Source organism: Salmo salar, chromosome 02 (assembly GCF_965601325.2).
Source record: "Salmo salar chromosome 02, fSalSal1, whole genome shotgun sequence".
Lineage (NCBI taxonomy): Eukaryota > Metazoa > Chordata > Actinopteri > Salmoniformes > Salmonidae > Salmo > Salmo salar.
The window spans coordinates 10790138-10851044 of NC_138292.1; the positions used below are offsets into that span (position 1 = coordinate 10790138).

General features: G+C 43.4%; 1 protein-coding gene across 4 annotated transcripts; it reads right to left on the bottom strand.

The window, feature by feature from the left end:
• Nucleotides 1-3066: 3066 nt before the first annotated feature.
• LOC145859980 (serine/threonine-protein phosphatase 6 regulatory ankyrin repeat subunit A) lies at nucleotides 3067-47440 on the bottom strand. Of its 4 annotated transcripts, none has more exons than XM_082959646.1 (26): nucleotides 47293-47440; nucleotides 33208-33291; nucleotides 20714-20792; nucleotides 19997-20067; nucleotides 19678-19878; nucleotides 18131-18218; nucleotides 14128-14270; nucleotides 13596-13808; nucleotides 13123-13201; nucleotides 12815-12929; nucleotides 12407-12553; nucleotides 12007-12075; nucleotides 11732-11872; nucleotides 11242-11353; nucleotides 10995-11021; nucleotides 10750-10824; nucleotides 10111-10312; nucleotides 9427-9514; nucleotides 9093-9210; nucleotides 8655-8874; nucleotides 8027-8198; nucleotides 7737-7882; nucleotides 7544-7626; nucleotides 7386-7468; nucleotides 7161-7252; nucleotides 3067-4918 (listed from the first exon to the last, which is right to left on the bottom strand). In XM_082959646.1, the coding sequence occupies exons 1-26, from the start codon at nucleotides 47341-47343 to the stop codon at nucleotides 4626-4628; spliced, it is 3192 nt and encodes a 1063-aa protein (XP_082815772.1). In that variant the 5' UTR covers nucleotides 47344-47440; the 3' UTR covers nucleotides 3067-4625. The 4 variants fall into 4 exon arrangements, with proteins under 4 accessions (XP_082815772.1, XP_082815773.1, XP_082815770.1 ...); XM_082959647.1 differs by lacking the exon at nucleotides 47293-47440 and adding an exon at nucleotides 46520-46763; XM_082959644.1 differs by lacking the exon at nucleotides 47293-47440 and adding an exon at nucleotides 33686-33804.
• Between the last annotated feature and the right edge of the window lie 13467 nt (nucleotides 47441-60907).

Consider the following 60907-nt stretch of genomic DNA (forward strand, 5'->3'; position numbering starts at 1 on the left):
ACTGAGATGGGATGACAACGGCCTCGTCCAACTCAATCTCTCCTTCAACCTTCTGTGACTGAGATGGGATGGCAACAGCCTCGTCCAACTCAATCTCTCCTTCAACCTTCTGTGACTGAGATGGGATGGCAACAGCCTCGTCCAACTCAATCTCTCCTTCAACCTTCTGTGACTGAGATGGGATGGCAACAGCCTCGTCCAACTCAATCTCTCCTTCAACCTTCTGTGACTGAGATGGGATGGCAACAGCCTCGTCCAACTCAATCTCTCCTTCAACCTTCTGTGACTGAGACGTGCCATCTGTCTTCAGATCAGCCTCCTGCATCTCAATCTCTCCTCAATCTCTCCTTCAGCCAGTTGGGATATCTGTCTCTAGAACAGCCTCTTCCAACTTGGTCTGTCTTTCAACCTCTCTGTGATCTTTATCAGATCTAGATACAGAAAAAGGAATCTCTCTAAGGTCACTATAATGTGCTATAGTGTGAGGATGTGTTCCAATTATAGAATTAGAATAATAGAAGTAGAATTAATCATTCTAGAGTTAGAATAGAATCACTGGAATTCTATGGTTCCAATACTCTGAGATGACTCTGCCTATCCAGAGTTTTATATATTTAGAGAATTTGGCAAACTTTTAGAAAGTACTCCATGTTAACACCTTTGAGCCTTTCATTACAAGTCAATTATAAAATAGATTTTCTGTTACGTAGCATTGTTTAAAATGTCAATATTGCCCATGGGGAGCCAGCTCTCATATGGATATCTTTGATTATACTGTGTCATGTAATGTATACATATTGATGTAAATGCAACAATGCAGATATTTGAATGTCCCAACTTTCTAAATACATGGCTCTGGGCCTACCTCTCCATAGGCGGTGACCTTTGACCTACTACAGAATCTGAATTTGTAGGAATATGTGATCCTGCAACCAGTCACAAATATGTCATTAGTGTAAATCACATACCTGACTTCCTTCATAACATCAGTGTCATTGATGGGGTCATCCAGGTCTATGAGGGCGAGGTCCCCCCCGCCTTGAAAACACCATTAACCCAACTCCCATTGTCAGATCATAAGCATAGAAATTGAATCACCACAGCATATCAGGTATACAGTTCACTTGTCAAACTGCCATGGTCAGAGGCTCTATATTTCTAGTGACTCTATTTCTATGGTCACATCATAATGCATCCTATTTCCAATATAATGCACTTCTTTTGGCCGGAGCCCTATAGAGTGCGACAGTATGAGTCATAATACCCATTAAACCTACCGGTCAAACAGGGAAATGGTTCCAATTGTTTTTCCACCGTTCATTTTTCCCATAGGGGATTTTAGAAACACTTCAAATAAAGGCTGTTTCGTGTAGGTTTACCCTGGTGTGACAGTTTGATATCTGTGTAAATCTCTAGGTCAAGGTGACTTATCAATATATTCGCCTTTATTTACCCCCCAAACATGAAATGCTAATTAGCTGCTAATGTGGCTATCATAAAGAACTACAAATGTCATGACAATCATGCTGATGGGGGCAAATGTAAGAATCAATTGATTAACTATCTAATGTTAGCTAAATGTAACAGAAATTGGCTGCATTTCTTTAAATGGACAATTCTGTGGACTGTTAAGTTTCAAATAGATACAAAACCTGTTAGCAAAGGTGTCAGCTAGAGATAAAGTGTAGGAGCTTGCAGGGATTTGTAGCTTTGCATGATGTCTACTTTGATGCAAATTAGCATTTTCTAATCTGAGAGTAAATAGAGCCGAATATATTAATAAAAGTCACCTTGTCCGTGAGATTTACATGGTTATAAAAACGTCACACCAGGGTAAGTCTACATGAAACACAACCCTAATGTTATGTTTCTAAAATCGCCTATAGGAAAAATGGTGGAAAAACGATTGGAACCATTTCCCTGTTTGACCGCTAGGTTTTACAGGTATTATGACAACTCTACTGTGGGGCTCTTTTTTTCACTGGTTGGTTGTTTAGCAACAAAACTAGAATGCAACTATGTGGCAAAATAAGACAGTGCTGGCTTAAACTATTTTTAGTCTCAATGTTTATTGCAAACATAAATACATTTGCACAATGAGCCCTTGTCTGAAATACATTGTTACAGATGTTGTTGGTTAGCTAGGTAGTGAATTTTAACAATTGCATAGACATGATATCAGTCAAAATACCTCCAAACAAGACGACATGGTGTCAATAACAAGATACAACGAGCTGAAACATGCCGAAGATCTACTATTCCCCACACGGCAGCTTATGAGGTTTAGAGTCATAACAAGATAGACGCATTCCGGCCATTGTTTTTCGTGACGTCAGCCAACCTGTGTATGGCTCTTGGTCATAAGTAGTGCACTAGCCTACATGGGTGCAATTTACGACGTAAATAAGAAGGTGGTGTTATAAACTTTGACCCTTGACCCCCATTTGACCCACAGCAGATTCTAACGTACCTTTAGCCAACTGTCATGACTCCCCGGCCATAGACTTTGTAGTTTGATATAACAGCAATGATAGCACATTATTTCATTTGTTAAACAATATTTAATCCACAGTAATGTAATTGAGAATAAAAAAATAAATAACATGCCTACGTTGAACTCAACTACGTTGAGCGACACCTGTTTCTTCTCCATGTCCTTGCAAAATCAGCACATTTCCTTGCCAAAATGAACGCTCCTCCAGCACTAGCGAGAATCAAACTGAAATGCTCCCGCGGTTTCTGATCACTTTCAACGTTATCAGTGATGACGTAACAATGCTGTGCAGATTTGACGCACTTCCAATCTCGTGCGGTTGAAAGCTCACGCATGGAAATCCTGCGAGTTGTAAACAAATGTAGGCTATAATTGCCCTTAAAATTGCTACGTTAAGGACGCAATGCAAAATAAAATACATAACCCACACCGTTAGGCCAAGGTATCACTTTGGCAATAAGAGACTATTCTTGTTCCTTGTAGCCTTTCTTTTAGGATATTGGCACCACTGTCATTGCCTGACACCTAGAAATTGACGTATACTGCGGTTGTCACATAAACAGAACCCATAGTTCATTATTAAATAACTCATTTCTTTATTTTATTACTCATAAAATATACAGCAATCTTCAGATAGTGAAATAATTAATGGAAGTTTCAAATTCAGTCACTATTTCATATGTACATGCTAGTTTCATCCTTTTAAAAGAAAGATAAGGACACAACCTGTGAACCTCCTGTTCCTGATTTGATGAACATAGCAAATGTATTGTACATATTTCCAGTTAAAATGATCTTCAAAAAGAGACAAATGGGGATTTGAACAAGCAATCACATAAAAGGATTGAGTGGTTTCATTTTTTGAAGTTAAAGCAAGCAAAACCTGTCAATACATTGATTATAAGACCAAAGACAAATAATATATATTTATTTTCCAACAGAAGAAAATCTAAATGCTGCTGTCCTACCATTGGTTTACAGTGTTTCTCCTCTCCAATGGAGGCATGTTTTCCACCTCACATGCCTCGGAATAGTATCAGTGCTTTTCAAACATTGTAGTACTTAGTGTGCATCATTGTTTTCACTCATACAGCTGCCCTTACTCTCCTAACCTCCCCTCAGTAACTAACGAAGGCACAAAATGACAAATATCACAAGAAAGAATACATGAATGAATAATTTACTTTCTAGAGAGCAAAGGACAGGTAGGTTTAATAACACAAATGTAATATTTCCCATCAATTTAAAAAGTCCTGTTTCTCACATACAGGTATGCAAGACTACATCCCAAATGGCACCCTATTTCCTTTTCCTTGCTTTTGACCAGAACCCTATGGGCCCTGTTCAACAGTAGTGTACTATATATAATAGGGTTCCATTTGGGATGCATTAAATCTTAAAAATTACTCATGAGCAAATACTAACATTTTTTGATTCCCACAGAGCTTAAGACATGAATGACTTTATTAAAATGTTCTCATAAAAAAAAATGTATAATTTCCCCTCCTCCCACATGGATTACAGACAAGAGGCTAGGTGCGTTCTGACTGTCTTAGTGTGCGGATAAACATGACAATCGCTCTCATAAAACTTAAATGAAACATCACTCCTTATGTCTTTTCTCAGCCCAAAACACTCAATCCCATTTCTACAGTCAAAACAGGTTTTGAAAATGCTTCTTCCACATATTTTGGTCCCTGTCTGTTTTGCTCTCAGTGAAGTGCTACTATCCCCTTGGACTACAGGTTATTGCCATCATAAGGTGTGCGTCTGTCTGTTGGCCGGACACTTTCTACCGTTTAGGACCTTTGTGGGTAAAGGTAAAGATGGGGTATAGCAGCATCAGTTCCTCTGAAGTCCAGTATCTGCTGGAAGGACTCCTGGTGGTACGAGAGGATGAGTGTGGGCCAGCCAGCCTGTTGTGCCTCCCCCTCTCCCTCCTTTTCTCTCTCTGTCTGCGGGACTCTTAAGGCTCCTGTGCGGACTGTCTTGGCTCGTGCCCTCCCAAAGCTGGCTATGGTGATTTAAGACACGGTGTGTGTATTTGTTTTTGGCCTCTGCCCCACTTCGCTGTCCATCCGCTTGCACTTTCCTCCCTGGCTCCTCTCCTGGGCAGCGACCACCACCACTCTCAGTACGTCTCTGAGTCTGAGTCATTGAGTTCCTCATCCTTGTAGAAGCCTTCGTCGTGGCCGCGGTGGCCGATGTTGTTGAAGCTGCAGTAGGAGCTGTGCTCACTGCGCAGCACGGGCAGGCTGTCGAAGGTAACACTCTTGGAGGGGCTGGTGGTGTAGTGGTTAATGGCACTGAAGGACAGGCTGGGTGCCGGGGTGCAAGGGGACACAGGCATCATGGTGGCCAGGATCAGCGCCAGGCAGTCCGCCACGTCTTTGTTGGGGGCACAGGCCAAGGCAGGCGTGTAACCTGACGGGTACAAACAGAACAGCAGAGGATAACTTAAGGAGCATCACCGTTTACTACAACGCTTTTGGTGAAAAACGTGAAATAACTTGGTATCTCCTAGCCTGGTGTTAAGACAATGTTTTATTTAGCCAGGTAGGCCAGTTGAGAGCAAGTTCTCATTTACAACTGCGACCTGGCCAAGATAAAGCAAAGCAGTGCGACAAAAAACAGAGATACACATGGGATAAACAAAAGTACAGTCAATAACAATAGACAAATATATATATACAGAGTGTGAAGGTAAGGCAATAAATAGGTCATAGTAGCGAAGTAATTACAATTCAGCAAATTAACCCTGGAGTGATAGATGTCCAGTTGATGTGCAAGTAGAAATACTGGTGTGTAGAAAAGTAAATAAAAACAATATGGGGATGGTAGTTGGATGGGCTGTGTACAGCTGCAGCGATCGGTGGAGCTGCTCAGATAGCTGATGCTTAAAGTTTGTGAGGGAGATATGTCTCCAATTTAGCGATTATTATTATTATTATTTTTTTTGCAATTCGCTCCAGTCATCGGCAGCAGAGAACTGGAAGGAAAGGCGGCCAAAGAGGTGTTGGCTTTGGGGATGACCGGTGAGATGCGCGTGCTACGGGTGGGTGTTGTTATGGTGACCAGTGAGCTGAGATAAGGCGGAGCTTTACCTAGCAAAGACTTCTAGATGACCTGGAGCCAGTGGGTCTGGCGGCGAATATGTAGCGAGGGCCAGCTGACGAAAGCATACAGGTCGCAGTGGTGGGTGGTATATGGGGCTTTGGTGACAAAACGGATGGCACTGTGATAGCCTCCAGCAAATTGGATGCAGTCTATTTTGTAAATGACATCGAAGTCGAAGATCGGTAGGATAGTCAGTTTTACGAGGGTATGTTTGGCAGCGTGAGTGAAAGAGGCTTTGTTGCGAAATAGGAAGCCGATTCTAGATTTAATTTTGGATTGGAGATGCTTAATATGAGTCTGGAAGAGTCTAGAAGGAGAGTTTACAGTCTAGCCAGACACCTAGGTTGTTGTCCACATATTCTAAGTCAGAACCATCCAGAGTAGTGATGGGCGGGTGGGTGCGGGCAGCGATCGGTTGAAGAGCATGCATTTAGTTTTACTAGCATGGAAAAGCAGTTGGAGGCCACGGAGGGAGTGTTGTATTGCATTGAAACTCATTCGGAGGTTTGTTAACAGTGTCCAAAGAAAGGCCAGACGTATACAGAATGGTGTCGTCTGCGTAGAGGTGGATCAAGGAATCACCCGCAGCAAGAGCAACATCATTGATGTATACAGAGAAAAGAGTCGGCCCGAGAATTGAACACTGTGGTACCCCCATAGACTGCCAGAGGTCCGGACAACAGGCCCTCCGATTTGACACACTGAACTCTGTCTGAAAAGTAGTTGGTGAACCAGGCGAGGCAGTCATTTGATAAACCAAGGCTGTTGAGTCTGCTGATAAGAATGCGGTGATTGACAGAGTCAAAAGCCTTGGCCAGGTCGATGAAGACCGCTGCACAGTACTGTCTTATCGATGGCGGTTATGATATCGTTTAGCACCTTGAGAGTGGCTGAGGTGCACCCGTGGTCCACTCGGAAACCGGATTGCACAGCGGAGAAGGTACAGTGGGATTCGAAATGGTCAGTGATCTGTTAACTTCGCTTTCGAAGATTTTGTAAAGGCAGGGCAGGATGGATATAGGTCTATAACAATTTGGGTCTAGAGTGTCACCTCCTTTGAAGAGGGGGATGACCGCGGCAGCTTTCCAATCTTTAGGAATCTCAGACTATACGAGAGGTTGAACAGACTAGTAATAGGGGTTGCAACAAGGGCGGCGGATAATTTTAGCAAGAGAGGGCCCAGCTGATTTGTACGGGTCCAGGTTTTGCAGCTCTTTCAGAACATCAGCTATCTGGATTTGGGTGAAGGAGAAGCTGGTAGGCTTGGGCAAGTAGCTGCAGGGGGTGCGGAGCTGTTGGCCAGGGTAGCCAAGAGAAAAGCATGGCCAGCCGTAGAAAAATGCTTATTGAAATTCTCTATCGTGGATTTATCGGTGATGACAGTGTATCCTAGCCTCAGTGCAGTGGGAAGCTGGGAGGAGGTGCTCTTATTCTCCATGGACTTTACAGTGTCCCAGAACTTTCCAAGCAGTGGATTAGAGAGAAACATTTGTGGACACATTGAGAAGAAAAGTACCAAAGAAAATTGTGTTAGCCTTACGGATCTTACCATTCTCATCGACTGCGAGCACGCTAGCACCCTTCGCTAGCAGCTCTTGCACCACCACGGTCAGACCATTTCTGGCTGCAACGTGTAACGGCCTGAGGGGAAAGTACCGTCAGATTAGCCAGCAGCAAATGAGGATACCTCCCAACTGCCAGACTATTCCCTATATAGTGCACTTCTTCTGACCAGGGCCCTATGGCCCAATTAATGCAGCTGAACCATACGTACGTCTGTAAGGCTGCGTTAGTCGAGTTGATGAGGTTCCTGTCTGTAATCTTCTCCAATATCAACAAGGCACTGGTTTCATGCCCCTTTAAAAACAGAGTCAAACATGTCAGACAAAATTCAAACCAGAGAGAACATCATCTTCATGTGGGGTTGCTCACCTTACTGCATGCCAGATGAAGAGCAGTGTTCTTGACTGCATCCTGCAGGGTGAGCTCTGCTTTGGCACTGCTCACCAACAGCTCTGAGACAGAGAAACATAAAAGGAACTACATTAGGAAATGAAGCTACTTATTCAAATTGTTGAACTTAAGCCGGCTTGTGAGGCAAAGCGGAGGGGAGGGGACTGCATACCGACAGCGTTGGTTTGTCCGTTCTCAGCAGCCATCATGAGGGAGGTCTTCCCGGAGGCGTCGGGGGAGTTGACCTGGGCGTTGTGACCTAGCAGCAGCTGAAGACACTCCACGTGGTCCGTGAAGGCCGCCGCATGCAAGGGGGTCCTGGAGAGAGGAAAGTGTTTTCATTGATATCGAGTAGGAGTGTTATTATCAAGTACAGTTTGACAATCCCTCCTCCAACCCCAGAGGTAATTTTCACAACATTATTCTCCAGAACAAAAGGACTTTCTCGTGTGCTGTAGTTACCGGTTCTTGGTGTCAGTGGCGTTGACAATGGCCGGCCCCAGAGTGTCAATCAACATCTCTGCAGCCCCCTCGTTGTCATTGATCACAGCACAGTGGAGGGGGCTGAAGGAGTTGCCCTCGGTCTTGTGGAAAACCTCCTGTTCCAGCAGCACCTCTACACACGTGTCATGGCCTAGTGGAAGATTGATTCATTTCATTTAGAATTAAAAGTAATACGTTGCTCCAGCGGGAAACATTACATACAGGAAAAAGATGACGTCACTGCAGAACAGAACAATACCCTCAGAGAAAGCCAAGGATCTGACAATGGTGAAGTAAAAAAAAAAAACGTTTTAGCCACATTTGCTATGTCAATCCCTGACAAAGTCCTGTTTCAGTGTAAGCTCCTCCACTGAGTCATAACCCTACTTCTCCCACAGTGTTGTAGTCTTGTTCATTCCCCCACATTGCTCCATCCAGACCCATCTAATGCTTTTCAATCCACAAGAGGGAGTGAATGAGTGCACACTTCATGGAGGAGAGAATAGAGCTCCAGTCCAGTTAGTACCGTTGTAAGGCCTGCCTAATTCAGGGACATGTTTACAGTGTTGAAGAGTGAATCAGAAAAGAGCTTCAGTCCAGTACGTACCGTTGTAGCAGGCCCAGTGTAGTGGCGTGTAGCCCTGGTTGTCTGTGATGACGGGGAGGGTCTCCACTGACTGAGCGGCATGTAGGAGCCCCCCCAGCACCCCGATATGTCCAGACGCCGCCGCCAGGTGAACAGGGGTCCGCCCCTTACAGTCCCGAACCAGGAAGCTGGCGCTGTGCTGCAGCAGGGCCTCCACACACTCCTCGTGACCCGTCACCGCCTGGGAGGGAGGGAGGGGAGACAAGAATGGAATTGATTAAGTCATAATCAATTAAATAATAAAGAATCATAATAGGTATATTTGGCCATAATTTATATTCCATGCTAGATCCCACACCAAAGCCATCCCTAGTAGTTCAATGGCCCCATCCCTAGATCAGAACAAGCCTCTCCCCCTCTTTCTGTGTGTGAGCGCGTACAGCCAGCTCTCCTCCTCACCCCTCTGTGTAGAGCTGTTCTGCCCCACTTGTCTTTGGCTTCTACGCTGGCTCCCTTGTTGAGCAGTGAGTACACACAGTCTGTGTGTCCGCTCAGCACCGACAGCATCAGAGGGGTTCTGATACACAAGACAACAGGTCATATTACAAACTGGTAATAACCAGGCTGAATCCCAAATGGCAACCCTATATCGTACACTACTTTTGACCTGAGCACATAGGGCTTTGGTTTAAAGTAGTGCACCAAGTAGGGTATAGGTTGCCATTTGGGATGCAGGCCTAGTGTCAAAATCTATTTTATTTCAGGAATTGTATCCAAAACCAAAGTGACTTACTGTCCATTCCCGTCTTGAACGTCCACTGCACTCTGGAGGTCAGCATTTCCAATCAGCAAACGCAAACACTCCGAATGACCGTTGGTAGCTAGAGGAGGATAAACAGAGAGGATATAAGAATGTCAGATGATTGACCGTTGGTAGCTAGAGGAGGATAAACAGAGAGGATATAAGAATGTCAGATGATTGACCGTTGGTAGCTAGAGGAGGATAAACAGAGAGGATATAAGAATGTCAGATGATTGACCGTTGGTAGCTAGAGGAGGATAAACAGAGAGGATATGAGCAGATTGCTGGACGACTATAACCTTCACATGAACAGACAGATTTCTAGAACAGTGGTGTTGCTAGATGACATCCTCATGATGTTAACACAGCAGATAATAAAGAATTTTGGGGCTGAGGCCATCGAAGCCTGTCACCTGCTAGCTGTGTACCTGGCTCTGGATAGAAGTCTCCCCTGTGCACTGATGTAGGATCAGCTTACCCTCCCTAGATCCTCAATCATTAGTGGAGAACATGACAAAAAATGACCTTAGATCAGTGTCTAGTAGGCATTTTCAAACTATTCTATATAAAATCCATAGTGGACATTGTTGTCCTAGCAACATGACCAAACAAATGGCCATCTTGGTCAGGAAAACTTTTTAATTACAGAAGCTCTATGTGATATTCTATGTGTACCTGCAGCGTGGATGGGGGTCCTCTTCAGGGTGAAGTCCTTAACCAGGATGGAGGCTCCCTGGTTGATGAGGACGTCAACACACTCCACATGGCCTTTAAAGGCAGCCAGGTCCAGAGGGGTGCGCCCCTGGCTGTTCCTCACGTCTAGATCCAGTAGAGACTGAACCAGGACCTCCATAGCATGGTGGTGGCCGTGGTACGCCTGAATAGAAACACAAACACAGTCTCAAGCAAAGTCCAGTGGTACGCCTGAATAGATATATAATCAATGTCCTATAGTAGACCAGTGGTACGCCTGAACAGAAATACAGTGCTAGACCTCTAAAGTAGACCAGAGTCTTTCAATCGGGAGCCCATTTTTGCTCCCGCCCAGCATCAACATCGGAGGTCCCTGCCAAGCGTGGGATTGAGAAACAAACACTACTTCTCCTCTGAGGTTGATTAACTCTGCCCCGACAGTCAACTTCCTGTGGAAAATCAACACCATGCCTGCTTCCCAGATAGCACCCTATTCCCTATGTAGTGAACTACTTTTGATCAGGGCCTATAAGGATCTGGTCAAAAGTAGTGTACTAAATAGGGAATAGGGTGCCATTTGTCATATGAAGACCACTACAGGAGCAGGTAGGCTTTACTCACAGCGAGGTGTAGAGGGCTGATGGGAGCTCTGACATCAGAGTCGTTCAGGATGTCTGTCCCTGAGGTTTCCATTAGCTGAGGAAAGACAAGGACGTTCAGACTTGTAACATATTTACTTGGAAGGTTAGTCTAGTAGCATGTGTAACATGGTAAATCTCAGTGACCAGCCCCTGCAGACATACTGGGGTGTTGCATCCATACCTTAAACAAGCAAGTGTGAGGAAAAGTTACCAACTGGCACTTACCACATCTAAAGGTGTTTCACTTGCAATCTGGAAAAAGAACATCAAGAGTGACGATGCGTCCACGACAAACATGCAGCCACACCTTAAAACCTACTGAATATCAATGACTGTGTCCCAAATGGCAGCCTATTCCCTATAAAGTGCATTACTTTTGACCAGAGCCCTATGGGCCCCCCACAGCCATTTGGGACGCAGGGAAAATGGTCTGTGGATGCAGGGCATCTAGTATCCTGTGGTTTGGACTCACCAGCTCCAGACAGAGGCGGTGTCCGTATGCAGACGCGTAATGCACTGCGTTGTAGCCCTGATTGTCCCTGATCCCTGGGTTAGCGTCGTTTCGTAGCAAATATTCCAGACACCTAGAGGTCAAGAGTTCACTAATCATTACACCAACATCAAGACAGACAGATAATCAAGCAGAGACACTTTCCCAAAGGAGACGTGGCCAAGCTTTCACACTGCAGACTGAACACGAGCGTGCATTCAAACACTCAACATACTCTCCAGACTACAGTGAAATGTGAAAGGTCACGGCCCCACAACACAACGGCAGGGTAGCCTAGTGGTTAGAGCGTTGGACTAGTAACCGAAAGGTTGCAAGTTCGAATCCCTGAGCTGACAAGGTAAAAATCTGTCGTTCTGCCCCTGAAAAAGGCAGTTAACCAGGCAGGTCAGTGGGAACACTGGGTTAAATGAAGGTAATAAAAACAACAGTAAGAGAGGAGTGTGAGACGTACTTCCCGTCTGTATCGGAGGCAGCAGCGTAGTGGAGCGGGGTGCAGCCCCTCTTATCCAGGTCATTCACACTGGCCCCAGACCCCACCAAGGCAAACAGACACTGGTAGTTACAGTTGGCTGCTGCATAATGCAGAGGACTCCTAGAAGAACACACAAACATTCAACAGAAACAGCTGATTGGAGATGTAAAACAATACATCCTATATGCCTCTATACTATATTTCCCATTATCAGAAAGATCAAATATTAAAGTTATTTGATGCCACAGACAGACCTTCCGAAGCTGTCCTTTCTGTTGAAGTCTGCCCCTGTGTTGAGCAGCAGATTCAGACAGTCCAGGTTCCTGGTAACAAGATATCAAGTTTAGGCCCTCGCACATCTGAGCTATCAGCTGCACGTTAACAATGAGAGAACCTGAAAGAAAAGAGAAACCTGTACACTGCTCTTGCTAGCATCACTGTTTTTATTAAGGCTAATAAAAGCTAGAATAAAAACAGTGACACTAGCAAGAGCAGTGTGCAGGTTTCTCTTTCAGGAAGATATCAAGACAATTTAGTCAATACCACCATAACATGGAGCCACATTATACAGAAATGATACTGCAGGAGGAGAGTGGGTTTTCCAGGTCATGAACTACATATTCCTTGGTGTAAAGCCTGGACCAGTCCACTCACCCTCCAGCTGCTGCAGCATGTAAACAGGTCCTTCCAAAGTCGTCAGGGGTGTCTATATCAAAGCCTGATGAGAGGAGCTTTCGACAGCAGTCAGAGAAACCACTGAGAGCAGCCAGGTGGAGGGGGAACATCCCATGGACGCCTCGTCTGCAACAACATTTTATACTTTAAGCAGACACTCTTATTCAGAGCGACTTCCAGTTCATTCAGCTGAGTTTAGAAACAGCACCTCATCACAGTCCTCATTAAACCCTACAGCACACTGCAATGCTCAGTCTATCAACCACCCACACACCACAATGGAGGCCATTTCATGTGTTGAGCAGAGAGTCTCCAAGCAGGAATTCGGTCAATGACAGAATTGCAGATGCATGTTGCAGTATTGCTGGAAGCTGTGTGTTCTCTTACTTGGCTGTGTCAGCGCCGTTCGTGATGAGTGTATTGATGAGTAACTCGTGGCCGTAGCGAGCAGAGATGTGCAGGGGTGTGTTTCCATTCTTATCTTCACAGTCAATCTCAGCACCTAACACACACACACACACACACACACACACACAAAACCACTTGACCCTAGAGGCATCATGAAGCTAAATGTTCAACCACGTTGCAGTAACATTGCTCTGTGCCAGTGTATCATGGTTTTAAGAGAAAAGACAAGATGCTGAAGAGCCTACTGGTTCATATATATTCTGTTGAGAGCATTCACAGAGACTCACCATTCTGGATGATGGCTTGAGATCTGGAGAAGCGTCCGTGGATGGCCGTCATGTGGAGGGGGGTCTTTCCATCTTTACTCTGCAGAGAGAGACAGAAGGTTCACACTGCAGTCTGTGCTGCTGACCACAGGTGGAAGTACGCTTTATTGCATTTAGTTTGTATTGTTAGGATTAATTCATTGGTATCTGAATGTATTTGGTCCAGGCATACTAAGCCGTGTGCTGCATCAGTGACCCAAAGTAGTGCACTATAAAAGGAATAGGGAGCCATTTGGGATGCACAGTGTCATCACGGCTTCTTACTCTGTGGGCCCTGGTCAAAAGTAGTGCACTATAAAGGGAATAGGGTGCCATTTGGGATGCACAATGTCATCACGGCTTCTTACTCTGTGGGCTCTGGTCAAAAGTAGTGCACTACATAGGGCACAGGGTGTCATTTAGTACAGACACTGTTGGTCATCCTGTCTCCTCACCTTGATGTTGACGTGGGCCCCGTTGCCAACCAGCAGCTCCAGGCAGAGCGCCCCGTGGCGCGAGGCGGCCGTGAAGTGGAGCGGGGCGAAACCCTTCTCGTTCACCTGGTTCACGTTGGCGCCGCACTCGATCAGCTCATTTACCACCACGTCCTGGCCGTTGTAGCACGCCACATGGAGGGGGGTGTTACCGTACCCATTGGGCTCATTTATCTGGCGGGAGGAGAGTGGGTAGAGAGAGGGGGGGGGGGGGGAATAGAACAAAACAATACATTCCTGATCAGGTCACTTGGTTAGGAAAAACCCCTGACCCGACCCACTGGGTCCAACCTCCATCTCTTCATTACTTTGTTATGAAAACCCCCTGGCCCCGACACACTGGGTCCCAACCCTCTGGATCCAACCTCCATATCTTCATTACTTGAAAGGAAATCATTCTCCAACACACTAGAGCTCTGTCTTTTCGTGGCGTTGTAATTGAACAGGGACTACACAGTTGAATGCGGGGAGGTGTATGTATGTGTTGACTCACATCCACCCCAAGGTCCAGGAGGTACTTGACCACGCTGATCATGCCGCTGGAGGCTGCAGAGTGGAGAGGGGTGTAGGCCTTCTTGTCTTTACAGGACACCTCTGATCCATGAGAGGCCAGCAGTTTCACCACCTCAATGTGTCCTATGGGGGGGAAAAGAGAGAGAAAGAGAAACAGAGATGGAGAGAGAGACAGACAGATGGAGAGAGGTTCGTTTACAGTGGTACACAGCACCATTAGCAATACCTACATCGTGTTAGTACAATTGAAAACCTACATCTTATCAACATACTTAGTCCATCATTCTGACATAACACACTAGAGGTAGACCATACAGCTGAGCTGTGAGGGTAACACACAGCCCATTCATTCACTCACTGGGATAAGAACATTTGTATTTATTATGGATCCCCATTAGCTGCTGCCAAAGTTTATACAATTTTAAAACATTACATTCCCAGATTTCACAACACATTGTGTGCCCTCAGGCCCCTACTCCACATCTACAGTACTAAATCCATGTGTATGTATAGTGCATATGTTATCGTATGTGTGTGTGTATGCATGCGTCTGTGCCAATGTTTGTGTTGCTTCACAGTCCCCGCTGTTCCATAAAGTGTTTTTTAAATCTAATTTTACTGCTTGTGTCAGTTACTTCATGTGGAATAGAGTTCCATGTAGTCATGGCTCTATGTAGTACTGTGTGCCTCCCATAGTCTGTTCTGGACTTGGGGACTGTGAAGAGACCTCTTGTGGCATGTCTTGTGGGGTATGCATGGGTGTCCGAGCTGTGTGCCAGTAGTTTAGACAGACAGCTCGGTGCATTCAACATGTCAATACCTCTCATAAATAAAAGTAGTGATGAAGTCAATCTCTCCTCCACTTTCAGCCAAGAGAGCTTGACATGCATATTATTCATATTAGCTCTCTGTGTACATCCAAGGGCCAGCTGTGCTGCCCTGTTCTGAGCCAATTGCAATTTTCCTAAGTCCTTCTTTGTGGCACCTGACCACACGACTGAACAGTAGTCAAGGTGCGACAAAACTAGGGCCTGTAGGACCTGTCTTGTTGATAGTGTTGCTAAGAAGGCAGAGCATTGCCTTATTATAGACTTCTCCCATCTTAACTACTACTGCATCAATATGTTTTGACCATGACAGTTTACAATCTAGTGTTACTGCAAGCAGTTTAGTCATCTCAACTTGCTCAATTTCCACATTATTTATTACAAGATTTAGTTTAGGGTTTAGTGAGTGTTTTGTTCCAAATACAATGCTTTTAGTTAGAAATATTTAGGGCTAACTTATTCCTTGCCACCCACTCTGAAACTAACTGAGCTCTTTGTTGCGTGTTGCAGTCATTTCATCGCTGTAGTAGCTGACGTGTAGTGTTGAGTCATCCGCATACATAGAAACTCTGGCTTTACTCAAAGTCAGTGGCATGTCATTAGTAAAAAAAAAAAGCAAGGGGCCTAAACAGCTACCCTGGGGAATTCCTGATTCTAACTGGATTATATTGGATAGGCTTCCATTAAAGAACACCCTCTGTGTTCTGTTATACAAGTAACTCCTTATCCACATTAAAGCATGGGGTATAAAGCCATAACACAAGTTTTTCCAGCAGCAGACTGTGATCAATAATGTCAAAAGCTGCACTGAAGTTTAACAAGAAAGCCCCCACAATCATTTTATCATAAATTTCTCTCAGCCATTTGTGTAAGTGCTGTGCTTGTTGAGTGTCCTTCCCTATAAGCATGCTGAAATTCTGTTGTCAATTTGTTTACTGTAAAATGGCATTGTATCTGGTCAAACAATTTTTTCCAAAAGTTCACTAAGGGTTGGTAACAGGGTGATTGGTCGGCTATTTGAGCCAGTAAATGGGGCTTTACTATTCTTGGGTAGCGGAATGACTTTAGCTTCCCTCCAGGCTTGAAGGCACACGCTCCCGAGTAGGCTTAACTTGAAGATGTGGCAAATAGGAGTGGCAATATCGTCTGCTATTATTCTCAGTCATTTTCCATCTAGATTGTCAGACTCTGGTGGCTTGTCATTGTTGATAGTCAACCATTTTTTCACCTCTTCCACACGGACTTTACGGAATTCAAAAGTACAATTCTTGTCTTTCATAATGTTGTCCGATATACTTGGATGTGTAGTGTCAGCGTTTGTTGCTAGCATGTCATCCCTAAGTTTGCTTACTTGCCAATGAAAAAGTAATTAAAGTAGTTTGCAATATCAGTGGGCTTTGTGATGAATGAGCCATCTGATTCAATGAATGAAGGAGCGGAGTTGGCTTTTTTCACCAAAATTCCATATAAGGTGCCAAAGCTTTTTTACTATCATTCTTTATATAATTTCTGTTTCATAGTGTAGTTTATTTTTCTTTAGTCACATGATTTCTTAATTTGCAGTACATTTGCCAATCAGTTTGGCTGCCAGACTTAATTGCCATACATTTTTCCTCAACCATACAATTTTTCAATTCCTCATCAATCCAAGGGGATTTAACAGTTTCTACAGTCATTTTCTTAATGGGTGCGTGCTTATTAGTTACTGGAATAAGGAGTTTCATGAAGTGCAGCGTCTGGTTGCTCCTCATTACACACCACAGACCAGCAAATATTCTTTACATCATCAACATATGAATCACTACAAAACTTCTTGTATGACCTCATATACACTATATTAGGCCCAGCCTTTGTGACTTTAATTTTCCTAGATATGGCTATTATATTGTGATCACTACATCCTATGGATTTGGATACCGCTTTAAAGCAAATATCTGCAGCATTAGTAAAGATGTGATCAATACATGTTGATGATTGAATTCCAGTGCTGTTTAACTACCCTGGTAGGTTGACTGACAACCTGATCCAGGTTGCAGGCACTGGCTACAGCTTGAAGTTTTTCCCTGAGTGAGCAGCTTTTTTTTATTTAACCTTTATATAACTAGGCAAGTCCGTTAAGAACAAATTCTTATTTAAAATGACGGCCTAGGAACAGTGGGTTAACTGCCTTGTTCAGGGGCAGAACAGATTTTTACCTTGTCAGCTCGGGGATTCGATCTTGAAACCTTTCGGTTACTAGTCCAATGCTCTAGGCTACCTGCCGCCCCAAGCTTGATGATAGCCAGTCAATATTTAAAATCACCCAGAAAATATACTTCTCTGTTGATATCACATGCATTTCACACATATTATCCAGATACTGACTGTTAACACTTGGTGGTCTATAGCAGCTTCCCACAAGAATGGGCTTTAGGTGAGGCAGATGAACCTGTAACCATATTACTTCAACAGTATTTAACATTAGATCGTCTCTAAGATTTACAGGAATGTGGTTCTGAAAATAGACTGCAACACCACCACTGTTGGCATTTCTGTCTTTTTGGTAGATGTTATAACCATGTATTGCTACCACTGTATCAAAGGTATTATCTAAGTGAGTTTCAGAGATAGTCAGAACATGAATGTCATCTGTTACAAGCAAGTTATTGACTTCATGGACCTCGTTTCTTAGGCTGCATATGTTAATATGGGCTATTTTTATTTTTTGCTTGATTGATAAGCTTCCCAGTAAAGCATTAAAAACAGAGGTAGACTTAGTCATGTTATTTACATTGGAGCTGATAGTACAGGGTGAGCTGCATAAAGTGGTCTTCCTACTATTGCACACCGCCTCAGTGCTAACAGTGTAACTCTGGTTTATAGGGGCTTGTATGATTACTGCATACAATCGCTGTAGGATAAACAGATATAATCGGGTGTATCAATTAAATTACTTACATTGAGTTGACCAATGCCCCTAAGATCATGTACATTCGATGCAGCATTATGATGACTCATTGTCACAACGGTAAGGATTAACTGAGCTGGTCTTGGATCATTTACCAGTCATTGTTTCAACGCAGCCTTGAAATGTGTGGACAGAGTCCAGGAACCAAGATGATTTGGATGGACTCAGTCACATTAGTCAGAATGTAAATGATGTGGTCAACTCATTACCCATGTAAGCAGCCCAGTGGATTGCTCGGCGGTCCTTCTTGTCAAAAGCATTAATGTTGGCTCCTCTGGAGAGAAGCAGCCTCACCATCTAACAGGAAAAGGAGAGAGAAACAAAACACAGGCTGAGGAAAACTAAAGCAAAATCTGCAAAAATCTGGCATCAAAGCCTCTCTTGAACAAATTCAAGCATACAACTAGGGCTGTGACGGTCATGGGACTTCCGGTGTTGATGATTGGCGTGCCGTATGTACACAGTCATCGACATAACTGACAGCCGACGGACGGACGGACGGGGGAAACATTAGCAAAGGAAAACAGAGTGTTTAGGCCTAACTGTCTTGCTCATAGGCATGCGAGTCTCAAGTTAAGGGGAAGCTAATTTTCACCATAAAAAATATATAAAGCATTCTATGCATCATCACATTTACAGACTTATGTAAGATAGCTAACTATTGCTAATGTGATTAGTAAATTGGATCGTCATTTAGGCTAATAATATAACTCAATCACTGTTCGCAAATAACGTCTGTTCAATGCAGCGCGTGATGGAGTAAGGCTAGGCTAGGCTATATCAGATATGTTTCTCTTTACAGGAAAAAAAATTGGCCTTTTTAAAATATGTTTTATCGTGCAATTCTACTACACTTTATATGACTATAGAGATTAGCAGAATCTTTTTCAATATGACTTTCAAGTGGCACTGACCCAGGGATAAAGAAAGTGAATATGCACACTCACCGGGGATATAGCCAATGCCAAAAATACTGTTCGCTCAATTAAGTTGAGAATTTTGATAACTAAAAGACAGATTAGTCTTTTCATTGTCTTCTCTTTGAAGCAATAGCCAATTGCTTTCCAAACTATGTTAGCCTACGGGTTTTGCGCATATTCTGCAAACAGGCTGGTCCAAATCATCTGGGTCTCCATCGTCGTTAGGTTTGAAACTGAAATGTGCCCAAATAGGTGATGCTATGCTTTTTTGTTGTTGCAATGAGAGCCATCTTTTTCACCTCACTCCTCCAACCTACTGTAACAATGAAAAAGGTCAGAGGTGAAGGGCAGAGGCTACCCACCCAACCCCAGCCTGTAGGTCATATATCTATAGATATAGTTATCCACGGCCCCCAAGTTTCACCTCACCCCCTCCCCAATGAACTGAATTGACCTTCAAAAGATTCTCTCCTATCAGCACATACAGCAGATGTGCTGATTGTGGCACATCGAAAGATAGTTGGAGAGAGGAGGAGATGTATACAGTTTAATAGATGGACTAAGTCAGCAAAACAATATAATCAAGAGTTAACACTCCCGCTATGGGTATATAGCGTATATGTACATTAAAATAAAGTTGATAAAAACATGTTGGCATTTTTGACGGTAATTTGATTTTCATGGCGGTCTTCATCCAAAACTGTCAAGGTTATCCAATTACCATCACAGCCCTACATACAACCATTGTAGCTAATCGGATGCACAGTAAACCTGGGGATAGGACAGGTATAAAGTGTCGACTACAGTGTGTAATCATGTCCATGCTAATTGCTAACCTCCAGGTGTCCGCTGAAGGCTGCATGGTGCAGCGCCGTGCGCCCGGCCCGGTCCGACACGTTCACATTGCTGAGGAGAGGGACCAGGGCCTCGGCACAGCGGACCGCCTTATTGGCCGCAGCGATGTGTAACGGCGTTTGCCAGTTCTTGTCCCTGGCGTTCACATCAGCAGAGTGTTTCAATAGCACCTGGACTGCCTCCTACAGGAGCACAGTTCAAATCATGTTCAACTTTGTTTAAAGTGCATTTAAAAATCACAACATATTTAACAGTAAAACACATATGCACAGGTGTGTGTGTCAGTATCAGTACACGTACCTCACTGCAGGAAGCCACGGCCCGGTGCAGAGGAGTGAGCCACTTGTTGTCTTTGGCATTTACTCTGGCTCCTGGGACACAGACAGACAGAAAGACAGGTGACAGACCGTTAATTAGGCCACTGGGGTTGATAAGGCAACATCTTAAATAGCTGGAGCACATAAAGGATGTGTCCAAAACATCACCCTAATACCTTCATAGTGCACTACTTCTGACCAGGGCCCATAGGCCTACCCATAGGGCTCAGGTCAAAAGTAGTGCACAATATAGGGAATAGGGTGCCATTTAGAACGCACAGAAAGCCTCTTGTAGAGAGCCATTCTGGAAATTGGACTTCCATTACACAGCAACACTCTGAAGAAAATGTCATGTCACTGAGTGGAGAGGAGTAGAAGGAGCTCAGCCAACGTGAGACGAGGTGCAACCCAAAATCATGAGGATATTGGAGTAACAGGTGCGACTCTCGCTCACAATTAAAATCTTGATGCTTCACTAATCAAGTAAAAAAAAAAAATCGGGACGTTTCAGCTGTCAATGGCCCTCATTAGAATTATTTTATTTATTATTTTTTTTAAATACATCGGCTGCACATTAGATCTTAATGGTGGTAAGTATGAGGGAAACGGTCACATGCAAACACAACAAGCATCAAAACAGAAGTCAAAGTCCGATGGACATGAGTCATTGCGTAATCCTTCTCTTCAATGATAACCTTACCTGATAGTATGAGTAGCTCTAGAATTTCTGTATCCCCTAGATAGGCAGCGGCATGCAACGGTGTCCGCTTCTCATTGTCCTGTAGGGAAGAGCCAAGAAGCGTTATAGCTGTTTCAAATTCAGCCATTATGGATACATTTGATTTTAATCGTACTTGTTTATACATTGTCATGGCTTGGATATTTCAGATGACAGCTGGATATTTATGGCTCTAACTAGGCTACACTAACTAGCCTACACTAAATTCAACAGTGCATGGCCTTATGAAAACAAGTATGCTATTGTACAAAGTACACTACCGTTCAAAAGTTTGGGGTCACTTAAAAATGTCCTTGTTTTTGAAAGAAAGCAAGTTTTTGGTCCATTTAAAAAACATCAAATTGATAAAATACAGTGTAGACATTGTTAATGTTGTAAATGACTAGAGGTCGACCGATTATGATTTTTCAATGCCGGTAGCGATTATTGGAAGACCAAAAAAAAGCAGATAAAAAAAATTATAATAATAATCGGCCAATTTTTTATTTTGTACATTTGTAATAATGGCAATTACAACAATACTGAATATACACTTATTAACTTAATAATACATCAATAAAATCAATTTAGCTTCAAATAAATAATGAAACATGTTCAATTTGGTTAATGCAAAAACAAAGTGTTGGAGAAGAAAGTAAAAGTGCAATATGTGCCATGTAAGAAAGCTGACGTTTAAGTTCCTTGCTCAGAACATGAGAACATATGAAAGCTGGTGGTTCCTTTTAACATGAGTCTTCAATATTCCCAGGTAAGAAGTTTTAGGTTGTAGTTATTATAGGACTTTTCTCTCTATACGATTTGTATTTCATATACCTTTTGACTATTGGATGTTCTTATAGGCACTTTAGTATTGCCAGTGTAACAGTATAGCTTCCATCCCTCTCCTCGCTCCTACCTGGGCTCGAACCAGGAACACATCGACAACAGCCACCCTCGAAGCAGCGTTACCCATGCAGAGCAAGGGGAACAACTACTCCAAGTCTCAGAGCGAGTGACGTTTGAAACGCCATTAGCGTGCACCCCGCTAACTAGCTAGCCATTTCACATCGGTTACACCAGCCTAATCTCAGGAGTTGATAGGCTTGAAGTCATAAACAGCACAATGCTTGAAGCATTGCGAAGAGCTGCTGGCAAAACGCACGAAAGTGCTGTTTGAATGAATGCTTACGAGCCTGCTGGTGCCAACCATCGCTCAGTCAGACTGCTCTATCAAATCATAGACTTAATTATAACATAATAACACACAGAAACACGAGGCTTAGGTCATTAATATGGTCGAATCCGGAAACTATCATATCAAAAACAAAACGTTTATTCTTTCAGTGAAATACGGAAACGTTCCGTATTTTATCTAACGGGTGGCATCCATAAGTCTAAATATTCCTGTTACATTGCACAACCTTCAATGTTATGTCATAATTACGTAACATTCTGGCAAATTAGTTCGCAACGAGCCAGGCGGCCCAAACCGTTGCATATACCCTGACTCTGCGTGCAATGAACGCAAGAGAAGTGACAACTTCACCTGGTTAATATTGCCTGCTAACCTGTATTTCTTTTAGCTAAATATGCAGGTTTAAAAATATATACTTCTGTGTATTGATTTTAAGAAAGGCATTGATGTTTATGGTTAGGTACAGTCGTGCAACGATTGTGCTTTTTTCGCAAATGCGCTTTTGTTAAATCATTCCCCGTTTGGCGAAGTTGGCTCTCTTTGTTAGGAAGAAATAGTCTTCACACAGTTCGCAACGAGCCAGGCGGCCCAAACTGCTGCATATACCCTGACTCTGTTGCAAGAGAAGTGACAATTTTCCTAGTTAAAAGAAATTCATGTTAGCAAGTAATATTAACTAAATATGCAGGTTTAAAAATATATACTTTTGTATTGATGTTTATGGTTAGGTACACGTTGGAGCAACGACAGTCCTTTTTCGCAAATGTGCACCTCATGGATTATATGCAACGCAGGACACGCTAGATAAACTAGTAATATCATCAACCATGTGTAGTTAACTAGTGATTATGATTGATTGATAAGGTAAGTTTAATGCTAGCTAGCAACTTACCTTGACTTCTTACTGCATTCGCGTAACAGGCAGGCTCCTCGTGGAGTGCAATGTAAGGCAGGTGGTTAGAGCGTTGGACTAGTTAACCGTAAGGTTGCAAGATTGAATCCCCGAGCTGACAAGGTAAAAATCTGTCGTTCTGCCCCTGAACAAGGCAGTTAACCCACCGTTCCTAGGCCATCATTGAAAATAAGAATGTGTTCTTAACTGACTTGCCTAGTTAAATAAAAGGTGTAAAAAAATAAATGTAAAAATAAAATAAATAAATTAAATTAAAATAAAATAAATCGGCGTCCAAAAATACCGATGTCCGATTGTTATGAAAACTTGAAATCGGCCCTAATTAAAAATCGGCCATTCCGATTAATCAGTCGACCTCTATAAATGGGCTATTGTAGCTGGAAACGGCTGATTTTCAATGGAATATCTACATAGGCGTACAGATGCCCATTATCAGCAACCATCACTCCTGTGTTCCAATGGCACGCTGTATTAGCTAATCCAGGTTTATCATTTTAAAAAGGCTAATTGATCATTAGAAAACCCTTTTTCAATTATGTTAGCACAGCTGAAAACTGTTGTCCTGATTAATGAAGCAATAAAACTGGCCTTCTTTAGACTAGTTGAGTATTTGGAGCAGCATTTGTGGATTCTATTACAGGCTCAAAATGGCCAGAAACAAAGCACTTTCTTCTGAAGCGCGTCAGTCTATTCTTGTTCTGAGAAATGAAGGCTATTCCATGAGAGAAATTGCCAAGAAACTGAAGTTCTCGTACAACGCTGTGTACTACTCCCTTCACAGAACAGCACAAACTGGCCCTAACCAGAATAGAAAGTGGGAGGCCCCGGTGCACAACTGAGCAAGAGTACAAGTACAGTAGAGTGTCTAGTTTGAGAAACAGACGCCTCAAGTCCTCAACTGGCAGCTTCATTAAATAGTACCCGCAAAACACCAATCTCAATGTCTACAGTGAGGCGACTCCGGGATGCTGGCCTTCTAGCCAGAGTTGCAAAGAAAAAGACATATCTCTGACTATCCAATAAAAAGAAAAGATAGGCAAAATAACAGACACTGGACAGAGGAAGATTGGGGGAAAAAAGTGTTATGGACATACAAATCTAAGTTTCAGGTGTTCGGATCACAAAGAACTTTCGTGAGACGCAGAATAAATTAAAAAAATGCTGGAGGAGTGCTTGACGCCATCTGTCAAGCATGGTGGAGGCAATGTGATGGTCTGGGGGTGCTTTGGTGGTGGTAAAGTGGGAGATTTGTACAGGGTAAAAGGGATCTTGAAGAAGGAAGGCTATCACTCTGTTTTGCAACACCAAGCCATACCCTGTGGATGGTGCTTAATTGGAGCCAATTTCCTCCTACAACAGGACAATGACCCACACCGCATCTCCAAACTATGCAAGAACTATTTAGGGAAGAAGCAGTCAGCTGGTATTCTGTCTATAATGGAGTGGCCAGCACAGTTACCGGATCTCAACCCTATTGAGCTGTTGTGGGAGCAGCTTGACTGCATGGTACGTAAGAAGTGCCCATCAAGCCAATCCAATTTGTGGGAGGTGCTTCAGGAAGCATGGGGTGAAATCTCTTCAGATTAACTCAACAAATTGACAAGTGCAAGGCCAAAGATCTGCAAGGCTGTAATTGCTGCAAATGGAGGATTCTTTGACAATAGCTAAGTTTGAAGGAAACAATTATTTCAATTAATAATATATATATATATATATATATATATAAAAACATAAATAACCTTGTCAACATTTCCTACTCATTTTGCAACTCATTTCATGTATGTTTTCATGGAAAATGAAGGTTACATATATAACCACGGTTATGTGAGCTATATGATCACTCCAATATATTGGTATCACTCCACGGCGGAGGGATACGAGTTGAGGATTTACAGATTTACTCCCGTATACACCTGTGTCACGGCTGGGGTGCGCCCCTATATATAGACCCCATGGCCGCGACACACATCCTCTACATAATTTGAGGCCCCTCTAGCACCATAGAGGATTGGAGTGATCCAATATAGCTCACATAACCGTGGTTACATACGTAACCTTCGTTATGTTTCACTATATTGGATCACTCCAATATATTGGTATACCCGTACCAGATTTAGTCGGTGCTAGAGGGACCTGGTCAGCCAGCGGTGAAGTCCCAGTGCGGGACCGAGACGCAGTGGCCGTCAATGTGGAAAGGGGTCCCGGCACAGTCCCGGAAGGGGAGGCGACACCAAGGACCCCTGAACCAACCGCAGAGGGAGGTGCCACATTTAACCGATAGTCCCTAGCAAAGGTGCAAGAGGAAGTCCAGCTGGCCGCAGCACAGATATCAGCGAGGGGCACTCCTCTCAGTAGAGCCCAGGACGCAGGCACACCTTGTGTCGAATGTGCCACCACAGGTCCCAGCACTGGCCTGCCAGCCAGGCGGTATGCTGTCGTAGTCGTACCCACGATCCAGTGAGAGCCGCTGCTTTGATAGCCCAGCCCCCAGGACGCTCTCACCATAGCAGAAAAAGAGCTGCTCTGTTCTCACTGACGGTGTGCGCTCCACATAGGCAGCCAGTGCCCTCACAGGGCACAGCATGCCAGAGGGAGGCCCAGACTCCCCCGCCACTGCCAGGGGGTCATAAGCAGTCAGGATAAAAGGGATGTTCACATGCATGTTTGACAGAACCTTCAGGAGGAATGAAGGGTTGAGGCGGAGAGATATACTCCTCCCCCCAGGTCCATCCGGTAGCACTCAGAACTTACTGAAAGAGCATGGAGCTCACCCACCCTCTTCATGGAAGTAATCGCTACCAAGAAAGCCACCTTCATAGAGAGGTGTTTCAGGAAGGCAGATTCCAATGGTTAGAAAGGCAGCTTTGCCAAAGCTGCCAAGACCACATCCAGAGCCCAGCTCGCCATTGAGCAGGTCCTAGTCGGACGTAGGCGACAAACCCCCTTCATAAACCTGGAGACCAAGGGATGTCGCCCCACTGGCCTGTCCATCCACCCCACATGGCAGGCAGATATAGCAGACAAATACCCTCTCAGTGTAGATGCTGCTAAGCCCTCATCCAAGCGAGACTGCAGGTATTGGAGGACATACTGCACCCCGCATGACTCGGGCACCACCTCAATACCAGTGCACGAAGAGCAGAACAACCGCCAGCACAACTGGTATTCCGAGGTTGTAGCCGGTGCCGTTGCGCTCTCCATGGTGTTCATTACACCCTCCTGTAATCCTAACAGTGACCATTGGTGCCGTTCAGTGGCCAAGCCCACAGACTGAGGCGGTGCGGCCTCGGATACCACAGAGTTCCCCTGGTCTGAGACAGCAGGCCAGGGGAAGTTGCCAAGGTGTCCCAGAAAACACGGACAGGAGAAGGCTGAAGCAGGATCATCCGGGCCAGTATGGGGCCGCCAAAAGCATACGATGCTTTGCCATCCTGGTCCTGTCCAGCACAGCCTGGATCAGAGGGGAAAGGGGGGAAATGTGTAAAGCTCCAGTCCTGGCCAATCATGAGCCAGAGCATCCAAGCCCAGAGGCTCTGGTGGGACCGACATGGAGTACCACAGAGGCAGTGCGCATTATCCAGGGAGGCAAACAGGTCCACCTGCACCCTCCCGAACTTGTCCCACAGGTGCTGCACCCACCACCTGGGGATTTAGGCTCCAGTCCCAAGATGGCGGGCCCTCCCTTGAGAGCATATATCTCCTGCCACATTCAGGATGCCAGGTACGTGCGCTGCGCGTAGAGATGCTAGACATCCCTGAGCCCACAGAAGGAGCTCCCGTGCCATAATATGGAGGCGGTGGGACCTCAGTCCACCCTGATGGTTGATTTAAGCCACCACTGGTGTTGTCAATTCTCACCAGGACATGTCTTCCCTTCAGATGTGGAAGGAAAGACTGCAGGTCCAGCAGTATAGCTCAGAGCTCTAGTGTATTGATGTGCCAGCTGCTCCAAGGGGGTAGCCAACAGCCGCTGCCGACCTGCCCTTGGTCACACCCCCCCAGCCGATCTGGGAGGCATCTGTGCTGACCAGCTCCCGGTGGCACATCAGCATCTCCACCCCACCTGAGAGAAAGGAGTGACAGCACCACCTCAACAATGCCCCGAGGCACTGTGTGGTCACCCGCAGCTGGCGGTGACGATCTGGGTGCAGCCGGTGGGAGTTGAACCACTGTTGAAGAGGCCGACGATGGAGCAGGCCCAGCGGAATCAACAACGAGGCCGGCGTTGGCAGGTTATCCACCCACCCCTGCCGAAAGTGGTCGAGGCAAGATAAGATTGCCTGAACCCTTCTGGTGGGCAGGCGTGCTCTCATGACCAACGAAGGCCACCCTCTGGGTGGGTGTCAGATGACTCGTCATTTATAGTAATGCCCAGGCCGCCGATATGGGTCAGGAGCACGTCTGTCTGACAGGACCTGGGTCCTGGTCGGGGCACAAATAAGTCAATCGTCCAGGTAATGGAGGATTAACATCCCTCGGGACGTGAGAGGTGCCAGGACAGCGTCCATGCACTTTGTGAAAGTATGGGGTGCCAAGGAGAGGCCAAAAGGAAGAACAACGAATTCGTAAGCCCTCCCTTCGAAAGCGAATCGGAGGTACTGCCAATGAGCTGGGTGAACAGGAACATCGAAGTGAAAAACCACTGGTCCCTGGACACAGCCGGCAACATATGGGCCGGGGACAGCATGTGGAAACTCAGTACCTTCAAGTACCCATTGAGGTTGCAGAGGTCCAGAATTGGTTGAAACCCTCCATTTCTTTTTGGGACCACAAAATAAGTGGAGTAGAACCCACCTAGCCGTTCTGTCTTGATCCTGCAGATGACACCTTTGTCCAGGAATGAGCTGATCTCCAGCCACAGGGTTTTTTTTGTGGGGGGGGGGTGACATGAAGGATGGGGGCCGGCACCGGAATTGTAGTAGGTACTCCTCGAGCATTTTGGACAACACCTATGGGGACTCCACACACTCCTCCGACTTTTCCCTTTGAGACCAGTGGAAGAGGCAGAGGCCAGGGAAGGGTGTGTCAGGGATCCTGCCAGGTCCCGCCTCTCCTCTGGCGACCCGAGTGCCTGGGTCCCCCAGGCACGTCCCTATGGCTGTGAAAGGTTGACAGGTTGTTGCTCCACCGCACGCTGTGCCCCTCCCCACTGTCGTTCCTCAGCACGAGGCGATGTGGCAGGAGAGGGACCCCACCGTCGTTCAGGTGCAGGTGGGTGGCGACGGTCCATCTGCCTTGGGCCTGAGGCAGCGGCATTAACAGTCTCAGGGTCTCCCGGTCCCTACGAACTTCATCGGTCTGCTCCAGAATGTCATTAACCCCTGGGCCAAACGTCAGCCCTGGGGTGATGGGGAGAGTAGCAAATGTGTTCTGGAGAGCAGCTGGCAGACGGGATTGGGCCAGCCAGAGATGGTGCCGGGAGGTAATCACCTGCACCATGGCCCGTCCATTGGAGCAGGCCACATCCCTCTGGAGCAGGGAAAGCAGGCAAGACACCTCCATTGCGTCCCAGAGGAGCTCCTCTGTGCCCCCCTGCAGCACGGGGCAACAGAGTCTGCAGGTAGGCCGTTGGTAAGGCGGCCAAGAGAGCAGAGGGACCCATGTGGCTTTCAAGTCCGCATTAAAGACTCTGGGGGGTCCCGGCTTCAGTCGCGGGTTCTGCCCTATAATCTCCCGGTCCGGGAGGACCATGGCAGCGATCATGGTGTCCATGGTCGGGTACTCCTGGAGGCCGAGTGACTCTGCACCCGCAACATAACTCCATGGTCCAGTCTCTGTTGTGAGTCGGAAGCACCCCCTGGCAGAGGCCCAGCTCTCCTGCAAGGCCTCGCGGAACTCAGCAGAGATGGGGACAAATGGAGAGTCATCACTGTCCACTAGTTTGATGTCCAGTGCAGAAGCTACCCGAGTGAGTAGGCCCCTCGTAGCCTCGAGGCGATGAAGCCCCACTGCCGGCTTCTGATGGCCCATCAGCCTGGTAGCCCCGCTCACGGCGGTGAACAGTGCCAGCATCGTCCCCCAGGAACAGCCCATCCCTGGCCAACAGGGAAAAAATGTTGTCGCCATCGAAGCTATCAACCTCCTGACGCAGGGCATGCGCCCTCCATTCAAGGTGGTCTCAGCGGTCCGACTCCTGCCCCCGTCCAGGACTGGCAGCAGAAGAGCTCTGCCTGCAGTGGCTCCGGCCACACTACTGGACTCAGTAGAGGGACTAACAGCTCGCTGGCGCACCACTCCTGAGGGAGGGAGTTCGTCCCCAGCCTGAGCCTGGCCGACCCACTCGAGCATGGCCTCCAATCACGCCAGGCGCTCAGAGAACACCACACAAAACAGGCATCCAGTAGGGCACTCCACCGCCCTCTCCGTGTGGCTCGAACCCGGCAGTGCATACACGAGATATGCAGATCTCCAGAGGGGATGTCACCATCACACCTGTCACAAAGGGAAGCCATAAGCTCAGCCAAGCCAGCAAGGCCACGGAGTAGGGGTCCAACGCCCTGGGAGAGCTTATATCGTGACCCGCTTCGAGGAATAGGAACCCGGTGAGGGATAAATTACCCAGTACCTCTACAAAAAACAGGGAAGACCCATGTGGGAAAAACAGCCAGACAAAAAAACTGCAACCAGGTAATGGATTTTATTTATGGGTTGTTTTGTTTTTTACGCCAACTGCAATATTACCTAGCCAGTTTAATATCCAAGCAGAAAACAAAACAGCACCATATGGAGTAACTCTGTTCACTTCTTGCGAATTAGTCGGACGCTAGCGTCCCATTTCGACACCTTCCGGTGAAATTGCGGAGCGCCAAATTCAAATTAAATTACTATAAATATTAACCTCTTACATCTAGACGTTCCGCTAGCGGAACACCTGCTCCAATATCCAATGATGGGCGTGGCGCGAAATACAAACTCCTCGAAAATCCAAAAACTTCCATTTTTCAAACATATGACTATTTTACACCATTTTAAAGACAAGACTCTCCTTTATCAAACCACACTGTCTGATTTCAAAAAGGCTTTACAACGAAAGCAAAACATTAGATTATGTCAGGAGAGTACCCAGCCAGAAATAATCAGACACCCATTTTTCAAGCTAGCATATAATGTCACAAAAAACAAAACCACAGCTAAATGCAGCACTAACCTTTGATGATCTTCATCAGATGACACTCCTAGGACATTATGTTATACAATACATGCATGTTTTGTTCAATCAAGTTCATATTTATATCAAAAAACAGCTTTTTACATTAGCATGTGACGTTCAGAACTAGCATTCCCACCGAACACTTCCGGTGAATTTACTAAATTACTCACGATAAACGTTCACAAAAAACATAATTATTTTAAGAATTATAGATACCGAACTCCTTTATGCAATCGCGGTGTCCCATTTTAAAATAGCTTTTCGGTAAAAGCACATTTTGCAATATTCTGAGTAGATAGCCCGGCCATCATGGCTAGCTATTTTGACACCCACCAAGTTTGGCACTCACCAAACTCAGATTTACTATAAGAAAAATTGGATTACCTTTGCTGTTCTTCGTCAGAATGCACTCCCAGGACTTCTACTTCATCACCCAATGTTGTTTTGGTTCCAAATAATCCATAGTTATATCCAAATAGCGGCGTTTTGTTGTGCGTTCAAGACACTATCTGAAGGGTAACAGAGGGTGACGCGCCCGGTGTGTATCGTGACAAAAAAATTCTAAATATTCCATTACCGTACTTTGAAGCATGTCAAACGCTGTTTAAAATAAATTTTTATGCGATTTCTCTCGTAAATAAGCGATAATATTCCGACCGGGAGTCGTTGTTTTCGTTCAAAGACTGAAAATGTAAACATGGAGTCGTCTCGTGCATGCGCTACTGTTTTTCAGCCAGAGACAGCAGAGTCATCATTCAACGTTCTGGCGCCTTCTGAGAGCCTATGGGAGCATTAGAAAGTGTCACGTTACAGCAGATATCCTTTGTTTTGGATAGAGATGGCAAAGAAGGCCAAGAAATGGTCAGACAGGGTACTTCCTGTACAGAATCTTCTCAGGTTTTGGCCTGCCATTTGAGTTCTGTTATACTCACAGACACCATTCAAACAGTTTTAGAAACTTTAGGGTGTTTTCTATCCAAAGCTAATAATTATATGCATATTCTAGTTTCTGGGCAGGAGTAATAACCAGATTAAATCGGGTACGTTTTTTATCCGGCCGTGAAAATACTGCCCCCTATCCATAACAAGTTAAAAACTTTCATGAAATCACAAGTACAATACATCAAAATAAAGCTTAACTTGTTGTTAATCCAGTCGCCGCGTCAGATTTCAAAAAGGCTTTACGGCAAAAGCAAACCATGCGATTATCTGAGGACAGCGCCCAGCATGCATAACAAATCATTTTTAACCAGGGAGTTGCGACACGAAAGTCAGAAATAGCTATATAATATATGCCTTACCTTTGAAGATCTTCTGTTGGCACTCCAAAAGGTCCCAGTTACATTACAAATGGTCCTTTTGTTCGATAAAGTCCTTCTTTATATCCATAAAAACTCAGTTTAGCTCAGTCAATAATCCACTCGGTTTCCCTCCTTCAAAATGCATACAAAATGAATCCCAAACGTTACCAATAAACTTACCCAAAAAAGCCAATCAACGTTTATAATCAAACAATAGGTACCCTAATACACAAATAAACTATCAAATTTAAGACGGAGAATCGTTATTGTCTTTACCGGAGAAAAATACCAAAGGCGGCGCTCTCAATCACACGCTTGGAAACACTACAGCCAAAATGGGAGCCACCTACATTTTTCCAAAAACCAGCCTGAAACTCTTTCTAAAGACTGGTGACATTAGCGGAAGCCCTAGGAACTGCAATCGGGCACGATTTCACCCTATTATAAAAGGGCCAGTTATTGAAATCAGTGGTAGTGTTATTTTTTTTTTTTGGGGGGGATGGTTTGTCCTCGGGGTTTCGCCTGTCATTTCAGTTCTGTTATACTCAGACATTATTTTAACAGTTTTAGAAACTTTAGAGTGTTTTCTATCCAAATCTACCAATTATATGCATATCCTAGCTTCTGTGCCTGAGTAGCAAGCAATTTACTTTGGGCATGCTTTTCATCCGGACGTCAAAATAACATCCCCTATCCCAAAGAAGCCCACCACGATACTCTTACATTCCGCAGGGGAAAGAACAAGAAAAAAACCCTGTAGGGTAATTAGCAGAGAAAGGCATGTTAAAGCAATTCACAACACACACAGAACAAGCCAGTCAGCAAGTTGTGTAAGTAAAAGTTGTAGTGTAACGCTAACGAAACACAAGCACGACAAACCACGGGCGGAAGATACAGATCAACCACGCACAGCGAGTGGAGCACTTTAGAGGGGCTGGCAATGTGGCCAGCTGCTCCAGGCTGCAAACAGCCAGTGAGTATACTTCCACGCAAGATATTACACTTACCAGTGACTTACCAAGCGAACTTCAGAAAGTTTGTACATCAAACCATACGGACGTCCGCCGAGACAATGAGAGAATGTGTATCGCGGCCATGGGATCTATATATAGGGGCGGACCCCAGCCGTGACACAGGCGTACACGGGAGTAAATCTGTAAATCATCACCTCGGATGTATCCCTCCGCCGCGAAGTGATACCAATATATTGGAGGGATCCAATACAGTGAAACATAACAAGGACATTTCTAAGTGACCCCAAACTTTTCAACGGTAGTGTACATACTTGAACACAGGGTTTCCCAAACTCAGTCCTGATTCAAATAATCAAAGCTTGATGCTGAGTTGGTTATTTGAATCAGCTGCGTAGTGCTTGGGCAAAAAACAACATGTGCACCCAAGGGGGGCCCCTAGATCGAGTTTGGGAAACCCTGCTTTAACAGGCTAAAACTATTTTAAACCGGTCTTATTTTGAGACAAACAAAGTCTGCTCCAGCCTATAAGAACGAGGAGGAATGTCATAAACTAAGTAGAACCAGATCATGAACTACAGTACTGTAAAGTGACTGATACTGAACAAGGTGCATACGGCTGATGGAAGGAGGTATCCGTTCTGATCAGGCTAAAATATTCAGTAGGGTTGCAAAATTCCAGTAACCTTCCCAACATTCACAGGTTTTTCCAGAAATCCTGGTTAGACAGAGGGTTCCGGAATTCCTGCTTATTCCATTCTGATTCAGGAAGTCTTCATATCGGGATTTCTGGGAAAACCTGGGCATTTAAGTTACCAGAATTTTGCTTACCTAGATTTTGGCAACAAATGACTTAAGTTATAAAATGTGAAAGAAATGGTGTGTTCCTATCCAGAGGACAGACAGGAGGGTGGGAATAATGGTAGGAAACAGCTGGGATGATTACCTGAACATTCACATCCTCTTTCTGAAATATGAGGGAGCGCACTTCATCTGGGTCCACATTGAAGATGGCTTTCAGTAGGCCAGGCTGGAAGAGAGAGAGAGACAGGGGGACAGAGAGAGACAGAGAGACAGAGAGAGAGGGGGAGACAGGGGGACAGAGAGAGACAGGGGGACAGAGAGAGACAGGGGGACAGTGTCATTCATTGATTTGAACAGTCAGTGCCTCTCAAAGACCTGTTACTATTCACTCAGCTTAGCTAAAACCAACACCAAGGAATAATCCAAGAATAAAAACCAAGTAGGTTAAAATCTCAACTCTATAGTGAGACATGGAGCCTATACAGCCTCATTGTTGCTGTGCAAAGGCAGCTAACCTGAAGTCCTTTGGCCCAATACCTCACTGTGATAGAGAGAAAAAGAGCTCTCATCCTTCTCCTCAACAACCACAATACACACACACACACGACTCATTCACTCACAAAACACACATGTCCCAGTGTCCAACAAAAATTCCTTCTATAAAACATCAGAGATGAGAGCAGCAACTTCCAGAAGGTCACACACACACTAAAAGGGTGGCAGCTCCGCCGTTGATTCACAAATGAAGCCAGGCAATGTGACTTCATTTATAGTCAACCATTAACAACCCCCCGTCCCAGTCTCTACACTTTGGATAGAAGGCTAAAGTCCTATTCTTAAAGCAGCATTTATCCTTATTTTTTTACTCAGTAGAACATGCCATTCCTGTAGAGATGAGGTGCTCTGTTGAATGTCTTACACATGCCCCTCCCACCCAGGACCCTGCTTCCCATCACAACTGGGTGAAGAAGCAGAGGAAGAAGACTTACTATTTTTTACAGGGTGACTAATCACATACAGTCCTGGTTTCCTGTCCTCACTTCCCTTACAGAGAAAGCAATGGCTATTCAACAAACAGCCCCAAAGCGCTACATTACACAATGTGAAAAACAGTCTTTACTGAAATAGGACATTTCTATACATGCTGCTGGGCACACAGAAATCCTATAAATCTACTATATGTTTTATATGTAAATTTGTGTCTGGGCTCCTCTCTAAATCACAAAGGCCCAAGGCTGAGGGGGAATTGATTGACGCATCAACATGCTGTCAGATATTGTACAGCTCATCCATTATGGTAAACTCTCTGATAATATAATATCCCATTGACCTCCAGGGCGGTATTCAAGCCAGCAGCGTCACTCAATCTGCAATACAGTGTAACATAACACAGAGCCGTGTGTCTGCTGGTGACCATTGGGGCTGTTTTGTTTTTCCATCGCAAACCTGGAGGGGGTACAGACTGACCTGGAGGGAGGGGGTACAGACTGACCTGGAGGGAGGGGGTACAGACTGACCTGGAGGGAGGGGGTACAGACTGACCTGGAGGGAGGGGGTACAGACTGACCTGGAGGGAGGGGGTACAGACTGACCTGGAGGGAGGGAGGGGGTACAGACTGACCTGGAGGATAGGGAGCACTCTCTGAGGGCAGGGGATGTAGTAGTGTACATACACTACTTTTGACCAGTGCACTACAAAAGTAGTGCCATTTGGGACGCAGAGGCTCTGAGGGCCTGATTGCCCATGAAAGAGCCAGAAGGAACATTCCCTGGCTGCCACAAACCCTTTAACTCTTCCATGACTTCATCACCGCTGCCAACAAGTAAACAGACAGCTCACTGGGTGAAATTAGCCTACTCAGACTGTTGTTTACTTTCCATTAAGTTTCGCTTGGATAATACTGACAAGCACTTCCTACCTCTCTGGGGGACGGTTGCTAAGAGAAAGGCTTGGACGGTAACCGATGATATTGTTGTTTATTAATAGAAAGGTTATGACCAGTAGGATCACCATTGTTTTCTAGTGTATTCTGAATAGGTAGGACAGACCACTAGCTTTGTGCTCCAGCCTGCGTGTACGTTCAGGACCTTTCATCTTTATTCAGATCCCCATTAGCTGACACCATGAATTCCTGTTCCTGGGGTCCATACCTCACATCCACATCCTTTACCTCCATTAAATCAGTATACCATAAAGTACCATTCATTACTATACCATAAAGTTGGAAGTACCATTGTAATGGATCCAGCCTGTTTGGGGCTCTTGTTTTTTTCTTGACGAAAGGAGGAGACAGGGCCTAAATGATGAGGAGACAGGGCCTAAATGATGAGGAGACAGGGCCTAAATGATGAGGAGACAGGGCCTAAATGATGAGGAGACAGGGCCTAAATGATGAGGAGACAGGGCCTAAATGATGAGGAGACAGGGCCTAAATGATGAGGAGACAGGGCCTAAATGATGAGGAGACAGGGCCTAAATGATGAGGAGACAGGGCCTAAATGATGAGGAGACAGGGCCTAAATGATGAGGAGACAGGGCCTAAATGATGAGGAGACAGGGCCTAAATGATGAGGAGACAGGGCCTAAATGATGAGGAGACAGGGCCTAAATGATGAGTAAACCACTCAGGACATCTGATGTGTTCTAGTGGCCCAGCTAATTAGCTAATGCACTTCCTCCTCCTCCATCAGCACAGCAGCCCTCAAGCTCTACCCTGCACAGCCTTCTGAGACAGATAGCATCCCAAATGGCACCCTATTCCCTACAGTGTACTACTTTTGACCAGAACCCTACGGGGTCCTGGTCAAAAGTAGTGCACTGTATAGGGAATAGGGTGCCATTTGGGACCGAACCCACCTACACACTGATGGACTGCTCCATCCATTCTCCCCTGTCAAGACATACTTACAATGATTGAGGAACTGACATACGAGGGATAAAATAGAGTAGAGCAGACCTACAGCCTTCAGATTTACATCCCTCTCATTCCAATGCACTTCTGTTCTGACTGTTGGTCTTCGTCTTAGCTTAGTCTGCGATGTTTCAAATCAGATCTGAGACAAAACACCCGTCAGTTTCATTCATTCCTACACGTCAGAAAACACTGTAGGATCACGTTTCTAAATCTGGTAATTGTTTGACTTGTCCATGTTGGTGGTGGCTACTGGCTAGTGATGGGGCTACGTACCAATCACATCATGACAATAACACTCTCTGTTTTCACACAAAAACGTTTTCAACTGACTAGATCAGGGGTTCTTAAAGCTTTTTCAGTCTGGGACCCAAATGAGACCGAAGGACCCAACCTAGGATCCAAGCGTGTCCATTTTGGGGCCCCCAAGCAAGATTTGGTTGGGTTAGAGTGCACCCCCTCTTGACTGCAGAGAATAAAAAAAGTTTGTTTTAAAGTTAATTTCCTGCAGTTCTACACATTTTGAATGACTTATGCCATGTTAGTATGATATCTGAATGAGAGTGACTAACAAAATCAATGGGGGCCCCCTGGAGGTCAGGGCCCCTGGGCACATGCCCTGCATGCCCGGTCGTGATTCGGCCATGAATACTACAAGTTTAGATAGATACGTTGGCAAGACTAAAAGAATGGTAGCGGACATGGGCTAATTGAGTGACTGTAAATGACTGACATAAGAGAAAACTGCTGATGCACAAACACATTTAGAATTTGCACCTTAAGTATTCTACTATTCAAACACTAAACAGTAAGTTGAGACCCCGACTGAGCCCCCCCGCCCCCCAAAAAAAAGTTGAAATAGTTTTTACCCTGACATGTCACAACCCACCATTAACATGTCATACTTTAAAAAGGCTGGACTAGATCATTATTCATTAACTTGTTCACTTTATGCAAAACTGCCTCGCGGCTTCAAAGCAACCATGGGATGAGACCAGTCACATAGCATGTGATGTCACACACTGATTCCTAGAGCTCTATGAAATCTGAGATGATGCACTCCCACAAACTGGGCCAAAGGAGACGTCTTGTTTCTAATGACATAGAACCCTGCCAGGAGGACTATGAACTACGACACTGCAGCACTAATCTGGTTGGGCATGGTTGTATTTAGTTTGCCTATGGCAATCCTTTAGCAGATTGATGTTGCCTACAGGTTAGCAGATCCATCATAACCTCAATATGACTCACCATCATCATTTAAAAAATAAATAAAATAGGATGCATTTCTAGGCTTCCGAATGAGCAAGATCACAGAGCCAAGTCCTGGTACATGATTCTGTTGTCCTATAGCTTGGGCCTTTATCAACATGTTAATATATCGCCGTAGAGAGAGAATTGTAAAGACCTCTCAAAACAATACTACAGAATACACTAATTCAATGTCAACCATGTGATACTAGAGAGCGTTAGAAGAAAATATGGCCATTCACAGCCCTAAACAGGAGGCTGTACTAGCAGGGCATTTCCTGATGTCTATTGAAAACAAGCCTTGAATATCATTTGCTTCAGGCACTCCCCCTCATTCTGCTATTAAAAATGCAGGCTACAATTGAGGTTAGAAGACCCACTGGATACAAACAGTGTAACAAGTAAGCACTTGTGCTACAAGAAATGTTTTGTTTAAAAAGATGTCCGTCGCCCTTCGCAGAGAAAGGCAACGGGACAACTAGCCCTGATCCAGTGTAATAGGTTTTCTAAGCCTCTTCAGCAGCACAACCGACCCTGCAGTGCACCACCACCTCCTACAATCCAGTCTAGTTAATACCGTCACCATGGAGACAGCTCTTTGGCAACTCCTGAGCCTCTCTCATTGGAGTCTGGTCACATGATCATTCATGACAAACACAATGAGGGGATACACGCGCATACATATATGTCGCAAGTATAGCGCGTGTACACACACACACACACACACCTCTGAGACAGACTCTGGCACTCTTGAAAGCACAAAGACTAGCACGCAGGACCCATGTGCAAACACAAAGCCTAGCTACTAGCATTCATGCAGCATATACTGCCGGTGTGATAAAGACAGTCCAGTAATGATAAGAGCAAGCTATTCAGGCTATGATAAGTACAAGTGTGGCACAGTAGAGCCTTTCATTATTCATTCTCCAACTGTCAATAAATCACACATCCACTTTTACCACCCCTCCACCATGACCCCTTTATAAAACTATTCAATAACCCATCAATGGAAAAAATGACATGCCAATATTTTAGTGACCATGGTCTTCTATTCAAAACACCGTGATCATCTAGTCTATGTAAGGCCTTATTGTAAGGCCTTGTATTATCAACAGCAATGGATGAACTACAGCACAGAGTGACACTACTTTTCACATTCATTTAAAACATACCATATATTATACCATCTCAATGAGAGAATATCGAGATGTGTAGAGCAACAGCTCAGGAAAATGATCTTGCATGAATTAGGCCTAGATCTATAAATGAGATGAGGCTGGATAGGGGCAGGCCCAGGGCATACACTGATATAGGAGAGGTAGACTGGAGAGCCTTGTCTGGATCTTTTCAGGTGCAAGTACCAGTTAACCAAAGGCTGCTTCACCTCAACATGTCAGAGTGTGGAGTGGCCACTCTCGTCTCGACCTTCTGGAATCAAAGACTACCGAACAGTCCCTTTACAAGTCAGAATATTGAATAAACTTCATTTGAACTTACTCGGCCTGTTGTCCTCTGATTTTGTCCTTCTGCTTTTTTTAGACAATATCCAGAGGAAAAGTATTATTAAACCGACTACCAATCGCAGGTCTCTGTGTGGCCGTCACAATTTGTATGCTCATCACCTAAGGCATGTGTACAACATTTACGTCATTTAGCGGACGCCTTTACCCAGAGCAATTAGGGCAAAGTGCCCTGCTCAAGGGCACATCAGCAGATTTAATTTTACCTAGTTGGCTCAGGGATTTGAACCAGTGATCTAACCACTAGGCTACCTGCTGCCACAAGACAGAAGTACATGCATGCAATGCATCCATACTAAGCAAACTTGGGCCAGGTGATGTAAATCTCAATGGCAGTACTGGCGCTCTAAAATGTCAGGTAAATAATACATTCCTGGGGATATTTTGTCTCAGGACCAACCACAAAAAGTATAGTAGGTTAAAATGTAATTTTATTTAACATTCTAGCTTGTAAGGGAACTTTCCAAGTTTTTCCAGTGCTTTATTTCAGAATGTATACCAGAAAGCTGGTATCAGTCTGATTTAATAGGCAAAATGCTGCTGTGAATTCAGGATACAAAATTGGGCTAAGTGTAACAACAATTTCGGAGAAAGTGCAGTAGGGAATGTGGGCCTTGTATGATCGAATCCCTAAGGCCTATAGCCAGCCATTTCCTGATAACGAACCATAGTCGCAAGTAACACAATGTAAGGAAACATTGTTCCAAAAAGGCCTATTTGTGTAGTGATGTTGAGGTAGGTGAAACAATACACCATACACAGTGACATTGAATACCAGCTCCACTACCCAGCTCAACATGCTTGCATTCCTTGGCTTCAGTTCAATAGTTGTTGAAAAGTGATGGTGAAGAGTGTCGTCACAGCAGTACTGTGGGCAGTTAGGAGAGCTAGCTAGGGACCTTCAACAATAGTGGCAATCGGATATTATTTAGCTGGTAGCTATTACTATCTAACGCTAGCTATAATACATTGCCTGGGATAGCTAATATTCGATAACTAAACTGGAACTCTGGCATGACCCTTAACGCTTTATTAATCGTGGTTAAGCTAGGTAGCTAACCTACCAGCTTAGACCTGTGTGAAGCTAGCCATAATAGGGATTAGCCACAATAGGGGAATTTGCAGTTTGCCTTCAAAATAAAAGTCTCCCATTGAAAGTGATTCAAACAGAAATAGTTGAATTATGCCATATTTTCACTAAATAATGCTAAACAAGGTCTGAATGTTATAGAAATGTAACAAAAGACTATGTTAACTTGACACGAATCTGTTAATCTCACTCTGGATGTATTAGACTTCAGAATTGCATTGGGTGCATACGTATACGCACTGTACAGCCTAACCTATGGATGTTGCACCCATGAAATTTGGTATCAGCCTAATTGGTGACACTCACATAACACAACTATGCAGAGTTTACACAAATATTAGCGTCTTAGCTCTTATTGTGGGACTCAACACCAGTGCAAAATTAGCCAAATGAAGCATTCAGCCTATTAAACGTACTGAACACTGTTACAGGCTTTGGTTTATCCATTTGTTTTGAGGTTGGACTTTAGCACGTGCATCTCCTTAGCACGTAGGGTGCACCGATTGAATAACGAGGTGACATCAGTACATGTTACACCTGTGCTGGTTTCCATCTCGTTAGTGGGAAGGTGTTTGACTTGTGCTGGCTCAAGTGCTATTTAAGAGCTGCTGGCCCAGTGCTCCAGTTGTCTTGATAGGGTTATAAAATTGGGGGAATCATTTGGAAAGTTGCATAAACACACAGGCTAATAAAATAAAAAATCCATGTACTTTAAGTTGGAAGCATTTGTGGAAAACCCTACATGGGAGATGCTAGATAAATGTACGAAGACTAATCTCCTCGTCATTTCAAAGCATTGTGGCATCTGGCGATCCAAGAGCAGTGGTCGAGGTGTTGATGAGTACTGCTTCGGTGTCGGAGGAGATCCTTCTGGGGGGAGAGAGGCTGATGGGGGAGGGGGCTCTGCGGGTGGTAGAGTACATCCCATACACGTGTAACTAAGGGAGTTAGAACTAAAGGTGAAGTTGGAGCAACAACAATTAGAGCTTGAAGAGCAGAGATTGGAGATAGAGCACCGGGAGAGACGGGATGGGCATGCAGCCAGACTAGCACAAGGAAAGGGAACGTGAGTGAGCATGCCATTCGATTAAGAGAGAGATCTGGAAGCACTCCGAATCCAGTCAGGCCATCCTGCACCCTCAGCACAGTTTGATCTTGGTCGGAACAGCTGACTTGGGCCGCCTTTCAAGCAGTTAAAGATGTGCCTTCTCGAAAGGGTTGCTACCTACATTCATGAGCACAAGCAAAGTTTGAAATGTGTTCTACCCTCGTGCTTTGAGTCTCTAGTGACTTGTCAAGGAGTGAAATTACCCTTCAAACAAAGAACCAAGTAGTTATTCCTACACAAAAAAGCAATCCAGAGATGTCACCTCCTACTGCAAGATTTCAGTCTTTTTCTACAGTGCCCAAAGATAAAGATCGGCAGAAAACTGGTTTTTCCATATCCGCCAGTTTGTCATTACTGCTGTGAGAAAGAACACAGAGAATGTGTCCTAAGTTGAAACAGAAAAATTAGACAGAAAAAGCAGTTTCTTCTTGTGGGAGCACTCCAGCCCATGAGGTCTCTGGTTGGGACTGGTGTATCTCCTAAACAAGATTTTGGATCAGATGTGTATGAACCCTTTGTTTCAGACAGGTTCGTGTCTCTGCAGAACCTCTGCAGAGCAGCCGGTGAAGATACTGGGGCAGCCCAGTAGGGTGTTTTGCCTTTGACACTTCAGCAACTGGTTACAGTGTGTTAGTACAAGGCGTGGAGATGGGTTGCTTGGAAGTTCCTTTGTATAATGTGGAACTCGAGTCTGATCTTATTTCAGGTTCTGTTGTCTTGTAGTGAGGCCTAGCCTACCAGTGAAGGGGGTCTCATTAATTTTGGAAAACGATTTGGCTGGAGGGTAGGTCGTGCCAAATCCTGTCATTTGTAAGGAACGCAGAGTTGAGGAACCTGATTGGTTATCAAAAGTACCCGAGCGTGTGCCGTTACACGTGCTATGTCTAAGAAAGTCGCCGGGAGCAAGTCTAGTGTTAAGGATTTCAGCCATCCTACTACCATGGTTGATCTGTCCGAGACATTTATGGGTGATTCTGACTTCAGTAAACCTCCTGAGTTGACCTCTCCTTTAAAAAACCCAAAGGTCAGCTGAAGGAAGAGAGGGTCCCTACAGATGACACTTCAATGTCTAGGAAACAGCTGATTTCAGAACAGAAAAAAGATGTTTCCCTTCTCCCCTCTTTTTGCTGAGATGCGCCCAGAGGCAGAGTTCGATGAAGTTGGTCCGGGTTAATTTGACAGAGATGGTTTTCTAATGAGGAATTGACGTTCTCGTGCCACTTCTGGGCAAGACCATTGGTCCAGTGTATCTCAAATTGTCGTTCCACTTACGCTTCGACAAGAGATACTAATGTTGGCTCACGATTAGAGGTCGACCGATTTCAAGTTCATATAACAAATCGGTAAATGGGCATTTTTGGACGCCGATTATGGCCGATTACATTCCAATCCACGAGGAGACTGCGTGGCAGGCTGACCACCTTTTACCCGAGTGCAACATCAAAAGGACCTGGTGGCTGCAAGGAGCCAAGGTAAGTTGCTAGCTTGCATTAACCTTATCTTAACATAATCACTAGTTAACTACACATGGTTGATGATATTACTAGTTTAACTAGCTTGTCCTGCGTTGCATATAATCAATGAGGTGCCTGTTAATTTATCATCGAATCACAGCCTACTTCAACTTCGCCAAAAGGATGATGGTTTAACAAAAACGCAGTCAATACACCAATGTTCGAACCATAACAAAAATGCTTTTCTTAAAATCAATACACAAGTATATATTTTTAAACCTGCATATTTAGTTAAAAGAAATTCATGTTAGCAGGCAATATTAACTAGGGAAATTGTGTCACTTCTCTTGGGTTCAGTGCAAGCAGAGTCTGGGTATATGCAGCAGTTTGGTCCGCCTGGCTCGTTGCAAACTGTGTGAAGACCATTTCTTCCTAACAAAGACAGGTAATAATTACTTTGCCAGAATTTTACATAATTATGACATAACATTGAAGGTCGTGCAATGTAACAGCAACATTTAGACTTAGGGATGCCACCCCTTCTATAAAATACAGAACGGTTCCATATTTCACTGAAAGAATAAACGTTTTGTTTTCAAAATGATTGTTTCTGGATTTGACCATATTAATGACCTAAGGCCCGTATTTCTGTGTGTTTTTTATATTATAATTACGTCTATGATTTGATAGAGCAGTCTGACTGAGCAGTGGTAGGCAGCAGCAGGCTCGTAAGCATTCATTCAAACAGCCCTTTCCTGCATTTGCCAGCAGCTCTTAGCAACGTTTGATGCACAGCGCTGTTTATGATGTTAATGTTGCGACAGTTCGTTTCTGGTAACAGAACAAAATAGTCAGCACATAGTGACTTTGATTTAGCTGTACTTTAATTAATGCAAACACGTGCGTGGTGTATGTGTGGTTCGTATATATACGGTCTCGCTGTTTTACCTCGCAGGGCAAAACAGAGAAGAAGACGTCACATTCTATTGTTCTCTCTTTTATACTGACAGAGATAGTTCCCGCTCAATGCTGGCCTGTCAGAGGGAGGAGGAGCGTGGTTTAAACTTGCTCCTCCTTTCGTCGGCGTGCAGGCTGATCCCAGTGTCGTGACGCACTTCCTGTTGCCGTTTGTAGTTCTTCTTGTCTTCAACAGTTGATTTACTCGTAGTTTATATACTTAATATTGTAGCATAGCTTCCCCGGTATATTATATAAGTTATGCATACAAATAGCCAGTTCAACCCTAACAATGACTTCAAGCCTATCAACTCCCGAGATTAGGCTGGCAATACTATAGTGCCTATAAGAACATCCAATAGTCAAAGGTATATGAAATACAAGTGGTATAGAAAGAAATAGTCCTATAATTCCTATAATAACTACAACCTAAAACTTTTTAACTGGGAATATTGAAGACTCATGTTAAAAGGAAGCACCAGCTTTCATATGTTCCCATGTTCTGAGCAAGGAACTTAAACGTTAGCTTTCTTACATGGCACATATTGCACTTTTACTTTCTTCTCCAACACTTTGTTTTTGCATTATTTAAACCAAATTGAACATGTTTCATTTATTTGAGACTAAAATGATTTTATGAATTATATTAAGTTAAAATAAAAGTGTATATTCAGTATTGTTGTAATTGTCATTACAAATACATATACTTAAAAATAAAACGAAAGATATATATATATACAATATTCTGATATACCACACACACACACACACACACACACACACACACACACACACACACACACACACACACTGCTCAAAAAAATAAAGGGAACACTTAAACAACACAATGTAACTCCAAGTCAAATCACACTTCTGTGAAATCAAACTGTCCACTTAGGAAGCAACACTGATTGACAATAAATTTCACATGCTGTTGTGCAAATGGAATAGACAACAGGTGGAAATTATAGGCAATTAGCAAGACACCCCCAATAAAGGAGTGGTTCTGCAGGTGGGAACCACAGACCACTTCTCAGTTCCTATGCTTCCTGGCTGATGTTTTGGTCACTTTTGAATGCTGGCGGTGCTTTCACTCTAGTGGTAGCATGAGACGGAGTCTACAACCCACACAAGTGGCTCAGGTAGTGCAGCTCATCCAGGATGGAACATCAATGTGAGCTGTGGCAAGAAGGTTTGCTGTGTCTGTCAGCGTAGTGTCCAGAGCATGGAGGCGCTACCAGGAGACAGGCCAGTACATCAGGAGGCGTGGAGGAGGCCGTAGGAGGGCAACAACCCAGCAGCAGGACCGCTACCTCCGCCTTTGTGCAAGGAGAAGCAAGAGGAGCACTGCCAGAGCCCTGCAAAATGACCTCCAGCAGGCCACAAATGTGCATGTGTCTGCGCAAACGGTCAGAACCAGACTCCATGAGGGTGGTATGAGGGCCCGACGTCCACAGGTGGGGGTTGTGCTTACAGCCAAACACCGTGCAGGACGTTTGGCATTTGCCAGAGAACACCAAGATTGGCAAATTCGCCACTGGTGTGTGTCAGCAGTTCCTGCACGAGGAAGGCATTGATGCTATGGACTGGCCCGCCCGTTCCCCAGACCTGAATCCAATTGAGCACATCTGGGACATCATGTCTCGCTCCATCCACCAACACCACGTTGCACCACAGACTGTCCAGGAGTTGGCGGATGCTTTAGTCCAGGTCTGGGAGGAGATCCCTCAGGAGACCATCTGCCACCTCATCAGGAGCATGCCCAGGCTTTGTAGGGAGGTCATAGAGGCACGTGGAGGCCACACACACTACTGAGCCTCATTTTGACTTGTTTTAAGGACATTACATCAAAGTTGGATCAGCCTGTAGTGTGGTGTTCCACTTTAATTTTGAGTGACTCCAAATCCAGACCTCCATGGGTTGATAAATTGGATTTCCATTGATTATTTTTGTGTGATTTTGTTGTCAGCACATTCAACTATGTAAAGAAAAAAGTATTTAATAAGAGTTTCATTCATTCAGATCTAGGATGTGTTATTTTAGTGTTCCCTTTATTTTTTTTAGCAGTATATATATTATTTTACATTTTTATTATAATTTTAGTATTTATTTGTCTTTTTTTAGTTTATTTAAAATCGGCCATTTAATCGGTACCGGATTTTTTTGGTCCTCCTATAAATCGGCACCGGCATTGAAAAATCATAATCGGTCGACCTCTACTCACGATGGTTGTATGGCAGGCCATCTTGGAGACAACAAGACGTATGACCGTATTTTGCATAACTTCTTCTGGTCTGAAACAGGAATACTTTATACATTCTAATTACATTTGGCTCCTTTCACGCCAGGTTCAAAGCCCCGCAATAAGTGCAACGATGCTTATCTCTAGCTTAGGCTGTACAGTCAATATGCATGTCCAATACGTAACATAGGCAGAAAGATTGTGGCTCATTTGCACCGTTTTTTAATCCCACAATAAGGGTTAAGACACTAATACTTGTTCTGTGAGTGTCACCGAGTAGACTGATAACCTATTTCATGGGTGCAACATCCATACATTAGGCTGTACAGTACATATACAGTAGGTATGCCCCCAATGCAATTCTAAACTCGAATACATCCACAGTACAATTAACATATTTTTACTTTGCTCAAATTGTAATTTTGTTGAACTTATATAACATTCCGACCTTATTTAGCATTATCCAAATATGGCATGATTCAATTATTTGTATACATTTGCATCACTTTCAATGGGGGACATTTATTTTGAAGGCGAACAGCAAATTCCACTATTGTGTCTAGCTTCACGCAGATCCAGTTTAGCTGGCTAGCTCGTAAATTGCGTTTCCAGCTAGTTTACCATAGGCATAGCTAGCTACCATATAGCTAAGCTAGCTACATGGGTAACAGTACGCTAATTAGCCAACGTTAGATAAGCGTGTTTACTGATTTACACCAAAACCTATGACCTTGAGTACGCACTTATAGAGTTTAGTTAAACGTTACATCTCGCAAATCCCATCATTTAGCTAGTTAGTTATCCACCATTGCATCAGTGTGGCCCTGCCTGCACATTCTGCTGTTGAGAACGTGCTAGCAATTTCACTAGCTTACTAGCTAACGTTAGCTACCTTCGTTTTGACAAGACGGATCACTTACCTGGTCTCGGATTTTGAGAACCACCATCTTACTAATAGTTTTGCATGAGAACAAGTAAAACTAAAATGGATGTTGGTCGTTATCTGAATGTTTGGCCCAACACTCCAGCTTCTTAGTTGCCAATTACTATGAGGCCTATGTTTTTCAACCTGATAGACTTGAAGGGAAAAACTCCATAACATTACCGCCACCGTGTGTGACCTCCCTAAAAGAAGCAAATTCATTGGCCAAAGAACGACTGGAACAGAGTAACAAGGTTTGTGGTTGGTCACACCATGCTCAGTTGTCGCTAAACGCCAGCAGACCAGTAATACAGCGCACAGTCCTAGAATAACTCGCAAATGACAGGTGGAATTAAATTAGTTGGATTGGGATTAGTAAAACCGTGTTTACATTGGTAGTTTGAAGTGATTCAAATCCTATTTATCTGCATATCCGATTAGAATCTGTTCCTTTCCCTACAGTTTGAACGGCACATGGAATCGGGTATTTCAAGTGGTTTGATGTCAGATACAAATCTGATTGCTGGCCATGTGACTTGTGTCTGAACAATGAAATCGGATGTATTTAACCTCAAGTGGTTTTTAGACTTGGAATATATTGGTGCTTCCAAACTACTCTGTGTTGACAGTTTGAAAATAACACGTGAGGTAGCTGGCTTGTTAAATGTTTACAAACAAATTAGTGAATGTGCTAGAAAGCTAAACAACTAGCTAGTTGACTGCTGTGGCTAGCCAGAATTACGCGCTTTGAAAGGCTTTAAGTGTTCTTACCCTATGATTTTGAACATTCGAAGCAACTGGAAAAACGTCTATGGCAGGCATTGTTGTCACCTTAGCTCGCTACATAACTTCTGAGTGATAGGGAGCACAAGCACTACCACCAATCAGTTTACAGCACTGCACACACCCGTCGAAACTATAACAACAAGCGTAGCCATGTCAGCACATGAGGGTACCGAAAAGATTGCAGTAACTGCAGTTGACTGGAATGTTGGACGCAGTAATTGCCGAATAGACTGCTAAATTACTGCAGTAAAAAAAACGTATTTTGGACGCAGTATTTGCAGCAGTTATACTGTAATCTTTTTTTAAGGGTATACGTGGCACGCTTTTGGTAGCCGCGAAGAATATACTCCTACCTCTTACTGCTTCTAGGACCCGTTTAAATTCAGACACTATTTTATCACCAATCATGTTTTAGCCTTCTGGTATTATTTTCATTCAAATACTGCACAAGTCAAATTAAACATTTAGCCACTAGATGTCGGTAAAGCTAAAGTTAAAGACTTACTCCTCAGAACTAACAGTAATTGGTGTAAAGCAGGGGTTCTCAAAGTGGGGGTCTGCGGAGGTACTGCAGGTCAGGTATGCCCCCAGGTAAAGCAAGTCTTTAAAACATATATTGTTATTTATTTTTCATGAATATTTCTAACAACAACAGATTAAATGAATTTAGGCCATGCAATCCGTTGAATAAGCGTTGTTGGTGTAATAAAATACAATACAATGTAATATTTTAAATCTAAAATGTATGGATATTGATATCCACAGTGCTCCACCAATTATACATTTTTCTACATAACACTTCTTGTATTCCCCAGAAATTATTATAATTTGTTAAAGTTAAAGCTAGAATCCTTAGTTAATACATACAAACATGTTTCCAGTGATTGTTGAAGAATCTAACTTATAAATGCTCAGGAGCTTAGTTCAACTGTAGTACCCCATCAGAACCTAAAATGTAAGCTTGTTTTACTCCAATGTTTGTAAACAATATAAATGTAAACAGTGTATAGCCTCAAAACATGGTTTAAACTATCATTTTGATATCATGGATGGTAAGTCCTTGCATCCATAGCTCTGTCTATGAATTTGAGATTGGTTAAATTTCTCCAGGCCCGTCCCTCAGCTTTTTACTGAAACAGAGGCGTGAGGAATTGCAGGAAATTAGCTTGAAACCTGCAGAATTCTCTCTCCATGCCAAGAGGTGGACTTTTAAAATGTTCCTTCCCAGAGCCTGAGACTTGGTTCGTCCGGCCATGCACTGCCGAAGTCAAAGTAAAATGCCTTGTTTGCTATACAGATCAAATCAAATGTTATTTGTCACATGCTTGGTAAACAACTAGTGCAGACTAACAGTGAAATGCTTGCTTACGGCCGTTCCCAACAACACAAAGAGAAAACATAGATAAATAGGAAATGTATAACATGGCAATGAGTAGTGATAACTTGACTATATGAACAGGATACCAGTACGGAGTACAAGGTTAGGTAAATATGTACATATACAGTTGAAGTCGGAAGTTTACATACACTTAGGTTGGAGTCATTAAAACTAGTTTTTCAACCACTCCACAAATTTCTTGTTAACAAACTATAGTTTTGGCAAGTCGGTTAGGACATCAACTTTGTGCATGACATGAGTAATTTTTCCAACAATTGTTTACAGACGGATTATTTCACGTATAATTTACTGTATCACAATTCCAGTGGGTCAGAAGTTTACATACACTAAGTTGACTGTGCCTTTAAACTGCATGGAAAATTCCAGAAAATGATGTCATGGCTTTAGAAGCTTCTGATAGACTAATTGACATAATTTGAGTCAATTGGAGGTGTACCTGTGGATGTATTTCAAGGCCTACCTTCAAACTCAGTGCCTCTTTGCTTGACATCATGGGAAAATCAAAAGAAATCAGCCAAGATCTCAGAAAAAAATTGTAGACCTCCACAAGTCTGGTTCATCCTTGGGAGCAATTTCCAAATGCCTGAAGGTACCACGTTCATCTGTATAAACAATGGTACGCAAGTATAAACACCATGGGACCATGCAGCCATCATACCGCTCAGTAAGGGAACACCCCCTCCAAATGGACAAAAATGAATGGGAACATATTGGCACTGTACGAATCATACACCCAATGGACAATACCACCCAATTTGGTCCATATTCATCCAAATCATATTGCAAATTTCATATGGCAAATGTCACACCCCAAAAATCCTATAGATGGCGAGCGCGCTCCACCGTGGATTTTCTTATTGCAAATGTAACACAAGTCAAGACCCAAGAGTCGTTTTTTTCTAAAACTTATCACCCCCTTAACCCCTGGTCGGGCTCGACATCCAGCGAAAAATCCTATCGCCATTAGCATAACAATTTTTTTAAATATTTTTTTTTAATATAGGACTATGTTATATCGTTTTATAGATACACCTCTCCTGAATCGAACCACGTTGTCCGATATCAAAAAGGCTTTACAGCAAAAGCAAAACATTAGATTATGTTAGAGGAGTATATCGTAAAAGTAGCCACATAGCCATTTTCCGACCAACCACATGCATCACAAATAACCAAAAAACAGCTAAATGCAGCACTAACCTTTGACAATCTTCATCAGATGACACTCCTAGGACATCATGTTACACAATACATGCATTCTTTTGTTCGATAAAGTTCATATTTATATATAAAAACAGCATTTTACATCGGCGCGTGACGTTGACTAACTATTTTCCCTCAAATGCATCCGGTGAAACAGCGCTACAATTTACTAAATTACTATTCGAAAACATTTTTAAAATGTAATATTGTCATTCTAAGATTTATAGATGAATACCTCTTGAAAGCACCTGTAATGCCAGATTTAAAAATAACTTTACTGGGTAATCACACTTTGCGATACTCAGAAAAATAGGCTACCGTTACAGGTCAGCGCCATCTCGGAACAATCGCATATCAAATCTACTCTTGTATACTATTGTCAATAATCCCTTACCTTTGATTATCTTCATCAGAAAGCACTTCCAGGAATCCCAGATCCACAACAAATGTATTTTCGTTCAAAAAAGTTAATCCTTTACGTCCCAATAGCTTGTTCTTGTTAGCGCGTTCTGAAGGCTGCTCCAAAACTTCCGTCGGCCGCGGGACTCCTCTTTCAATAAAATGCATTTTCTTTTTATTTAGGTTTGTTCAAACATGTCAAACGTTGTATAACATAAATCTTTAGGGCCTTTTTCAACCAGAGCTCCAATAAGATTCAAGGGGGACGATTGCGTTGTCAAAATGTTTCGAAAGGGGAGGGTAGCCAGGGGCACCGGCGTCATAATGGTGATGGCCCTCCTCATGTGACCACTTTCCACAGCGTCTCATTCAGTCAGTTTTCACAGTAGGAGACTCAAACCACTTTATAAAGACTGGGGACATCTAGTGGAAGCAATAGGAAGTGCTCAATGAACCATTGCTCATGGTGTGATTTATAGGCAAAGTGATGAAGTTGAGTTCGCAATTCAGAATTCCACATCCTGTTACGATCGGTCTCGGGGTTTTGACTGCCATATGAGTTCTGTTATACACACAGACACCATTCAAACAGTTTTAGAAACTTTAGGGTGTTTTCTATCCACAAGTATTAATTATATGCATATCCTAGCTTCTGAGTTTGAGTAGAAGGCCGTTTAAAATGGGCATGAATTTTTTTCAAAAATCGCTGTAGCGCCCCCTATCCTAGGCGACCGTCAAGAGGTTAAAAAAGTGATTTAGGGCCGTTTTTCGAAATTCTTTTGATTTTTTGGTCAATTACACATGTATAAGAGCTGTATGAACATACTTTTGACATATTATATTGACATAATTTTTTGGGTTGTTTTTGCTTGTACATAAGGCATATGTTTTGTCCATTTGCAATATGATTTCATAGGAAGTCAAAAGTGACTTTTTTTCTTTTTTTTGCCAAATGCCACTAGAAATGTCCAAATGAAATGTCCAATTATTTTTTGGTCAATTATACATGTATGAAACTATTGAATGTGCCAAGTTAGGATGTTTGTCCATTTGCCATGTACGATCATAGGAAGTCGGTTTCCAAACCCAAAAGTCAGTGAACCATGTCCAAATGGCATTTATACTGCCCAAATGATATATAGCCCTATGTTAAGCCATGAATCAACCTAGATGGTCTATTTGTCATGTATGATGAGGGAGAAGTGGGACTCTGTTGTTTTCTAACGATGTTTTGAAAAACGTCCAAAATGACCATTACCATCACGAATTTGACATGCTCAAAAATACTGCAGAAATGCATAATTGACTGGCCCGATGAACTCGGGATGGCCAGGCGGTGACTCTGGTTCCTCTCCATCGCTCGTCACCCAGCAAGTCAGCGTCCATCAGTCAATTAGATGTCATTCTGACACCAAACTGATACCATCTGACACCAAATCCACTTTTTCCAACTCGTTTAGAAGTCAACTATCACATATATCAGAGCAGGCCCATAATTCACAGCGCCTTCAGTTTAAACCATAAGAAAACATAAAACACGTAGTTACGTTCTAGCTGCGGGTCAAGCTCTGACATTATGTGTAGGTCTATGTGAGGCGACCCCGAATCCCAAGTTTCGGCTTGATTCGGTGCCTGAGCAACGACCTTAATTGGTGCTGAAAATCCACTTTTTCCGGGCATTGCTATGGGGTCCTTGAATGAGCTATCGGACAGAAACGTTGGGCTCCGTCTCTATGGGCCAAGGTGGTTTCAATGCACCTAGTCTTGCAACTCTGGGACATTTCTAAATGTCGCCATTTTCGTGATGGTCAAAATGAATTGAACATATTGCAAATGTACGAGGCTGTTTCTCGGTCTGAGAACCTTCTAGAGCCACATAACTCACCGTGCACTATCGAGGTTTCTAAAGTTTCAGAGCTCTAGGTCTGATGGTTCTTTGATCGTTCGAACAAAGGTAACTATTGTAGGCACTGTATGTCTCTAAGTCCCACACTGTGTCACCATGTCCTAGCTGTGTTAAAGACAGGTTAAAGACAAGACTCTCCTTTATCTAACCACACTGTCCGATTTCAAAAAGGCTTTACAGCGAAAGCAAAACATTAGATTATGTCAGCAGAGTACCCAGCCAGAAATAATCAGACACCCATTTTTCAAGCTAGAATATAATGTCACAAAAAACAAAACCACAGCTAAATGCAGCACTAACCTTTGATGATCTTCATCAGATGACAACCCTAGGACATTATGTTATACAATACATGCATGTTTTGTTCAATCAAGTTCATATTTATATCAAAAACCAGCTTTTTACATTAGCATGTGACGTTCAGAACTAGCATTCCCACCGAACACTTCCGGTGAATTTACTAAATTACTCACGATAAACATTCACAAAAAACATAACAATTATTTTAAGAATTATAGATACAGAACTCCTTTGTGCAATCGAGGTGTCCGATTTTAAAATAGCTTTTCGGTGAAAGCACATTTTGCAATATTCTGAGTACATAGCCCGGCATCACAGGGCTAGCTATTTAGACCCCCAGCAAGTTTAGCCTTCACCAAACTCCGATTTACTATTAGAAAAGTTTGATTACCTTTGGTGTTCTTCGTCAGAATGCACTCCCAGGACTGCTACTTCAATAACAAATGTTGGTTTGGTTCAAAATAATCCATAGTTATATCCAAATAGCGGTTTTTGTTCGTTCGTTCAAGACACTATCCGAAAGGCGTTTCGTGTGAAGCGGTCAAATTAGCGCTCTATTTTAATTTTTGACCTTTAATCCCATAAAAATGGCCTTAACTCAACAAGCGTTGAGGCCTCGACTCCATCTTGTTCGGGGCCAACTGCCCATTATGCCAACCCTATGCTCGCCAAGTTTCGTCTTCGAAGTCTTTTCCGTTTAGGAGAAAAGGCCACGTCGTGATTGGTGACGTTTCTTACATTTGCAATATGATTCCATGTGCCCTCCATTCGCCCTCTGCTGTTATTTTCCGGGACTGGTGAAAAATGACCAAAATTTGAACATTTTATTAAACGCAAACCGAACGTCCGAGAGACTTCGTTTCATGACTTCCCGGAAGATACGGCCCCGGTGCACGGCCGGCGCCGTCTGCGAATTTTACAAACGTTCGTGGACGTCTAGTAAGGGACCGTACATTTGCAATATGGACTTCCTCATCAGTCATACAGCAAATGCCGAAATGTTCCCTTCATGTATGGAAGGAGACGTGTTCTGTCTCCTAGAGATGAACGTACTTTGGTGCAAAAAGTGCAAATCAATCCCAGAACAACAGCAAAGGACCTTGTGAAGATGCTGGAGGAAACAGGTACAAAAGTATCTATATCCACAGTAAAATGAGTCCTATGTCAGCAAGGAAGAAGCCAGTGCTCCAAAACCGCCATAAAAAAGCCAGACTGCGGTTTGCAACTGCACATGGGGACAAAGATCAAACTTTTTGGAGAAATGTCCTCTGGTCTGATGAAACAAAAATATTACTTTTTGGCCATAATGACCATCGTTATGTTTGGAGGAAAAAGGGGGAGGCTTGCAAGCCGAAGAACACCATCCCAACTGTGAAGCACGGGGGTGGCAGCATCATGTTGTGGGGGTGCTTTTCTGCAGGAGGGACTGGTGCACTTCACAAAATAGATGGCATCATGAGGCAGGAAAACTGTGTGGATATATTGAAGCAACATCTCAAGACATCAGTCAGGAAGTTAAAGCTTGGTCGCAAATGGGTCTTCCAAATGGACAATGACCCCAAGCATACTTCCAAAGTTGTGGCAAAATGGCTTAAGGACAACAAAGTCAAGGTATTGGAGTGGCCATTACAAAGCCCTGACCTCAATCCTGTAGAAAATTTGTGGGCAGAACTGAAAAAACGTGTGCGAGCAAGGAGGCCTACAAACCTGACTCAGTTACACCAGCTCTGCCAGGAGGAATGGGCCAAAATTCATCCAACTTATTGTGGGAAGCTTGTGGAAGGCTACCCAAAACATTTGACCCAAGTTAAACAATCTTAAGGCAATGCTACCAAATACTAATTGAGTGTATGTTAACTTCTGACCCACTGGGAATGTGATGAAAGAAATAAAAGCTGACATAAATCATTATCTCTACTATTATTCTGACATTTCACATTCTTAAAATAAAGTGGTGATCCTAACTGACCTAAGACAGGGAATATTGACTAGAATTAAATGTCAGAAATTGTGAAAATCTGAGTTTAAATGTATTTGTTTAAGGTGTATGTAAACTTCCGACTTCAACTGTAGGTCGGGATAAAGTGACTAGGCAACAGGATAGACAATAAACAGTAACAGCAGCGCATCTCACTCGAGTTAAGAGGGGGTACCTGATAAATTTGCTATCACAAAAAGGGTCCCCTGCCCCCAAAGTTTTGAGAAACCTTGGTGTAAAGTACTGTAAAGTGGTTCCCCCTTCTCCTCTCCTAGTCATCTCCACTTGTTTGGAAGTGCAAGGTACAGTATGTCTGTGAAAGCCATACTGAAAATGTATGAATTTTCTTTCACCTAAATGTAGTTTTTTAATCAGCTGAAAGACACGTTGTCACTGCTTTGAAAGGCAGAAGTAATAAACAGAGTGTCTCATATCCAGTGTTCAATTATTTGGATATCCAACCCCATCCATGCTAATTATCTACACCGAAGAAAAATATAAATGCAACATGCAAACAATTTCAAACATTTTACTGAATAACAGTTCATATAACTGTTTTTATAAGCATTTTGCTACACCCGCAATAACATCTGCTAAACACGTGTTGGTGACCAATAAAATGTGATTATAATGAAAATCTGCCAATTGAAGTAAATTTATTAGGCCATAATCTATGGATTTCACATGACTGGAAATAGAGGTATGCATCTGTTGGTCACAGATACCTTAAAAAAAAGGTAGGGGTGTGGATCAGAAAACCAGTCAGTATCTGATGCGACCACCATTTGCCTCATGCAGTGTGACACAACTCCTTTGTATAAAGTTAATCAGGCTGTTGATTGTGGCCTGTGGAATGTTGTCCCACTCCTCTTCAATGGCTGTGCGAAGTTGTTGGATATATGAGGTGATGGCTGCGGAAGAATCGCACGACAATGGGCCTCAGGATCTTGTCACGGTATCTCTGTGCATTCAAATTTTCATAGATAAAATACAATTGTGTTTGTTTTCCGAAGCTTATGCCTGCCCATACCATAAAACCCACCACCACAGGGCACTCTGTTCACAACGTTGACATCAGCAAACCGCTCGCCCACACGACGCCATACATGCTGTCTGCCATCTGCCCTGTACAGTTGAAACCGGGATTCATCCGTGAAAAGCACACTTCTCCAGCGTCCCAGTTGCCATCGAAGGTGAGCATTTGCTCATTGAAGTCAGTTACAATACCAAACTGCAGTCAGGTCAAGACCCTGGTGAGGATGACGAGAACACCGATGAAATTCCCTGAGACGGTTTCTGACCGTTTGTGCAGAAATTCTTTAGTTTTGCAAAACCACAGTTTCATCAGCTATGCGGGTGGCTGGTCTCAGACCATCCCGCAGGTGAAGAAGCCGGATGTGGAGGTCCTGGGCTGGCGTGGTGTCACGGCTGTCATATGAAAGAGACCAAGGCGCAGCGTACGTATCGTTCCACATCTTTATTTCTATGTGAAACTATGCAAGACAGACAATAAACTATAAACAAAAACAACAAACCGTGACGAAGACGTGCTACATGCATAAACTCTAAATAATCTCCCACAAACACTAGTGGGAAAACAACAACTTAAATATGATCCCCAATTAGAGACAATGATGACCAGCTGCCTCTAATTGGGAATCATACGAAAACCCCAACCTAGAAAAAATAACATAGAACACAACATAGAAAATGTAAACTAGACAAAAACCCCAACATAGAAAAAAGAACCTAGAACACAACATAGAAAATGTAAACTAGACAAAAAACCCAACACAGAAAAAAGAAACTAGAACTAAACATATAAATAAATAAACTAGACAAAACCCCACAGTCACGCCCTGACCTACTCTACCATAGAAAAATACGAGCTCTCTATGGTCATGACGTGACACGTGGTTACACGTGGTCTGCGGTTGTGATGCCGGTTGGTCTTACTGCCAAATTCTCTAAAACGACGTTGGAGGTGGCTTATGGTAGAGAAATTAAATTCCAATGATCTGGCAACAACTCAAGTGGACCTTCCTGCAGTCAGCATGCCAATTACACGCTCCCTCAAAACTTGAGACATCTGTGGCATTGTGCGTGTGAAAAAAAGGCTGATTTTAGATTGGTCTTTTATTGTCCCCAGCCCACAAGGTGCACCTGTGTAATAATCATGCTGTTTAGTCAGCTTCTTGATATAACACATCTGTCAGGTGGATGGATTATCTTGGAAAATAAGAAATGCTCACTAACAGGGATGTAAACAAATTTGTGCACACATTTTCAGTATACTTTCTCTGCCTTTGCATATTGAAAATGTCAATGACTGTAAGAGGAATGTGTCTAAAAGGAAGAACCCATAGAAGTGGAATGCATTGATTCTATTTCTATGTAAGAACCACTAAGGCGATGCAGAGAGAAGCCAGGAGTGTCCTCGGTAATGTTGTTTGATAATGTTTTGAGACAACATGTCTGAGTGTCCTCGGTAATGTTGTTTGATAATGTTTTGAGACAACATGTCTGAGTGTCCTCGGTAATGTTGTTTGATAATGTTTTGAGACAACATGTCTGAGTGTCCTCGGTAATGTTGTTTGATAATGTTTTGAGACAACATGTCTGAGTGTCCTCGGTAATGTTGTTTGATAATGTTTTGAGACAACATGTCTGAGTGTCCTCAGTAATGTTGTTTGATAATGTTTTCAGACGTGTCTGAGTCTCCTCAGTGATATTGTTCGCTCTGAAAGTTCTCTCAGTAATGGTGTTTAATCACGTTAAAGGGATATTTCAATATTTTGGCAATGAGGCCCTTTACTTCCCCACAATCAGATGAACATTTTTATCCCTCTGTATGCATTTTGAAGGAAGTTGCTAACTAGCTCTCTCGCAAAACTACCTATAACTTCCTTAATACTGGATGCAGAGACATAAAAATGGCATCCACGAGTTCATCTGATTATGGAGAAGTAGATAAAGGGCCTCCTTGACAAAATCCCAAACATGTCTGAGAGTGTCCTCAGTGATGGTGTTTAATAATGTTTGCTCTGAGAGTGTCCTCAGTGATGGTGTTTGATAATGTTTGCTCTGAGAGTGTCCTCAGTGATGGTGTTTGATAATGTTTGCTCTGAGAGTGTCCTCAGTGATGGTGTTTGATAATGTTTGCTCTGAGAGTGTCCTCAGTGATGGTGTTTGATAATGTTTGCTCTGAGAGTGTCCTCAGTGATGGTGTTTGATAATGTTTGCTCTGAGAGTGTCCTCAGTGATGGTGTTTGATAATGTTTGCTCTGAGAGTGTCCTCAGTGATGGTGTTTGATAATGTTTGCTCTGAGAGTGTCCTCAGTGATGGTGTTTGATAATGTTTGCTCTGAGAGTGTCCTCAGTGATGGTGTTTGATAATGTTTGCTCTGAGAGTGTCCTCAGTGATGGTGTTTGATAATGTTTGCTCTGAGAGTGTCCTCAGTGATGGTGTTTGTTAATGTTTTCTCTGAGAGTGTCCTCAGTGATGGTGTTTGATAATGTTTGCTCTGAGAGTGTCCTCAGTGATGGTGTTTGTTAATGTTTGCTCTGAGAGTGTCCTCAGTGATGGTGTTTGATAATGTTTGCTCTGAGAGTGTCCTCAGTGATGGTGTTTGATAATGTTTGCTCTGAGAGTGTCCTCAGTGATGGTGTTTGATAATGTTTGCTCTGAGAGTGTCCTCAGTGATGGTGTTTGATAATGTTTGCTCTGAGAGTGTCCTCAGTGATGGTGTTTGTTAATGGTTGCTCTGAGAGTGTCCTCAGTGATGGTGTTTGTTAATGTTTGCTTTGAGTGTCCTCAGTGATGGTGTTTGTTAATGGTTGCTCTGAGAGTGTCCTCAGTGATGGTGTTTGTTAATGTTTTCTCTGAGAGTGTCCTCAGTGATGGTGTTTGTTAATGTTTGCTTTGAGTGTCCTCAGTGATGGTGTTTGTTAATGTTTTCTCTGAGAGTGTCCTCAGTGATGGTGTTTGTTAATGTTTTCTCTGAGAGTGTCCTCAGTGATGGTGTTTGTTAATGTTTTCTCTGAGAGTGTCCTCAGTGGTGGTGTTTGTTAATGTTTGCTTTGAGAGTGTCCTCAGTGATGTTGTTTAATAATGTTTACTCTGAGAGCACACATCCCATCAGTCATCACGCACCTCTGGCTTCAAGACATTGAATTACATTTTCATTCAGAGAAAGAGAGGGAGAGAGAAGAGAGAGGGAGAGAGACAGAGAGAGAGAAAGAGACACTAACACACCATAGAATCTTACACATACACTCACACACACAGAGTGAGAAAGAGAGAGATAAAGAAAGAAAGAAAGAGAGCTTTTTCTCATACATGATGCTATATTTCCTTGTTTTTATCAATAGTACATTTGCAGTAATTTCTTGTTCATTTCCCACGCTAGACTCAGGGGGAAACAATAGATCTGTTTAAACACGCCCCCATCACCCATCAGTAATACAACCGCTCGCTTGCTCACTGTCACATCTAAGTGAACAATTGGCTGTCCCGTCCAACCCTGAGACTGATCCCAGAGGAAAACACCATGCTGCACAGCAGGGCTGCATAACAAGCTTATAGACAAGTTCCCTTTTCACTGATAACATCGCAAGTGTAGACCTACAATACGTTGAAATAAATACCATCTACCGTCTACCATCTAACATAATAAACTCTGTTCTAGATGAAATATCCACTTTATTAAGCTCCATCTCAAAGACAATATTGTTTGGTATGTAAGTGCCATACCCAACAACGGTCCAACATACACAACCGTAAACATATAGTATTACTGTAATGCTTAGCTCGGGGTCAAGAAGGAAGTTGACTTACTTCAGAGACAGGTCATGACATCAAAACTGATGTCAATGTCTCATTTACTCTGTCAATTTAAAGCATGTCCACAGCTATTTGTATATTCAAGGATATTGCCCACGTGTTTCTTTTTAATGTGGCTTGACCCACTTGCTTTTAGCCTCCCAAATCCTATTGTAAACATAAGGGATTTAGGTTTTAGTGAAAGTGAGTGTAGCCCCCTAAAATCCCCTCAAAACCCCGTCACTCAATGAATACAAATACATTCACTGAATGATCTGCTGTATAGTCTTGATTAATTACATTTCTCCACTTGAAATGAATGTCACTTGATTAAATATGTTTTGCATGTTGATCAATGTAATAGACAAGCAGAATATTTTTGGTTTGTACATTTGTGCATTCAAAAACATTAGTTATTTTCAAAGGCCAAAAGCATAGCCAATTCAAAACATGACTATAGTGACAGACAAGCCAAGGATAGGTACAGTACAGTGTCTTTGACACAGGAGTAGATCATTTAATGAATGCATTGCAGATACCATGAAACCCTATGTTTGCAAACAAATGGAGATTTGCCTAGTAGTAAACCTATTATATATCTAAATGTTTTGATTTTTATTCGCTCTGACAAACACATTCAGTATGTCAACTGTCAGATTGAGTGTGGATCTGAATGTGGTGTACTGTATTTACCATGCTTTCCCTATATGGAATGGGGTGTCCAAATACTGTACATTGACGTGGAATACTGAATACAAATTGACTTGGGTGTTGGGTCAATTCCTCCAAAAATGACTTCACAATTGTGTTAGGTAGTTGGGTAAAGGTATAATGTAGTTGGGTCAAAGTCATGGGATCTTGGTGCACACATACAATATTCTGTCGAATCTCAAATCTGTAGTCTGATCTAATCCTGTCAAATATGACATTTCAGCGCATTGTGGAGTCCAACGTAGATTTCTCCGTGTCAGAAAAAGTGTTCATGGCTGTCATCCTGTCAGGCTTGGAATGCCGTTTACATTCCAGATGTTGACATTTTGGGAGGCACACATCACTTTTTGATGAATCTGAGATGGAAAAATCCCCAATCCCTTTTATTCAAAGCAAATGTCAACGACATTCCAAGTAATGTGGCAGATTAGAAGATAAAGAGCTTTGCTATCAGAGCCTGAAATAACTAGTAACTTGAATACAGTAACTCCCAAGTCATTTACCCTGAATTAGAGATCACCACCCTCCACCAAGACTGCTTCTGTATTCTTCCTATTAAAGCTCTTCATTTAACTGCTGAGGTGTCATTTACATTTATGTCATTTAGCAGATGCTCTCATCCAGAGCGACTTACAGTAGTGAATGCATACATTTCATACTGGTCCCCCGTGGGAATCAAACACACAACCTTGACATCGCAAACACCATGCTCTACCAACTGAGCCACACAGGACCACGATGTCAGTCTGCAGCATGTTCACAAACTATGACCTATTTTGCTTTGCTGACCCAAAAATACAGAAGGCTGTTTTAAAAATCTTAGAGTTGATATAAGGATAAAACATTTACATAATTTAGCAGACGCTCTTATGCAAAGAAATTTAC

Coding starts and splice junctions, on each gene's coding strand:
- LOC145859980 (XM_082959645.1), bottom strand. CDS start 33,634: ATGAGAGCTCTTTTTCTCTCTATCACAGTGAGGTATTGGGCCAAAGGA. Junction 11,873..12,006: donor AGAAAGGACAGCTTCGGAAG/GTCTGTCTGTGG, acceptor GTGTTCTTCTAG/GAGTCCTCTGCATTATGCAG. Junction 10,313..10,749: donor TCAGCCCTCTACACCTCGCT/GTGAGTAAAGCC, acceptor GTTTCTATTCAG/GCGTACCACGGCCACCACCA.